The 72,089-nt window shown below is 39.8% G+C and overlaps 2 protein-coding genes across 3 annotated transcripts; one reads left to right on the top strand and one right to left on the bottom strand.

Moving 5' to 3' along the window:
• Positions 1-34,462: 34,462 nt before the first annotated feature.
• Positions 34,463-40,426, top strand: PDCD2 (programmed cell death 2). The gene is made up of 6 exons (XM_043592823.1): positions 34,463-34,814; positions 35,347-35,589; positions 35,948-36,079; positions 37,416-37,519; positions 38,683-38,796; positions 39,821-40,426. The coding sequence occupies exons 1-6, from the start codon at positions 34,532-34,534 to the stop codon at positions 39,977-39,979; spliced, it is 1,035 nt and encodes a 344-aa protein (XP_043448758.1). The 5' UTR covers positions 34,463-34,531; the 3' UTR covers positions 39,980-40,426.
• A 2,593-nt stretch (positions 40,427-43,019) lies between these two features.
• LOC122490211 (TATA-box binding protein) lies at positions 43,020-65,391 on the bottom strand. 2 transcript variants are annotated; one of them, XM_043592824.1, is made up of 8 exons: positions 65,265-65,391; positions 61,422-61,628; positions 58,324-58,730; positions 52,594-52,681; positions 47,212-47,303; positions 45,440-45,607; positions 44,442-44,536; positions 43,020-43,781 (listed from the first exon to the last, which is right to left on the bottom strand). In XM_043592824.1, exons 2-8 carry the CDS (start codon positions 61,473-61,475, stop codon positions 43,702-43,704), a joined length of 984 nt encoding a protein of 327 aa, XP_043448759.1. In that variant the 5' UTR covers positions 61,476-61,628; positions 65,265-65,391; the 3' UTR covers positions 43,020-43,701. The 2 variants fall into 2 exon arrangements, with proteins under 2 accessions (XP_043448759.1, XP_043448760.1); XM_043592825.1 differs by lacking the exon at positions 65,265-65,391 and adding an exon at positions 64,715-65,167.
• Between the last annotated feature and the right edge of the window lie 6,698 nt (positions 65,392-72,089).

The raw sequence follows: 72,089 nt of genomic DNA, 5'->3' as shown, positions 1-72,089 counted from the left end.
GATCAAAGAATTAAATTTAAGAGGTATAAAACTCTTAGAAGAAACATAAGGCTAATCTTCATGTCCTTGAGTTTGGCAATGATACATTTTTTAAATGTTTTTATTTATTTTTTGAGAGAGAAAGAGCATGAGCAGGGGAGAGGCAGAGAGAGAGGGAGACACAGAATCTGAAGCAGGCTCCAGGCTCTGAGCTGTCAGCGCAGAGCCCAGCGGGGCTTGAATCCACAGACCGCGAGATCATGACCTGAGCTGAAGATGCTTAACTGACTCAGCCGCCCAGGCGCCCCTAGTTTGGCAATGATATCTTAAATATGACACCAAAAGCATAAAGCAACAAAAGAAAAAAATAAGTAAGTTCGAACTCACAAAATCAAAAGTTGGAGTACATCGGGACACCTAGGTGGCTCAGTTAGTTAAGCATCTGACTTCAGCTCAGGTCATGATCTCACAGTTTGTGAGTTTAAGCCCCTGTCAGGCTCTGTGCTGACAGCTCAGAGCCTGGAGTCTGCTTTGGATTCTGTGTCTCCCTCTCTCTGCCCTCCCCTGCTCGTACTCTGTCTCTGTCTCTGCCTCTGTCTCTCTCTCAAAAAAAAAAATAATAATAATAAACATTTTAAAAAAATTTTTTTAATTTTTGGTACATCAAAGGACACTATCAAGCAAGTGAAGAGACTTCACAAAGATTGGGAGAAAGTATTACCAGACACAAAAAGCCCATATTGTATGATTCTATTTATATGAAATATAAATTTGCATAAATATAAATATCCGGAATAGGTAAACCCACAGTGATGATGAGCAGATAGGTGGTTGCCAGAGGCTGGGGAGGGAATGAGGAATAACTGCCTAAATAGCATGAGGTTTTCGTTTGGAATAATGAAAATGTTCTGAAACTAAGTGGTGGTAATGGTCACCTAACACTGTGAATGTACATAATGCCACTGAACTGTAGCCTTTAAAATGGTCAGAAAGATAAATTGTGTGTTATAGGTATTTTATCACAGTAAAAAACATGAAGAAAAAAATAATAGAATTTAGCTCAAAGTTGAAACAGATTATCATGCTTAAGAGTGCTTCAACACTTCTAATGGAAATCACAGAGAACAGATTTATATATTTAATTAAAGTGATAAAAAAATAATTCCCTTCCTAAAAACTAAACACCAAGTAAAATGTTATGAGTAAAGATATATTGAAGATATTTTCATACACACATGCACATACATGCAAACACACACTCATGCGCGCACACACACACACACACACACACCCCAAAACTACCCCAGTCACTACAAAAGGAAATTCTAAAGAATGTTTTTCAGGCAGAAGAAAGGTTATCCCTGAAGGACCTTGTCCTCAGTCGGGTTCTTAAGAAGCAGACCCTACAGCGCACCTGCCAAAACCTTTCCGCCAGTAAACTCTAGAACCAGAAAATATCATGGTGAACTCTATCAAATGGTCAAGGTACAAGTAATCCCACACTTACATTTTGGCAAATAGTTAAAAATTGCAAGCATTCCACAATTCATTTCTTACACTAGCATAACTTTAAAATAAAACCAAGAAATGAAAATATATAACAAAAGACATATCAATATTATTCATGAAGATGTAATCCTGAACAAAATCAATTAGTTAATCCAACAATATACAAAAATAATAGTTTCCATGAATGAGTTAGGTTTGCCTCAAGAAAACAGATTTACCTTAATATTAAAAAGAAAGTAGTCAATAAAATTAACTATATGCACAAGTTAAAGTGATCATCTCAATACTTGTATCAAAATTCCTTGATAAAATTCAGAATACATTCAAAATTAAAACAAATGATAGAAAATTATGAATAAAGTGCTACATACTTAACCTAGGAAAGTAATTATAACCTGGGCCCATAATCATCCTGCAAAATAATTAAATACTGTGAACTCTGTGTAAATGGGAAAATACTCAGAATTACTCTTTTCATCATTTTTATACCAGAGGAGCTGATCTAAAAACTCAGGCAAGAAAATGACTAGTACATGTTTTGGAAAGGGAAAAAAAACCCCAAAATTTTCTTGTTAGATATTATTTTCTGTGTATAAATTACAAAGAATCTAGAGCTTAAAATTTTTAAATAAGAGAGTTTTACAAGGTAAATGGATAGAATTATAACTATACAATAATAATTTTCATGTATATATCAGAAACAAATTCTATTTCTTTTTTTTAAGTTTTTATTTATTTATTTTGAGAGAGAGAGAGAAAGCACGAGCAGGGGAGGGGCAGAGAAAGAGGAGAGAGAGAATCCCAATAAGGCTCTGCACTGTCAGCACAGAGCTCAGTGCAGGGTTCAATCTCACCAACCATGAGATCATGACCTGAGAAGAAATCTAGAGTCGGACACTTAACCAACTGAGTCACCCAGGCACCCCAACAAACTTTATTTCTATAAAATAAATTTTAAAGTTGAGATATCTAAACAGTATAAAAATATCAGGGCACCAGCATGGCTCTGTCATTTAAGCGACCAACTCTTGATTTTGGCTCAGGTCATGATCTCATGTTTGTGAGGTCAAGTCACATATCAAGCCCCGCGTGGGGCTCTGTGCTGAGCATGGAGCCTGCTTGGGATTCTCTTTCTGCTCCCCTCTCTGTCCTTCCCCTGCTTTCATGCTCTCTCTCTCTTTCAAAATAAATAAACTTTACAAAAATAAACAGTAGAAAAATATCAAGTAGCTAAATAAAAACATGTGAAAGCAGTAAGAGAAAATCATCTAAATTTTCATGTTCAAAGACTCAGAGATGTAATATGTTAATGCTGTTAACATTTCCAGAATGATATATAAATACTATAGAATCCAAATCTAATTCTTAAAATGATTTGCCCACCTGTAAAATGTCTATGACATGCACAATGTCAAGAATAGTCAAAGCAATTTTAAATGAAGAAAAATGTGTAAATAATTGTTCCAGGAAGTATCAAGGAAAATCATTATAAAGCTACATCATTAAGATATAATGGTTTGGGTGCCAGGAGCCACCTATGAAACAATTAGAGTTCTCAGCAGTCAACCAACATGTTTTTCTAGTCCTGATACATGATGAAGAAAAAAAGAGAAGTAGGCAATGAAGAGTATTTTACAAAAATGGTGTTAGGTCTTTTCTAAGTATGACCTTAGATATTTCTGATATAATGTCATACAAAATATCGGTTTCATAGGCATTGAATACCTAACTGTAAAAGCAAATCTATTGAATATTTTAGAATTCATATAGAGAATATCTTTAAGAGGTTAGAGTAGATACATTTTTCTTTAATTTTTATAAATCACAAATGTAAATAAAGATATTAAAATACTGGACTACATTAAAATTAAGAATATAAAATGAATGTACTAACCAGCCCTAGGGAGGAGGAGATATTGCCACAAACATAACTATAAATTCAAGTATGCAGAATGCATTTGGGTATGCACAGTGTATTCAAGCTAGAAGGGAAGATACTTGAGTATAAAAGAAACAAAGGAAAGGGGAAAGAAATACAAAAGGACAACAAATATACCTCTGGAAATAGGATATAGTAGTGAAGATCTTGGAAACAGCAGAAATACTGTAATTATTACCAGAAAGGGAAAGAGTGATAGGAGTTTCAGAAGTAAATAAATGGAAGAAAGAGAAAAATTACTTAAAATACTAATTTGTAGGGGGAAATTATTAGGTGGATAGTTAAAAGAAATAAAAGACTATAAAGTATTAAAAACAATGCCTTAAAAGCAACACGTAAAAGCTGAAGAGGAAGTACAACCAATAAAAGAATGCAAGGAATGGAAATAGAATGGGTAGTCGGTTAGACAAGCGCTTAAAGTGTGAAGGACCGGGAAGGAATGATAAGGAGGAAAGGCAAAGAATAGGTTCTGTAATCAATACGTGGTGTATTTCAATCTATCATCAAGTATATGTGAGTAAGACAAAAAACTAATAAAGTCATCTTAATTAAATACAAAGAGATTTTTTAATGCAATTAAAGAAGGAATATGGATATGAGCAGGAAAGCCAAAGGAGAAATTGAGGAAAAGAATTTAGTAAATGGGAGATTAATAGAACAGAAAAAGATCAACATAACACATTTTTAAAGTTGGCATAGTAAAACCAAAATATAATTGTACCATAAAAAATTAATGCAAAGAAGAAATCTGAAATATAGGGGCAATTTTAGGAGATAGAAGATTAAGTTTAGATTTGGAAAGAAGAGAATATTTGAGGAGCAGAATTCTGGAAATGACTTAATATCTCATTTGCAGCACTGAGACCCAGCCGCAGCAGCATCCTTACCAAAGCCAGTCTCTGTGGCCCCAGAGCAGGAGGATAACTCTCATAGGCTGTGCTGAAAGGCAATGGCAGGATGTCAAGGTTATGTGTGACTTCATCTCCCCCTGGGCATGAACTACTTTGTTATCCAAAATGGAAATGGCCTTGTGTACAATGACTCACCTGCCAAGTACACAAGAGATTAAACTGCCCTCCCTGAGGCTGTGTGTCTCCTGTTAGGGTCATTAAGATCACTTGTGTTACAAGTGCACAATTACCTTCTGACAAAACAGATTGCTCCTGAGTTGAACTAAGTGCTAAATTATTCCTTGGGGCTTCAGAACAATAATGGGACAGTAATCAGAAGTTTAGTTCTCTCAGCAAAAATTATTGCCGATATTTAGTGTGACACTGGCCACAGTGCAGCATCCCTGAAGCTGGGGTGGTGATTACTCAGAGTTGAATTTCAAGTTTCTAAAATTGCCATATAAAACTAGCAAATTGCTTTGTCTTGTTCAATGACCAAGTCCTAGTTTTTATTTGAATTCTCAATACATACACAGTGACATACCTTACACAACTTTGAATACAGGGAATATCTGTTTTTTAATTTAAATGTTTTATTTTGAAATAATGATAGATTCAAGGAAGTCTTCAAGGTAATATAGAAAAGTGGCATTAACCCTTCACCAATTTTCCCCAGCGGTTACATCTTTCACAATTATAGTACAATATAGAGCAATTTGATGTTGATGCAGTGTGTATATATGTGTATGCAGTGTGTATAGCTATTTTATCACACATGTAGATTCATGTGACCACTACCTCCATCAAGACAAAAAACTATTCCATTCACACAAACATTCCCTCATGCTACTTCTTTATACTCACATCTTCCCCCCACCACAAATCTGTTTTCCATCACTCTAATTTTGTTATTTCAAAAATGTTATGGGGCGCCTGGGTGGCTCAGTCGGTTAAGTGGCCGACTTCGGCTCAGGTCATGATCTCACAGTCCGTGAGTTCGAGCCCCGCGTCAGGCTCTGTGCTGACAGCTCAGAGCCTGGAGCCTGCTTCAGATTCTGTGTCTCCCTCTCTCTCTGACCCTCCCTTGTTCATGCTCTGTCTCTCTCTGTCTCAAAAATAAACAAACATTAAAAAAATTTTTAAAAATGTTATATAAATATAATAATGTAATTATACAGCATATAATCTTCTGGGATTTGGCCTTTATCCCGGAGCATTAGTCTCTGGATCCACCCAAGTTGTGCATGTATCAATAGCTAAACCCTTTTTATTGTTGAGTAAGATTCCTGCTATCCATGTCCCAAAGTTTGTTTACCTTTTGCCTACTAAGGGACATTATAGTTGTTTTGCAGTTTGGCTATCACAAACAAAGAGCATTTTTGTGTTACTATGAACAACTGTGTACAAGCTTTTGCATAAGTACAAGTTTTCGTTTCTCTGCAATAAACACCCAGGAGTACAACTGGTGAACTGTATCAGTGTATATTCCATTTTTTAAAAGGGGACTGCAAAACCCTTTTCAGAGTGTTTGTACTATTTCACATTCCTGCCAGCAGTGTAGGAGCAATCCAGTTGCTCTGCGTCCTCTCCAATATTTAGTATTGTAATGATCTTTTTTAAAACTTGTGATAAATTACACGTAACATAAAATCTACCATCTTATCTACTTATAAACATACAGCTCAGAAGTGTTAAGTATATTCATGTTGTTGTGCAATGGATCTCCAGAACCTTTCCATCTTTTTAATCTGAAATTCTATACCCATTAAACAACACCCCCCTACTTTTCCCCTTTTCCCCAACTTCTGGTACCCACCATTCTACCTAAGACTTCCAGACAAACAGAGCATAATAACACGGGAACAGGAAGAAAAATTTTGCTAGTGGGTATCTAGGGGTAGTGGTGAGTGGTGCCAGTCTCTTCTCTACCCCCTAGATTCCTGAATCCATAAATCCCGGTTACAGGAGAGAAAGCATCATATATTGGGTACTATTTTACAGCATATACAACCTCCCAAAGAATATAGTCCCAGCCATGCCAGATATTGTCACCTAGCTTACTCTGTAAGAGTCTCCAAAAGGACATTCCACCCTTCTATCAAACCAGCTGCTTCAGGATAATGGAGAACGTGGTAAAATGTGTGCATTCCATGAACATAGGCCCATTTCTATAAATCATTTGCTGTGATGTGAGTTCCTTGATCAGATACAATGCTGTTTGAAATGTCATTATGGTGGATAAGGCATTATGTAAGTCCACAGGCAGTAGTTTTTATAGTAGCATGCAAGCATACAGACATATATGTACCCAAATGTCTATTCCAGTAAGAACAAAGTGCTGTCCCTTCCATGATGGAAGAAGTCCAATGTAACCAGCCTTGATGAATGGAAGTTCATGTTTCCGAGATTATACATAACCACCATCTCTGCTTCCATGCATTTTGTTCATGAGCCCATTTGACAATGACAGGAATGGCAGGTAAAAAATGCTGACTGGTATCCACAGAACTAGTCATTCTATCCACTTGATTATTGAAAATCCCCCTTTAGTGACATCACCTTTTAGTGAGAATTCACATCGGACAAAAATAACTTCATATTTATTGAATACTCAGAGGTCTATCCACATTTCTCTTCCCCACACCTCCTTATCACCAATTTTCTAATAATGTTCAAGTGCCTAACCATCCAGCAAACTCATTAGCCACAGCCAAAAAAAAAAAAAAAAACACGGTGTACACTCATGCCTCTGACCACTTCTTCTAAGCAAAATGAACTATTAGCTGCACCTAATTCTGCCCACTCAGAGGATTTCCTTTCAGCATTGTCCTTCATGAACATCCCAAAAAGGGGCTGTAGTGCTCCAATTGTCCACTTTTGAATGGTGCGTGCATAACATTCCTAGGCAACTGCTAATACAGATCTCCCTTACAGGCCATAGATGCATGCTGGGAGAGAGAATGTAATGTAGCAGGAGTGAGGCCCATGGGCATTTTGGTTACATCCTCATGTAATTTCCCTGTGCCCTCATGACATGCACAAGCCTAATCTTGGATGGACCGCCTCCATTTGACAACAGAATACTGCGGTGCATGCCCAATTTGATGGCTTCATTGGTGAAACAATACCTTTTTTTTTCTTAATATGTATTTATTTTTGAGAGTGAAAGGATGAGCAGAGGAGGGGCAGAGGAGGGGGGACAGAGGATCCCAAGGGGACTTTGTAATGACAGCAGTGAGCCTGATGCAGGGCTCGAACTCACAAACTGCAAGATAATAACCTGAGCAGAAGTCGGAAGCTTAACCAACTGAGCCAACCAGCTGCCCCAGGCAATACCTAGTTTAATATTGGAAGCTCAGGTTTCATAGAAACTTGGTGGCCCATGAAAGCATTCTGTCTCTACTAAGTTCCAGTAGCAAGCCAAAGCTGTTTCCCAAAGACAGATAGTAGGACTTTCAGAAGATAATAGGGCTTTCATCCCAAATACTAGGTGTTCACACTGTGATTCACATCCAAGGGGTTTTCAAAGCACCCCAAACAGCATCTCTACATACCACTTCCACTTTAAGAACTATTGGATCTGTTGGATCATATAACCCAAGTAGCAGAGCAGCTTGCATGGCAGCCTGGACCTACTGCAGAGCCTTCTCTCATTCCAGATCCTGCTCAAAACTAGAAGTTTTTGGAGGTCACTCAGTAAGTGAGCTGGAGTACCACACCCAAATGGTAAATATGTTGCCTCCAAAATCCAAAGAGGGCCACTAGGCATTGTGCCCTTTTTTGGCCTTTAGAAGGAATATCCTGACATGCCTGATGCCAGTGACCTCTAAAATTTTCACTAAGGAGAAAGGCCTTTGAATTTTTGTCATACTTATTTCTCACCCTCTGACATGCAAATGTGTTACTAATAACTCTAAAGTAATTGCTACTTCTTGCTCATTAGGTAAATCAGCATAATGCCATCAATACCCATGTGGCATCCTGAGGAAGGGAAAGGCAGTCAAGATCCCTCTGGACTAACTTATGATGTATGGTTGGAGAGTGGATATATCCCTGAGGTAGGAGAGTGAATGTGTACTTCTGGTCTTGCCAGCTGAAAGAAAATTGCTCTGTTTGTGTTTAATAATAGATATCGAGAGGGGGAAAAAAAGCATTTTCCAAATCAATAGCTGCATACCCAGGTACAGCGGGTGCGTTAATTTACTCAAGCAATAAAACCACATCTGGAACAACACTTACAGTTGGAGATACCATCTGGTTAAGCTTACTAGAATTTAATATCACTTTCCAATATCCATCTGTTTTCTGGACAGGTCAGATATGTGAATTGAATGGGTAATGTGAGAGATACATCACTCAACCCTGTATCTTTCAAGTCCTTTCAAGTCCTTCATGGGGGCACGAACCTCTCCCAGAACGTAGGATTCCTGCTGATTTACTATTTTCTTACACATAACTAGTTCTAGTGAATTCCACTTGTTCTTTCCTACAAGTATAGCACTATTCCACCAGCCAGAGAAACCACACGGGAATTCTTCCAGTTGCTGAATGTGTCTATTCAATAAATGCAATTCAATTAAATAGGATTGGTCTAGGAACTTACTGAATGTACTGTGAGAGGGACCTGGCCCAAAACTTCATTGATCACCTGGCCTCCATAAGACTCTACACAGACTGGAGAACCACAGCGACATTTTAGGTGTTCTGGAATTAGTGACAGTTCAGAGACAGTGTCCAATAATCTCCAGATAGGAAATTTTGTGAAACAAAGAACAGATGGAACAAATTTTTTAAATGCAAGCAAGATGGGAGATCTTAACCCAAGAATATCAAGGATTACGTTAACTATGAAAAGTCTTAGAGTGATGTTAGAAAAGATGGAAGAGTGGGAGGCTTCAGGAAAACATCTCCTACCCTAGACAAAAATTTTACTTGAAGAATATGTCTGACATAAATATTTTGAAACTCTGGAGTCTTTTCAAAGCCTTGCAGCTTCCAGGGGAAAGACTAGATATATTGTAGTTTCTTTCCACTCTTAGCATGGCGGTAGCTATTCAATCCCCATCTTCAGCCATGCGGCAGGCAACCATGCCCATATCCCTGAAGTGTCTTGAATGTGGCTTGTGGGGGCTAAGGTAGGTAATATGGATCTTTTCCTACAGATATCAAGGATTCATGTTATGATTTCTGATTGTTGCTTCTGCTCTTGGAGGTACAGGCAGAGGTAGGCTATCATTGTTGAGACCCTACTAGCTGAAGACACTTCCAGGGAAATCAAGAGACAGAGTTTCATTCCAACCTCTTTATTTTTCTCTTTTCCCTCCTTGGGAACTGGACACTGAAGGATTAGGACATTCAGAATGAATTGCATATATGATGGAATTTAGAAAGCCACCACACATTCCCAGTGAAAGACACTGGATCAGAAAAGACCTAAAGGGACTCTAACTTTTTGCCTCAGGTTGAGTTGTAGTACAAAGAAGCCATACAACAATAAAAATTTTAAATGTGCAAAATCCAGGGAAGGGGGAGAATCTGGTTTCTGCAATAACCACACTATAAGATTTAAAAGTCATTTAAAACAAAAAAAATCACAAGACAAAAAGAAATAAGGTAGTATGGCTCATTCAAAGAAAAAAATAAATAGAAAGTGTCTCTCAGGAAGACCAGATGGCAGGCTTACTAAAAAAGTACCTTAAGGGGCACCTTGGTGGTTCAGTTGGTTAAGCGTCCAACTTTGGCTTAGGTCATGATCTCGTGGTTCATGAGTTTGGTCCCTGCATCAGGCTCTGTGCTGACAGCTTTCAGTCTGGAACCTGCTTCTGATTCTGTGCCCCTCTCTCTGCCCCTCCCCCGCTCATGCTGTCTCTCTCTGTCTCTCAAAAATAAATAAGCATTAAAATTTTGTTAAATACCTTAAATCAGCTATTTTAAAGATGCTCAAAGAGCTAAAGGAAAACATGTACAAAGTCAAGAAAATTAAGTATGAACAAAATGAAAATATTAATAAAGAGGAAGGACACATTAAAAGAACACATCAAAAAGAAATTCTGGAATGAAAAGTATGATAACTGAAATGAACAATCACTACAGTAATTCAAGAACATATTTGATTAGTCTGGAGAAAGAATAAGTGAATGTGAAGAAAGAATAATTGAAATCATTGAGACTGAGTGCCTTTCCTTTCCAGAAAGGAAAAAGAGTGAAGAAAAGATAATATATTCTAAGGTTCCTATGGGACACCAAGCATATCAATACACACATTTGTAGGAGTTCCAGAAGGAGAACAGAAAAAAAGGAAAAAGGATTGTTTGAAGAAATAATAACCCAAAACTTCCCAAATTTGATGCAAGATGTGAATCTACAAATCCAGCACATTCAATAAACTCAAAGTAGAATAAACTCAAGATACACATTGGGACACATTATAATCAAACAGTTGAAAGAAAAATACTAAGAATCAGAAAGTGGGAAGAAAAAAATGACTCACATACAAGGGATCCTCTATAAGATTATTAACAATATCTCTCATGAAAACCTGTGATGCCAAAAAGAAAACCAGACTTCAAGCTATACTACAAAGCTGTAATCATCAAGACGGTATGGTACTGGCACAAGAACAGACACTCAGATCAATGGAATAGAATAAAGAACCCAGAAATGGACCCACAAACGTATGGGCAACTAATCTTTGACAAAGCAGGAAAGAATATCCAATGGAATAAAGACAGTCTCTTCAGCAAGTGGTGCTGGGAAAACTGGACAGCGACATGCAGAAGAATGAACTGGACCACCTTCTTTCACCATACACAAAAATAAACTCAGGGTGGATGAAAGACCTCAATGTAACACAGGAAACCATCAAAATCCTCGAGGAGAAAGCAGGCAAAAACCTCTTTGATCTTGCCCACAGCAATTTCTTACTCAACACATCTCCGGAGGCAAGGGAAACAAAAGCAGAAATGAAATACTGGGACCACATCAAAAAAAAAACAAAAAACAAAAAACAAAACTTCTGCACAGCGAAGGAAACCATCAGCAAAACTAAAAGGCAACCAATGGAATGGGAGAAGATATTCGTAAATGACAGATCAGATAAAGGGTTAGTATCCAAAATCTACAAAGAACTTATCAAACTCAACACCCAAAAAACAAATAACCCAGTGAAGAAATGGGTAAAAGACATGAATAGGCACTTCTCCAAAGAAGACATCCATGGCCAACCGACACATGAAAAAATGCTCCACATCACTCATCATCAGGGAAATACAAATCAAAACCACAATGAGATACCACCTCACACCTGTCAAAATGGCTAACATTAACAACACAAGCAACAACAGATGTTGGTGAAGATGCAGAGAAAGAGGATCTCTTTTGCATTGTTGGTGGGAATGCAAGCTGGTGCAGCCACTCTGGAAAACAGTATGGAGGTTCCTCAAAAAACTAAAAATAGAACTACCCTACAACCCAGCAATTGCACTACTAGGCATTTATCCATGGGATACAGGTGTGCTGCTTCAAAGAGACACATGCACCCCCATGTTTATAGCAGCACTATCAACAATAGCCAAAGTATGGAAAGAGCCCAAATGTCCATCTATGGATGAATGGATAAAGAAAATGTGGTGTGTGTATACACACACACACACACACACACACACACACACACACACACAATGGAATATTACTCGGCAATCAAAAAGAATGAAATCTTGCCATTTACAACTACATGGATGGAACTGGAGGGTATTATGCTAAGTGAAATTAGTCAGTCAGAGAAAGACAAAAATCCCTATGAGTTCACTCATATGAGGACTTTAAGAGACAAAATAGATGAACATAGGGGAAGGGAAACAAAAATAATATAAAAACAGGGAGAGGGACAAAACAAAAGAGACTCATAAATATGGAGAACAAACTGGGGGTTGCTGGAGGGGTTGTGGGAGGGGAGAATGGGTTAAATTGGTAAGGGGCATTAAGAAATCTACTGAAATCATTGCTTCACTATATACTAACTAATTTGGGTGTAAATCTTAAAAAATAAAAAATAAAGTTACATAAGAAAAAAAAAAAAAAACTCTGTGATGCCAGAAAGAAGTGGATTGATATATTCAAACAGATGAAAGGGAAAAAAAAAAAACCTCTCCATTATATCCAGAAAAAATGTCCTTCGAAAATGAGGGGGAGGTTGAGACATCCCCAGATAAACAAAATCTGAGGGAGTCTGTTCCCAGTAGATCTGCTCTGCAAGAAATGATAAAGGATGTCTCTCAGAATGAAATGAAAGGACACAAGAAGAAAAAAATATGTTCAATAAAGATAAATGCATGAGCAATTAAAAAGCTAGTATTAGTGTACTTTGGGGTTATAACTCTAATTTTTATTTTCTATATGACTTAAAGAACAAATTCATAAAAAATATTAGTCTATTTTGGGGGGCACATGATGTATAAAGCTGTAAATGTGACATCAGTAACTGAAGGGGGGCAAACTGTATAGGAGCAGAGTTTTTGTATTTTATTAAAGTTAGGCTGGTACAAATTCAAGTTAGATTTTTATGACTTTAGGATGTTAAAATAATCCCCATGGTAAACACAACAGAAATATTTATAGAATATACACAAAATAATATGAAAAGGGAATTAAAACATTTTACTACAAAATTAACTGAATGCAAAAGAAGATAGTAATGCAGAAAATGAGGTACAGAAAAGCTCTAAATCATACAGAAAACAAATAGAGAATGTCAGAAATCCCTTCATATCAGTAATTACCTTAAGTGAATGGATAAACTCTCCAGTCAAAAGAGATAATCCACTTTCATCAATAGATAGATCATCAGACATAAAATCAATAAGGAAACATTGGCTCGAAACAACACATTAGTGGAGATAGGACAGGACACTCAATCTCCATATAACAGTATATATATTCTCCTTAAGCACATATGGAACATTCTCCAGAACAGATCATATGTTAGGCCACAAATCTTAATACATTTAAGATGACTGAAATATCAGACATCTTTTCTCACCACAAAAGTATGAAATTAGAAGTTAATTAAAAGAAGAAAACCAAACAACATGCTAGTGAACAACTGGAATAGAAGGAGAGATAAAGAGTTTCCCAGACTGGAGTACCCAGAAGGTTCAGTCGGTTAAGTGTCAGACTTCAGCTTAGGTCATGATCTTGCAGTTCGTGGGTTCAAGCCCTACGTTGGGCTCTGTGCTGACAGCTCAGAGACTGGAGCCTACTTCGGATTGTGTCTCTTCTCTCTGCCCCTCCGCCTCTCTCTCTCTCTCTCTCTCTCTCTCTCTCTCTCTCTCTCTCTCTTTCAAAAATAAACATTAAAATTTTTTTAAATATTCTAATCAAAAGACATGGGGTGTCAGAGTGGATAAAAAACCAAGACCATCTATATGCTGCCTACAAAAGAGACTCATTTTAGATTTAAAGTGAGGGGATGGAAAACCATTTATTATGCTAAGAGGAGGGAGTTAAGATGACAGAGGAGTAGGGAGACCCTAAGTTTGTCTCATCCCTCGAACACAGCTAGATAGTTATCAAATCATTCTGAACACCCAAGAAATCAATTGGAGGTCTGAGAGAGCAAAAACTGCAGGTCTAGGATCTAGTTTTGTTTTTGTTTTGGGGGTTTTGGGGTTTTGGTGGGGGGTTGTTTTGTGGTTGTTGTTTTTCTTTTTTCATTCTTTTTCTAGACAAAATGATGAGATGGAGAAATTCAGCCTAAAAGAAAGAACAGGAAATAGAAATCATGGCCAGGGATTTCATCAATACAGATATAAGTAAGATGTTTGAACTAGAATTTAAAACAACAATTATAAGGATACTAGCTGGGCTTGAAAAAAGCATAGAAGAGAGAAGAGAATCCCTTTCTGCAGAGATAAAAGAAATAAATCTAGTCAGGCTGAAATTAAAAATGCTATAACCAAGAAACAAACCCAAATGGATGCCATGACAAGGAGAATGCACGAGGCAGAGGAGTGAATTCGTGGTAAAAAAAGATAAAAATATGGAAAATAATGAAGCTGAAAGGAAGAGAGAAACAAAGGTCATGGATCACAAAAGCAGACTTAGGGAACTCAGTGACTTATTAAAATGTAATAACATTCATATCATAGGAGTCCCAGAAGATGAAAATGGAGAAAAGGGAGAATAAGGATTATTTGAACAAATTATAGCTGAAAACTTCCCTAAACTGGGGAAGTACACAAAAATCTGAGAAGCACAGAAAACTCCCATTAATTCAAGAAAGGTATCAACCATATCATAGTCAAATTCACAGGCAAATAAATACACAGGCAAGGAAAGAATCATGAAAGCAGCAAGTGAAAATAGGTCTGTAACTTACAAGGGAAGACAGATCAGGTTTGCAGCAGATCTGTACACAGAAACTTTGCAGGCCAGAAAAGTGTAGCAGGATATATGCAAAGTACTGAGTGGGAAAAATATGCATCCAAGAATTCTTTATCCAGCAAGGCTGAAATTCAGAATAGAAGGAGAGATAAAGAGTTTCCCAAACAAAAACTAAAGGAATTTGTGACCACTAAACCAGCCCTGTAAGAAATTTTAAGGGGGACTCTTTGAGTGAAGAAAAAAAAAAAAAAGACCAAAAGCAGCAAAGACTAGAAAGAACCAGAGAATTACCAGAAATACCAACTCTATAGGTAACACGTGGCACTAAGTTCATATCATTCAATAATCATACTGAACGTAAATGGACTAAATGCTCCAAGATATCGGAATGGATGGAAAAGCAGGATCCATATATATATGATGCCTACAAGAGACTTACTTTATTTTATTTTTGAATGTTTTTTTTTTGAGAGAGAGAGACAGACAGAGCATTAGTGGGGAAGGGGCAGAGAGAGAAGGAGACCCAGAATCCGAAGCAGGCTCCAGACTCTGACATGTCACCACAGAGCTCAATGCAGGGCTCAAACCCATGAACCATGATCATGACCTGAGCCAAATTTGGACGCTTAACTGACTGAGCCACCCAGGCGCCCCAAGAGACTCATTTTAGACCTAAAGCCTCCTGCAGATTGAAATTGAGGGGATGGAGAACCATCTCTCATGCTAATGGATGTCAAAAGAAAGCCATAGTACCATACTTATATTAGACAAACTAGATTTTAAAATAAAGACTGTAACCAGAGGTGAAGAAGGGCACTATATCATAATTAAGGGGTCTATCCATCAAGAATATCAACAATTGTAAATATTTATGCCCCCAACTTGAAGACCCCCAAATATACAAATCAATTAATAACAAACATAAAGTAACTCATTGATAATAATAAAATAATAGTAGAGGACTTTAGCACCCACTTACAGCAATAGACAGATCATCTAAGCAGAAAATCAACAAGGAAACAATGGCTTTGAATGACACACTGGACCAGACGGATTTAACAGATATCAGAACATTTCATCCTAAGGCAGCAGAATACACATTATTCTCCAGTGCACATGGAACATTCTCTAGAATAGATCACATACTGGGTCACAAACCAGCCCTCAACAAATACAGAAAGATGGAGATAATACCATGCACATTTTCAGATCACAATGCTGTGAAGCTTGAAGTCAATCATAAGAAAAGAATTGGAAAGTCCTCAAATACATGGAGGTTAAAGAACCATATACTAAAGAATGAATGGGTTAACCAGGAAATTAAAGAAGAAATTTAAAAATACATGGAAGCAAATGAAAATGAAAATGAAAATATGACAGTTCAAAACCTTTGGGATGCATCAAAGGCAGTCCTGAGAGGGAAGTTGCAATTTAGACCTAGATCAAGAAGCACAAAATGTACCAAATACACAACCTAACCTTACACTTAAAGCAGCTATAAAAAAGAACATCAAATAAAGCCCAAAGCGTGCAGAAGAAGGGAAATAATAAAGGGTAAAGCAGAAATAAATGATCTAGAAACAAACAAACAAACAAACAAAAACCCACAGTAAAAAGATCAATGAAACTAAGAGCTGGTTCTTTGAAAGAATTAACAAAATTAACAAAACCCTAGCCAGACTTATCAAAAAGAAAAGACAAAGGACCCAAATAGATTAAATCATGAATGAAAGAAGAGACATCACAACCAATACCACAGAAACACAAACAATTATAAAAGAATACTGTGAAAAATTATAACTGGAAAATATGGAAGAAACGGACAAATTCCTAGACACACACTACCAAAACGCAAGTGGGAGGAAATAGAAAATTTGAACAGACCCATAACCAGCAAAGAAATTGAATCAGTTATCAAAAATCTCCCAACAAATAAGAGTCTGGGGCCAGATGGCTTCCTAGGAGAATTCTACCAGGCATTTAAAGCAGAGTTGAGAAGACAGGAATCCAACACGGCAGAGAAGTAGGGGGACCTGAAGTTCCCTCCTCCCTCAAACATAGTGGTGTTGAGGCAAGAGGACTTGGAATTCCGAGAGTCCAGGCTGCAGAGTGACAGAGACGTCTCCAGGGACCCACGGGGACAACTTGGAGGGCTACAAGTGCATGATCTCGAACTGGAAGAGATAAAATGGGCGGCATAGGCATGGAGGAGAAGGATTCCCTTATGCAGAGACACAAAAGGAAGAGAACGACAGGCTGTGGAAGTGTAGGATTGTATTTGGACAAGAGAAAAACCACAGACCAAAGATCAGAAGAAAAATGGAGAAAGATCCAATTTCTAACTGTGGAGCTTCCTCCAGACTGGGGCCAGCTGCCCCTGTGCACACACCTGGGGTGCCAGCCCTGGGCTAGGCAACTAGCTCAGATGTGCAGTCCACAATGGGAGAAAACAATCCCCTCCATGAGTGCTGTGGGAAAAAGGTATACAGCTGTTCCAAGGACAAAGGACCTTGACTGCGCCTGACAGCCAGAGACCCTTTATCAGCAGGACAGAGTGGCACCTCCCTGGCACTGGGGTATGCAGAGTGGGATCCTTTAAGACATCGGGGTTTGAGTCCCAGAAAAATGCCACGGAGGCACAGGAGACAGTGGAGTGGGAAAAACAAAACAAAACAAAACAAAAAACAAACAGCCCACTCACACCCATGCAGCGCTGTGAGGATGACCTGAACAGAATGGTTTGGGACACCCAGTCCGGGGAGGAGAGACTGGGGTGTCGCCATTTTTCTCCCCATCACCAACAAGGTGGGGCTTCAGGGAACAGACAAGGGGCCACAGTGGAGGCAGGACCTGCCTACACCAAACCACGCCCCTTCTTGCCTGGTAACTGTGTATCTACTGGAGCAAGATTGACACTGACCACCCAGACAGCCCTCCTCCAAACCAGCACAGCCACTAGTTCCAAGGCCCCCAGTGGTTTTGCATTTTCTGATTTAATTCCTGGACAATTCTTATTATATGTATATCTATATTTTCTTCCTTTTCATCTTCTTATTTCTTCCCTTCTCTAATCTGGTGATTCTGGTTGTTGGTTTGTTTAAGCACACATATTTAATCTATTATCTTTATACCTGTTCTATATCTCCTTCTTTATTTTCCTCTCTCTGGATCAAGCGGTATAGTTTCTCTGCCTGGTCAATTTTCTTTTCTTTTCTTTTCTTTTTTTCCCTGCGTCTGTCATTTCTCTCTTTGAGAGAGATAAAAGGCCTCTTCCATCACCACCACCACCGTTTTTTTTTTTCTATTTTTTTTCCCAGGGTTACTTTAATGAACAAATCAAAGCACATCTGGTGGAGGGTCCAAACCACAACTACAAGTAGGGAGATAAAGCAACCAGAGTCACAACAACGGAGAGCACGTAACACATGCCAAAAACACCTCCTGAAGGGCCAGGCCCTGGATAATGCATGACCCCTCTTTAATATAGTAGTACTCACAGGTGCAGGATTCATAACAAGCTATTAAAACACAGAAGGGACAGAAAACTAGCCAAAATGATGAAACGGAAGAATTCTCCTCAAAATAAATTCCAGGAAGAAGTGACAGCTAAAGAATTGAGCAAAACAGATGTAAACAATATATCTGATCAAGAATTTAGAATAATAGTATTAAGATTAATCATTGGGCTTGAAGAAAGCATAGAGGACAGAAGAGAATCTATTGCTGCAGAGATCAAGGAACTAAAAAATAGCCATGATGGAATTAAAAAATGTTGTAAATGAGGTGCAAAATAAAATAGATGTGGTGACAGTGAGGATGGAAGAGGCAGAGGGGAGAATAAGTGAAATAGAAGATAAAATTACGGAAAATGATGAAGCTGAGAAAAAGAGAGATAAAAAAAACTCAAGACCATGAGGGGAGAATTAGAGAACTAAGTGATTCCATGAAACGTAATAATATCCATATCATAGGAGTTCCAGAAGGAGAGAGAGAGAGAAAAGGGAAGAAGTTTACTTGAATAAATAGCTGAGAACTTCCCCGGTGTGGGGAAGCAAGCAGACATTCAAATCCAGGAGGCACAGAGAACTCTCTTCAGACATAAGAGGAATCAATCTTCTCCTTGACAAATCATAATGAAACTGGCAAAATACAAAGATAAAGAGAGAATTCTGAAAGCAACTAGGGACAAACAGGCCTTAACCTACAAGGGTAGACACATAAGGGTAGTAGCAGACCTGTCCACTGAAACTTGGCAGGCCAGAAGGGAGTAGCATGAAATATTCAATGTGCTGAACAGGAAAAATATGCAGCCAAGAATCCTTTATCCAGCAAGGCTGTCATTCAGAATAGAAGGAGAGATAAATGTTTTCCCAGACAAAACAAAAACAAAAACGAAAAAACAAAACACAAAAACTGAAAGAGTTCGTGACCACTGAACCAGCCCTGCAAGCGATCCTAAGGGAGTGGAATGTTGCAAAGACTACAAAGGACATCACTGCAAGCATGAAACATACAATGACACTAAATCCATATCTTTCAACAATAACACTGAATGGAAATGGACTAAATGCTCCAAACAAAAGACATAGAGTATCAGAATGGATTAAAAAAAAAAAAAACAAGATCCATCTATATGCCATTTTTTAATTTATTTTTTATTTTTTAATTTACATCCAAGGGCACCTGGGTGGCTCAGTTGGTTGAGCGCCCGACTTCGGCTCAGGTCATAATCTCACAGTTTGTGAGTTTGAGCCCCACATCAGGCTCTGTGCTGACAGCTCAGAGCCTGGAGCCTGCTTCAGATGGATTCTGTGTCTCCCTCTCTCTCTGCCCCTCCCCCATTCTCTCTCTCTCTCCCTCTCTCTCTCTATCTCTGTCTCAGAAATAAATAAACATTAAAAAAATTTTACATCCAAGTTAGTTAGCATATAGTGCAACAGTGATTTCAGGAGTAGATTCCTTAATTCCCTTTACCCATTTAGCCCATCCCCCCTCCCACAGCCCCTCTCATAACCCTCTGTTTGTTCTCCATATTTAAGAGTCTCTTCTGTTTTGTCCCCCTCCCTGTTTTTATATTATTTTTGTTTCCCTTCCCTTATGTTCATCTGTTTTGTCTCTTAAAGTCCTCATATGAGTGAAGTCATATGATTTTTGTCTTTCTCTGACTAATTTCACTTAGCATAATACCCTCCAGTTCCATCCACGTAGTTGCAAATGGCAAGATTTCATTCTTTTTGATTGCCAAGTAATGCTCCATTGTGTGTGTGTGTGTGTATATATATATATATATATATATATATATATATATATACACACCACATCTTCTTTATCCATTCATCCATCAATGGACATTTGGGCTCTTTCCATACTTTGGCTATTGCTAATAGTGCTGCTATAAACATGGAGGGTGCATGTGCCCCTTTGAAACAGCATACCTGTATCCTTTGGATAAATACCTAGTAGTGCAATTGCTGGGTCGTAGGGTAGTTCTATTTTTTATTTTTTAAGGAATCTCCATACTGTTTTCCAGAGTGGCTACACCAGTTTACATTCCCACCAGCAGTAATATGCCATTTCAGACCTGAGGACACCTTCAGACTGACAGTGAGGGGATGGAGAACCATCTATCATGCTACTGGAAGTCTAAAGAAAGCTGGAGTAGCCACACTCATATCAGCCAAACTAGATTTTAAACTAAAGACTGTAACAAGAGATGAAGAAGGGCATTGTATCATAATTACGGGGTCTTTCCATCAAGAAAAGCTAACAATTATAAATGCTTATGCACCCAATTTGGGACAACCCAAATATATAAATCAATGAATCACTAACATAAGCAATTTTATTGATAAGAATACGGTAATTGCAGGTGACTTTAATACTCCACTTACAACAATCATCTAGGCAGAAAATCAATAAAGAAACAATGGCCCTGAATGATACACTGGACCAGATGGACTTGACAGACACATTCAGAACTTTTCATCCAAAAGCAACAGAATACGCATTCTTCTTGAATGCACATGGAACATTCTCCAAGACAGATCACATACTGGGCTACAAAACAGCCTTCAATAAATATAAAAGAATTGAGTTCATGCCATGCATATTTTCAGATCACAATGCTATGAAACTTGAAATCAACCACAAGAAAAAGTTTGGAAAACCTCCAAATGCATGGAGGTTAAAGAACATCCTACTAAAGAATGAAGGGTCAACCAGGCATTTAAAAAAGAAATTTAAAAAAACGTATGGAAGCAAATGAAAATGAAAACATGACAGCCCAAACTCTTTGGGATGCAGCAAAGGTAGACCTTAGAGGAAAATACATGGCAATCCAGACCTATCTCAAGAAACAAGAAAAATCCCAAATACAAAATCTAACAGCGAACCTAAAGAAACTAGAAGCAGAACAGCAAAGAAACCCCAAAGCCAGCAGAAGAGAAATAATAAAGATTAGAGCAGAAATAAACAATATAGAATTCCAAAACAAAACAAAACAAAACAAAAAAAACAACAACAGTAGAACAGATCAATGAATCTAAGAGCTGTTTTTTTGAAAAAATAAACAAAATCGATAAACCCCTAGCCAGACTTCTCTAAAACAAAAGAGAGAGTACCCAAATGATAAAATCACGAATGGAAAAGGACAGATCGCAATCAACATCACAGAAATGCAAACAATTATCAGAGAATACTATGAAAAATTATATGCCAACAAACCCAACAACCTGGAAGAAATGGACAAATTCCTAGACACCCACACACTACCACAACTCAAACAGGAAGACATAGAAAATTTGAACACACCCATAGCCAGTGAGTAAATTGAATCAGTTTTCAAAAATCTCCAAACAAATAAGAGTCCTGGGCCAGATGGCTTCCCAGGGGAATTCTACCAGACATTTAAAGCAGAGTTAATACCTATCTTTCTCAAGCTGCTCCAAAAAATAGAAATGGAAGGAAAGCTTCTGGACTCATTCTATGAAGCCAGCATTACCTTGATTCCCAAACCAGACAGAGACCCCACAAAAAAGGAGAATTACAGGCCAATATCCCTGACTAATATGGATGCAAAAATTCTCAACAAGATACCAGCAAATCAAATTCAATAGTATATTAAAAGAATTATGGGGAATGCAAGCTGGTGCAACCACTCTGGAAAACAGTATGGAGGTTCCTCAAAAAACTAAAAATAGAACTACCCTATGACCCAGCAATTGCACTACTGGGCATTTATCCATGGGATACAGGTGTGCTGTTTCGAAGGAACACAAGCACCCCTATGTTTATAGCAGGACTATCAACAATAGCCAAAGTATGGAAAGAGCCCAAATGTCCATCGATGAATGAATGGATAAAGAAGATGTGGTGTCTGTGTGTGTACACACACACATACATACACACACACACACACACATATATACACACACACACACAGACACACACACACAATGGAGTATTACTCGGCAATCAAAAAGAATGAAATCTTGCCATTTGCAACTACGTGGATGGAACTGGAGGGTATTATGCTAAGTGAAATTAGTCAGTGAGAGAAAGACAAAAATCATGTGACTTCACTCATATAAGGACTTTAAGAGACAAAACAGATGAACATAAGGGAAGGGAAACAAAAATAACATAAAAACAGGGAGGGGGACAAAACAGAAGAGACTCATAAATATGGAGAACAAACTGAGGCTTATGGGAGGGCTTGTGGGAGAGGGGATGGGATAAATGGGTAAGGGGCACTAAGGAATCTACTCCTGAAATCATTGTTGCACTATATGCTAACTAATTTGGATGTAAATTTAAAAAAAGAAAAAAAGAAAATTAAAAAAGAAAAAAGAAAAAAAACACGCCAAGTGTTTGCAAACACAAAGGAACACACATTTACTTTGTGGGTGCAAACTGCATTTTAAAATTCTAACTCTGAAGCTGACAAAAGGAATAGATCATGTTAATGCTGAGAAAATTGTGATACCATCACTGCAGGATCATTTAAGATTAGGCTTTCAACATCTTGCTTTAACCTACCCCCTCAAGATGTTCTCCCCTTTCTCTTCATATTTCCAATAAATAATACCTTACATCTGAAGAACTTCCTACTTTCACATATATTGTCATGGTAAATGAGATGCCAGCAAAGTGCCTTCCAAACACACTGCTTGGTTCCCAGGAGGCACTCAGCAAATGTCTGTCAGTTCCCTTTTCCCTTCTATGATTTATAACATTTGGGAGCTGCCCTAAAGTCCCACAGCTAATAGTAAATGGCTGAAGAGGGGCTCAATTGTAAGTTGTGAGATGTTAAACTTTAGCACAACATTCGATAGTGTTGCCATTGCTTCACACTGCTTTCTGTCAGTTGCATCAGAAAAAAAAATGTTGCCTTTCTTGTGGCCCACCCCTCAACAACATTCCTTTAGTAGTGTTCAACAATCCTAAATGCAGATTCCTTAAAAAGCCTTTCCTCCTTGGTTTCTGTTTAATTCCTGTACTGATAATCCTCATGCTTCTCTGGATTTTTCCATCTGTATCTCTTTCTCTAATTCACATACCTTAGCCAGATGCCAAAATGTAGACAATATCCCCAAAGTTCTGTCCTCATTTCTCTCATTCCCCTTCATGATTCAGCAATAATCTTCAAACAGATGATTCCTAATGTGATAGATTTTTCTTTGAGCATAAGTGGAGACCTATATTTCAAACCACCCTCAAGTTTCTTTAGAGAGAAATAAATTCCAAGATTAATCAGCATCTTCTCTGTTCAAATCTGCTCTTCCCTCTCTCTCTTTCCTTGCTATTCAGGGCTAAAATTTAAGAATCATTTTGGACTGTTTTCCCCTCCTTCCCTGTATAGTAATAAGTTATGAATTTCTGTGCTTTCAACCTCTACAACTTTATTTAACTACCCATCCATGGTGTGCTAGAGCCAGCAGAAGCCAATTGTTAAATTCTCAAACATTTTGCATAAATGTATTAAAAATAAAGGTTATATTTAAAACACACACACACACACACACACACACACACACACACGCAAAAGAATTAGTCCCTATGATCAAGTGGGATTCATTCCTGACTGCAGGGCTGGTTCAGTAGTCACAAATCAATGCAATACATCACATTAAGAGAAGAAAGGGATAAGAACCATATGATCCTGTTCAATAGATGCAGAAAAAGTATTTGACAAAATACAGCATCCTTCCTTAATAAAAACCCTCAATAAAGTCAGGATAGAAGGAACATACCTTAACATCACAAAAGCCATATATGAAGAGCCCACAGCTAATATTATCCTCAATAGGGAAAAACTGAGAGCTTTCCCCCTGAGATCAGGAACACGGCAGGGATGTCCACTCTCACCACTGTTGTTTAACATAGTGTTGTAAGTCTGTGCCTCAGCAATCAGACAACAAAATGAAACAATAGGCATCCAAATTGGCAAAGAAGAAGTCAAACTTTCACTTTTCGCAATGACATGATACCCTACATGGAAAACCCAAAAGACTCCACCAAAAACATGCTAGAACTGATCCATGAATTCAGCAAAATCACAGGATACAAATCGATGTACAGGAATCGATTGCATTTCTATACACCAATAATGAAGCAACAAAAAGAGAAATCAAGAAATTGATCCCATTTACAATTCGCAATGACATGATACCCTACATGGAAAACCCAAAAGACTCCACCAAAAACATGCTAGAACTGATCCATGAATTCAGCAAAATCACAGGATACAAATCGATGTACAGGAATCAATTGCGTTTCTATACACCAATAATGAAGCAACAAAAAGAGAAATCAAGAAATTGATCCCATTTACAATTGCACCAAGAACCATAAAATACCTAGGAATAAACCTAACCAAAGATGTAAAAGTTTTGTATGCTGCAAACTATAGAAAACTTATGAAAGGAATTGAATAAGACACAAAGAAATGGAAAAACATTCCATGCTCATGGATTGCAAGAACAAATATTGTTAAAATGTCAATACTACCCAAAGCAATCTACACATTCAATGCAATCCCAATCAAAATTGCACTGGCATTCTTCTAAAAACTAGAACAAATAATCCTAAAATTTGTATGGAACCACAAAAGACCCCAAATAGCTAACAAAATGTTGAAAAAGAAAACCAAAGCAGGAGGCATCACAATCCCACACTTTAGCCTCTACTACAAAGCTATAATCATCAAGACAGCATGATATTGGCACAAAAACAGACACATAGACCAATGTAACAGAATACAGAAGCCCGAATGTACCCACAAATGTATGGCCAACTAAGCTTTGACAAAGCAGAAAAGAATATCCAATGGAATAAAGAGTCTCTTCAGCAAGTGGTGCTGGGAAAACTGGACAGCGACATGCAGAAGAATGAACCCGGACCACTTTCTTACACCAGACACAAAAATAAACTCAAAATGGATGAAAGACCTCAATGTGAGACAGGAAACCATCAAAACCCTAGAGGAGAAAGCAGGCAAAAACCTCTTTGACCTCAGCCACAGCAATTTCTTGCTTGACACGTCTCCAAAGGCAAGGGAAATAAAATCAAAAAATGATTTCATCAAGATAAAAAGCTTCTGCACTGCAAAGGAAACAATCAACAAGACTACAAGGCAACCAATGGAATGGGAGAAGATATTTGTAAATGACATATTGGATAAAGGGTTAGGATCCAAAATCTATAAAAAACTTACCAAACTCAATACCTGAAAAACAAATAATCCAGGGGAAAATGGGCAGAAGACACGAATAGGCACTTTTCCAAAGAAGACATCCAGATGGCCAACAGACACATGAAAAGATGCTCAATGTCACTCATCATCAGGGAAGTAAAAATCAAAACCACATTGAGATACCACCTCACACCAGTCAGAGTGGCTAAAATTAACAACTCAGGAAACAACAGACGCTGGTGAGGATGTGGAGAAACGGGAACCCTCTTGCACTGTTGGTGGGAATGAAAACTGGTGCAGCCGCTCTGGAAAACAGTGTGGAGGTTCCTCAAAAAATTAAAAATAGAACTACCCTATGACCCAGCAATAGCACTACTAGGAATTTATGCAAAGGATACATAAGTGCTCATTCATAGGGGCACAGGTGCCCCAGTGTTTATAACAACTCTTTAAACAAGAGCCAAATTATGGAAAGAGCCTAAATGTCCATTGACTGATGAATGGATAAAGAAGATGTGGTTTATATCTACAATGGAATACTACTTGGCAATGAAAAAGAATGAAATCCTGCCATTTGCACGGACAGAACTGGAGGGTATTATGCTGAGTGAAATATGTCAGTCAGAGAAAGACAGATGTCATATGTTTCACTCATATGTGGAACTTGAGAAACTTAACAGAAGACCACAGGAGAAGGAAAGGGGAAAAAATAGTTTCAAACAGAGAGGGAGGCAAACCAAAGAGACACTTAAATAGAGAGAACAAACTGAGGGTTGGTGGGGGGGAGGGGAAGAGGGGAATATGGGTGATGGGCATTGAGAAGGGCACTTGCTGGAATGAGCACTGGGTGATGTATTAAGCTGTGAATCATGGGAATCTACCCCCAAAACCAAGAGCACACTGTATACACTGTATGTTAGCCAACTTGACAATAAATTATATCAAAAAAATTGTTTAAGAAAATAAAAATAAATAAAATAAAATAAAGCAGAGTTGATACCTATTCTTCTCAAACTGTTCCCAAAAAATAGAAATGGAAGGAAAACTTCCAAACTCATTCTATAAGGCCATCACTACCTTGATTCCAAAACCAAAAAAGACCCCACCAAAAAGGAGAATTACAGGCCAATATCCCTGATGGTCATGGATGTAAAAATTCTCAATAAAATATTAGCAAATCAATTTCAACAGCACATTAAAAGAATTATTCACCACGATCAAGTGGGATTTATTCTTGGACTGCAGGGCTGGTTCAGTATTCGCAAATCAATCGACGTGATATGCCACATTAACAAAAGAAAGGATAAGACCATATGATCCTGTCAATAGATACAGAAAAACACTTGACAAAATACAGAATCCTTTCTGGATAAAAACTCTCAAAAAATAGGGATCGATGGAGCAGATTTCAACGTCATGTCGGCCATATATAAAGACCCACAGCTAATATCATCCTCAATGGGGAAAAACTGAGAGCCTTTCCGCTATGGTCAGGAACAAGACAAGGATGCCCCCTCTCACCACTGCTATTGAATATAGTACCGGAAGTCCTAGTCTCAGCAATCGGACAACAAAAAGACATAAAAGGCATCCAAATTGGCAAAGAAGAAGTCAAACTTTCACTATTTGCAGATGACATGATACTCTATGTAGAAAAACTGAAAGACTCAAGCAAAAAATTGCTAGAACTAATACATGAATTCAGCAAAGTCATAGGATATAAAATCAACATGCAGAAATCTGTTGCATTTCTATACACCAATAATTAAGCAGCAGAAAAAGATATCAAGGAATTGATCCTATTTGCAGTTGTACCAAAAACAATAAAATACCTAATAATAAGCCTAACTAAAGAGGTACAAGACTGTGCTCTGAAAACTCTTATGAAAGAAATTGAAGAAGACACAACGAAATGGGAAATCACTCTATTCTCACAGATTGGAAGAACACTGTTAAAATGTCTCTAGTACCCAAAGCAATCTATACATCCAAAGCAATCCCTTTCAAAGTGCCACCAGCATTTTTTGCAGAGCTAGAACAAACAATCCTAAAATGTGTATGGAATTAGAAAGGATCCTGAATAGCCAAAGCAACCCCAAAAAAGAAAGACAGAACTGGAGGCACCACAATTCCAGATTTCAAGCTATATTACAAAGCTGTAGTCATCAAGAAAGTATGGTACTGGCACAATAACAGACACATAGATCAATGAAACAGAATAGAGAACCCAGAAGTGGATCCGGAGCTATATGGTCCACATCTTCAACAAAATAGAAAAGAATATCCAATGGAAAAAAAGACAGTCTCTTCAGCAAATGGTGTTGGGAAAACTGGACAACAACATGCAGAAAAATGAAACTGAACCACTTTCTTACACCATACACAAATATAAATTCCAAATGGATGGAAGACCTAAGTGTGAGACAGGAAACCATCAAAATCTTAGAGGAGAACACAAGCAGCAACTTCTTTGTCCTCAGCCAGAGCAACTTCTTACTAGACACATCTCCGGAGGCAAGGGAAACAAAAGCAAAAATGAACTATTGGGACCTCATCAAGATAAAAAGCTTCTGCACAGTGAAGAAAAAAAACAAAACTAAAAGGCAGTCTACAGAATGGGAGAAGATATTTACAAATGACATATCTAATAAAGGCTAGTTCCAAAAATCTATAAAGAACTTATCAAACTCAACACCCAAAAAACAAATAACCCAGTTAAGAAATGGGAAGAAGATATGAATAGACGCTTTTCCATAGAAGACATCCAGATGGCCAACAGACACATTGAAAGTTGTTCAACATCACCCATCATCAGGGAAATACGAATCAAAACTACAATGAGATATTACCTCACACCTGTCAAAATTGCTAAAATTAACAACTCAGGAAACAACAGAAGTTGGGGAGGATGGGGAGAAAGGGGAAAGCTTTCATACTATTGGTGGGAATGCACACCCGTGCAGCCATTCTGGAGAACAATATGGAGGTTCCTCAAAAAGTTAAAAATAGAGCTACCCTACGACTCGGCAACTGTACTCCTAGGCATTTACCCAAAGAATAAAAAAATACTGATTTGAAGGGGCACTTGCACCTCGATGTTTATAGCAGCACTATCAACAGTAGCCAAATTATGTAAAGAGCCCAAATGTCAATCAGCTGGTGAATGGATAAAGAAGATGTGGTATATATATACAATGGAATATTACTCATCCATAAAAATGAATGAAAATGCCTCCATTTGCAATGACATGGATGACACTAGAGTGTATTATGCTAAGCAAAATAAGCCAGAGAAAGATAAATACCATATGATGTTACTCATGTGAAACTTACTAAACAAAAAATAGATGAACATAGTGGGGAGAAAAAGAGAGAGGTAAACCATAAAACAGACTCCTAACTAGAGGCCAAACTGAGAGTAGCTGGAGGGGGGTGGGGTGGGGGATGGGCTAAATGGATGATGGGTATTATGGAGGGCACTTGTGATGGGCATTGGGTGTTATATATGTAAGTGATGGACCACTAAATTCTCCTCCTGAAACAAATTACAAAACTGGGAAAATATTTTAAATGTTTTTTTTTTTATTTTAAAAACCAATAAGTCATTTTTTTAAATGCCCAACCAGTTTTCCTCACTACTGCTAAGGTCATCTAAACAAGGAAAAGTTTGAGAAACTGTCACAGCAAAGAAAAGCCCAAAACGACATGCTGACTACATGTCATGAAGCAGGAAAAGGTAGAACAGAGGGAACATGGATAAATTATAGACCTCAGTTAAAATAACACATTAATATTGGCTCATTAATTGTGACAATTATGAAGAAAACTAGAAAGAGAGGAGAAATTAAAGGTCAAATAAGAGAAACCTATTGCATCAGACTGGAAACCTAGAGGAGATGAGAGCTTTCATCATCCCAGCCATGGCCCACCCAGTGAGGACAGTGTGCACAGAGGGGCTCAGGGTTTATTGATCCTGATGTGTCAGCTATGACTGTTTGAATTGCAAGCAAATGAACATACTTACTGAGGTAAAATAACTTAGTATTTTTTAATGGTAGAAATAAAGTAATACTTGCCAGAAGCACGTTAAGAACGGGTTTGGATCTGGCAGGCCCAGGGGCTCACACTCTCCCAGGGTGACCTGGACCCTCTCCAAACCTCCATCCTGCCAAATGCCTTTGGGGAGGCTCCATTCAGAGGTTTCTCTCACTGTGTCTGGGGCCTCCAGCAACTCCGGCTGACACCCACTCACTGTACATTCTACTGGGAAAGGTTTCTATTTCCCTTAGGATCCCTGAAAAGTCATGGGGTTAAGTATCTTTGGCCTGGCTTGGGTCACATTCTCATCCTTGAAGTCATCAGAGCACCGAGAGAATGGAGATGGGGTTGGCTAGACTTGGATCATGTGCCCAACACTGAGGCACATGGGAGGTGGGGGCTGCCCTCTGGAACTGTTTGCATGGGAGACAAGTGAGATGTAGTTCCCAAAGGCAAGCTAAGTTACTGGACTTGGGCATGACAATGGATGCCAGGTTGGGAAAGCAGCAAACTCCACATCGCTGATGGCCAACTACACAGCACTGTAATCTGCTGTGCCCAAGAAAGGAAGGGGTTCACTTAGGGCCAGGGACTGCAGTGGTCCATCCAGTGCTCTTGCTGTCCTCCCACGATGGCAAAACACTCTTCCAGCTGCAGAAAAACTAACTTTGCTGTTGGTGGTAAACTCAAGGCTCCTGCTTTGGGCATTGGGTCCTCAAGTCTCAGAGACTAGAAGACACACAGACCTCACTCGTGTCCCTGGAAGGAGGGAGCCCAGGAGTAACACCTGCCCCCTGACCACATTAATCACCCATTCTCAACGAACAAACTGGTCCATATTACAGTCTCCTCTCTCTCCTTTACAAAGAGCAGAGACCAAATGTATAGTAAGGAAATTATTGCTCAGTGAAGCAGTAGGAGACCCAAGGATTACTCCACAGCATGAAATCCCCAGTTGGCAGGCTTTCTGGAGGCCACGGTCCCTGGGTCATGCATGTGGTTCTCCGAGACCCCACAGCCTCAGTGAGAAACTACTCACTAGGAGACACAGTTGTTCCTATTTCCTTGATTCTTAACAAGCATGCATTTCAAAGGTTTATACTACAATCTGGAGGCCAAAGGACTGCAGAGCCAGTCTGCTGTATGCCCGTTGTAGCCAGGGCCACATTCTGTATTTGGAGGTTTATTACCACTCTTGGCAGGCTAAGAGTGAGGGAGGAGGTGCTTGTCTCAACCACACAGATGCTGGGAATGAAAACATACATTGGAACTGTCTACACTGCCTATGAACCTGTTAAGTTGCCCAGCAGCACAGTCAGCTCAGTAATGGGCCACGAGGGTTGTCAGGAGCCAGGCTGCCCTGAGCTGAAGGACCACAGATGCCTGCCTGGATGGTTGTCCTGTCTGAGACCTGATTATCTACTGGTGATCACTCAGATGGGACGAAGGATCCACCCAGTGCCAGGAGGGCCCCACCAGCCCACAAGAAGGGGGCTGGTAAGTCACCACACCTCATCCTATATAAAACCACATATGTCTACTGAGTGCCCTCATGGGTCAGAGCTGTGCTGGAACCTGGGAACCCCCAGGCAGAGTGGAGCCAGCAGCACCCTTCCCAGGAGGGACAGTGGAAGGATCCTGCATGATCTCTGAGGCTATTCACAATCCATGATCAGAGTCGAGTTGAATTTGAAACAGTCAGTGACCAGGTGGATATTTCACTCTTTTTTTTAGAGCCCAAGACTGAGAGGCAAGAAACCAGTGCTCCCCAGATCAACTCCAAATGTGTGAGAGTCCTGTCCATCCTAGAGGCTCAGAAAGAGGAGAAACAGAGAAGAGATATAAGATAGGGAAGGGGGCCACTTATGACAAAGCCAAACCCTGACCCTGACACAGAACAAGGCCTTGTCCCAAATATCAACCTTAACACTGACCCAGAATTTAAGGCTGACCTAGACCCAGACCAAGACCAAGACCCTGACCTTGACCCTGACCCAGTCCCTAGCCCCTGACCCTGCCCAACAAATAAGGAATATCAAGTGAGAATAATGAGAAACTAGACTCCAAAAGACAGGTCCAATGTGGATTGTGGAGATTCAAATGTCTGGCTGCGTATTCGGGGCTGTGATGGCTGTGCAAAACCACTAAAGGCCCTAAACAAAGGTGAGGATGTCAAATATGCCAATTTTTTGTCCACAGTTGAGTAGAGACTTGGTTCAAAGAGTCCTTGTTCTTGGTGGCTTCCAAAGGACAAACTAGCCATTCCCACCAATAATACACAATGGGAGACTGTCCTGCAGTTGTGACCTAGGGGCAGTTCTTCTGCTAAGCCTCATTTTCTCCTCAGTGTTTTAGGAAAACACCTTTTGCTCTTTATAGACCTAAAATTATTAAGTGGTCCTTGTAAATTCCCTTCTGTGGGTGGAAGAGTCTAGTGTCTAGGTGATCTGAGGCCAATGGCGGGCAGTGTGGGAGCATGTGTGTTCAGCAGCAAAATGACTCATACTCACCAGGGCTCATTCAATGCAGATATTCTGCAATATTGGCAACATGTAAGATTTGAACTGCTGGCTTGCTCCTTTTACTTGGGGGTAATAAAGTGAGTCACAGGGAACGTCATCTGAACCTTAGCAAAATAAAGACTCATAAAAAAAAAAAAACATTACCTTGAGATGACAGTTTGGGAGATGCTACATCATATCCAGGGGGAGGTGTGTACCTCAACAGAGGGGTAGGAAGGGGGCATGAGGACCAAAAAGATCACATTGGAGAACATCCACTCAGAGACTTAGGAAGACAGAGGAGTAAAGGTCGTATCAATCCCTGAAAGGAAAGTTGATGTTTTCAGATCCATTGTAATAAAGACAGAAACTAAAGCTGAACCATAGACTACAAGCATTCTGACAGTAATTCAGGGTAAAGAGGGCACAGATTTGAACATCTGTCCACTAAAAATATGCTAGAATTCATAATAAATTGATTCCAAGTTAAATGTTTTCGGTAATTAATAATAAAAAAACAGAGGTGTCTACAGTAGGAACTGAAACAGATCTCACAAATGGGTTTCAGTTTTGAAGAAGTGTCTCTGGCATTACCCCATCTTCATATGCTTGAATTGTATGTATGACAAACTTGTGGTGTGAAAAGTCACGGGATTCCCTAAAAAGCCTGGGACTCCACTGCTGGAAAGAAAAGTTTGCTAAGAACAATTGAGTTGGGGCAGGTTGTCACTGGCATGAAGCAAACTGTTACTCAACAATCTGCTTTTACATATCCTGTACTGTGGACCTAACCAGAAGTCAAAGCTACCTTACCCATGAGGGGGGCTCTCACTCTTCCCTAGCCTCAATGGACAGAGAATAGACTAGCTCTTCTCCCTCACAACTCAATTCATATCTACAAATACCCAATCTTAGAAGGGATGTTGCTTACTCAATTTCAAGATTGCAGTTTTTTTTTTCAACGTTTATTTTTATTTTTATTTTTTTATTTTTGGGACAGAGAGAAACAGAGCATGAACAGGGGAGGGGCAGAGAGAGAGGGAGACACAGAATCGGAAACAGGCTCCAGGCTCTGAGCCATCAGCCCAGAGCCTGACGCGGGGCTCGAATTCACGGACCGCGAGATCGTGACCTGGCTGAAGTCGGACGCTTAACCTACTGCGCCACCCAGGCGCTCCAAGATTGCAGTTTTTAAAAATAAACATTCTCATATTGTTTTTCCTTTCAGTAAAACAGAACTTAATTATTTGCTTAAGAATCCAAGAATGATTAAGATGTGCTTTTGAGGGGGGCGCCTGGGTGGCGCAGTCGGTTGAGCCTCTGACTTCAGCCAGGTCACGATCTCGCAGTCCGTGAGTTCGAGCCCCGCGTCAGGCTCTGGGCTGATGGCTCAGAGCCTGGAGCCTGTTTCCGATTCTGTGTCTCCCTTTCTCTCTGCCCCTCCCCCATTCATGCTCTGTCTCTCTCTGTCCCCAAAATAAATAAAACGTTGAAAAAAAAAATTAAAAAAAAAAAAAAGATGTGCTTTTGAAAACAAAATAACACTAAAGAGGTAACACTAAGATGAAAGAATGTTGTTATGTTTCATGGTTGTTTGGTGGTTTTAGTGGGTTTTGTTTTAAAGAGAGAGAGCAGGCAGGGGAAGAGCAGAGGGAGAGGGAGAGAGAATCTTAAGCAAGCTCAACGCTCAGCTCAAAGCTGGATGAGGGGCTCGATTCCATGACCCTGGGATCACGGCCTGAGCTGAAATCAAGAGTTGGAGGCTTAACTGACTGAGCCACGCAGGCACCCCATTATATGTTTTAACTCTATAAAATTTAAATAAAATTAAGGAAACTTGTTTTCAAAAGAAAGGAAATGTTAGATGTAATTTTGCTATAAAATAGGTACTAGAAATAGAAGCATCTGGGCCATAGCTGAATCCCACCTACATTCGCTCATGCCTCCTTGAGATTTAAACAAGAAACAGCCAATAAAATCCTCATGGCCCCAGGAGAAGGGGCCCAGGATAATTGGATGGCCAGGCGTTGGCCCCGCACGGGCAGGTTTTGGGGTTTGGCCCACAGGCAGCTCCCAGTGTCAGCTGCCACGTGCAGGTGGCAGGCTGCTGCAAGAAAAGGAGCAGGGACAGTAGCTCCATGGTCCTTTTCACTTTTGTAGATTGCAGTTTCAGACTTGTTGCATTTCTAGTTGAATTTTTATTGTAAACTTTTACTTAAAAAAATAAAACTCTCAGTGTTTGAAGTGGCAATGGCCGACAAGTCCAAAGAGCAGGGCAGAGAAAAAAACCAAAACCAAGGACACAGTTGAAATACTTGAACCAGTGGGTGAACATGCACACACCTCCTCTTGGCTCATTAGGATAAATTCCTAACCCTAACCCTAACCCCTAATCCCTAAAAGCTACCCCCACCCTCACGTCACGGGACCGGAAATTAGGGTCGCACCGAGCGTGCTTACAACGGGCTATTTCCTTAGTCCCGCCTCCTCTCCCTTGTTACCCAATCGCTTCTGACTCGCCGTTCTGCGCGCCTTCCGGTGGCCAACTTCCGCCTTCCGGCCAGACAGTCCGAGCGTGCGAGCGGCCGGTCTTTCCAGCTGTATGGCGGTGGCCAGCGCGGGGCCGGCTGAGCTGGGCTTCGTGGAAGCAGCGCCGGCGTGGCGGCTGCGCAGCGAGCAGTTCCCAAGCAAGGTGGGCGGGCGGCCGGCGTGGCTGGGCGCTGCCGGGCTGCCGGGGCCAGAGGAGCTGGCCTGCGCGCTGTGCGGCCGCCCGCTGGCCTTCTTACTGCAGCTCTACGCGCCGCTGCCCGACCGAGCCGACGCCTTCCACCGCTGCCTCTTCCTCTTCTGCTGCCGGGTGCCGCCGTGCTGCGCCGGTTTGCGCGGTGAGCGGCCGCTGCTCCCGAGCCAGGGCCCGGGTCATGTATGCGAAGGGCAGCGCCTGGGGGCGGCGGCGGCGGGGGGGAGGGGGCGGGGGGGCGGTGGAGAGTCCAGCGCAGCGCCTGGCCCCCGCCCCGCTCAGCTTCCTCACGCATTCTGCGCCCCAGCTTTTGAGTTTAGTCGATTGGTACGAAGTAGGCGTTGTTATACTGAAATAATGGCAGTTGTTTTTTAGAAAGCTGGGCTCAATAACGTTTCCATATTTGTGTAGAATCAATGTAACTTAACTGTTAGTCTCATTATTTAATTATATTGAATAAGCCCAAAGATCCAATTCAAATTGCTGTGGGTACCAAACTGGTTTCTTGTTCTTTTTCACTTTTTTTTTTTCCCTTTTCTCCCCTTTCGGAAAATAAGATCACTGAAATCAAAACCTGTGGTCTTTTCAGTCTGTGTGGACCAGAGTCCCCAATATTTGGATTGCTACATTGTTTTACTTACGGTATTTACAACATCTCGAATCTCATTTTCTTATAGTTTTTAGAAATCAGCTACCCAGGAAAAATGACTTTTACTCATACGAACCACCTTCTGAGAATCCTCCTCCAGAGACAGGAGAGTCTGTGTGCCTCCAGCTCAAGTCTGGTGCTCATCTCTGCAGAGTTTGTGGCTGTTTAGGCCCCAAAACATGCTCCAGATGTCACAAGGCACATTACTGCAGTAAGGAGCATCAGACTCTAGACTGGAGATTGGGACATAAGCAGGCTTGTACACAATCAGGTGAGTCAGTTCTTGTAAGTTTCAGCTCCGTTTCATAGCATCTGTCAACCCAGGTTTTTTGTTTTGAGGATAAAAGTTAAGATTAAAGAAAGTATGATACTTTTCCAAAATTTTGGTAACTGGTTATATGAACAGCTCTATGAAAGGAACTGTGACGTCCCACCTACTCAGTTATGTCCCACACCTGCCTCAATACAGGCATTTAATTTATGACCCATAACCTGAAATGCTGGAACTACATATATTTATTTGGCAAAAATGTTAACTACATAGAATATCCCTTAGAAATGGGAAATTATTAGACCCTCTATAAAACTAAATGACTAGTAATTATGCTAGTTACCTTTTCTTGTTTCAGAATATTTGGACAGAACAATTCCAGACCACAACTTCCTTTTTCCAGAATTTGAAATTGTAATAGAAACAGAAGATGAGATTACACCTGAAGTTGTTGAAAAAGAAAATGAATCAGAAATTATAGGAAGCATGGGTAAGGGATCAGTTTTAGAACCTTTATTCATTAAGTGATTAAATATAATGCTTGAAAGAAAAGGCTCAGTATGTCAAGAAAAGAGGTAGGCACTGATAGGAAAAGTTAACCCACTTTGGAGTATGTAGCCTATACTATTCAAATATTATATCATTTGAAAATATACTTCCTGTACCTCCCCTCCTTGGCATATGTATCAGATATATTCTAGTTCTGATAAAGACCTGTCAGGGCAAGTATCCATCTGGTCATTTGGGTAGGGCTCCACAAGATGCTTGAAACTTGGTACGTTCCTCTGGATCCAAGATATGTTTCTCAGATCGAGATCAAATAAGGGAGAGTGCTTAGTGTTTGGCAGGTGACCAGGGTCGTTTAAATGTTTCTCTTTCGTGTGGCCGGTTTCAGATTCGCAGTTTTACAGGTTATCTAGAGATGAACACACTCTAGGTGTAGTGCCTAGGCCAAAGCAAATACCTAAGAAACAGATTAGTAGCCAACATTTATCCAACACTTAGTCTGTATCAAGGGCTGTTTGTGTGTGATCTCATTAAAATCCTGAAAGCAGTAGAGTTAGAAACTGTACTTCATTTTGCAGTGAGGAATTTGAGGTTTTCCATGTAATTTGTTTGGTCATGTAACCGAAGCTGTTAAAATTTTAGAACTGTAGTTTGAGCTCACATGATATTGACTCCAGAATTTGAGCCCTTAGGCACTACAAAAGGAGGTTTTAGAATCTAAATAGACTTTAGAATATCAGCTTACTGGTTTATAGTTCATATTCAGGTGATATCAAAAATATTCCTTGGTACATGTAACACAGACTAAATTCTGTTGAGGACAGCAGTGGTTCAGATAGCTGGGATTCCAGGAGAGGAGTGTGAGGAACAAGTGGGTAGGTCAACAGGGAGCTTGTGATGGCTGAATGAGTATAACAGCTGGGAAAAATGCATGAAACACAAAGAGATAGGGAGAGTCCAGATGCCTAAAGGGCAGTAGTGAAAATAAAAGGGTCAATATCTGTTGGGTGTCCTGTCATCTCTGCTGGACACAAGTCCTAAACCCAGGACTTGGGTCTGTTCTTTTCATTTGAAGCTTTAAAGAGAGGTACTTAACTAGGAACCTGCACAGTAAAGTGGAGTGCCTGGAAAGTCAGATGGTCTTGAAGCACCAACTTCAATGAATTAAAAGTTCAGGGAAAGCCTGTGGGAACATCTGGCCTTCACTCCAATTTAACACTAAGTTGGTTGTTTGAAATTTCCTTTCCTCGGCATGTGGAAGATGTCAGGCCATGGGGATTATTCCTATTGTCCTAACAGTTACACTGATGATTTTTCAGGTGAAGTACCTGAGGAGGAATTGGATTCCATGGCGAAACATGAATCCAGGGAAGATAAAATTTTCCAGAAGTTTAAAACTAAAATAGCCCTTGAGCCAGAACAGGTAAACTAGAATTCATACAACTCTTTCTTGTGTTCTTTTCAGGTGGTATTTTCAGGGTAAGATCCCTGAGAAGAGATAACTACAATAAAGCTAGGGTCTTGTTACAGGAATCCTTCACACAGGTGGTCTGCTGATCCTTTCAGTAGTTACTGAAAGACTACAGGTTGTCCTGCTTATCATGTAGGGTCTATAGTCTAAAGAAAGGATCAGAGATAGCAGATGAGTAAGATACTGCCTGTGATGCAAGAAGTTTGCACCAGTGGCAGAAAGAAAAAATATTTTTGCCCATGTGTCCAACAGGGAACTCTTGCTTATGAAACCAACATGACATGTAACACAAACCCTGGTTTTGTGAAAAGAAAAATGCGCTTTGGTGTTGGCGAGAGTCCTGGATCCTTGAGTTACACTATAAGCTCTGATGTAACTCCATCTCCAGTGTGAAAAAACAGGGTGGTTGTGCGGGTGAAGGGAGGGTATAGGCACATAGCAAGTGCTCAGCAGACGTTTCTCTTCTTCATCTCTGTTCTTCCATTAACATCATTCTTAAAGACATTCGCCATAAACCTAAATCACTGAAGGAAACTCAGCTAAACTCCTATAAAGCAGTCACTGAATCAAGTACCCAGGGGAAGAAGATCATGGGAAGAACAGACCCGGGTCCTAAACACTGAGAAGGTAGTTTTTAGCGATGTATATGCTTGTGACAAAACAGGAAGGCCACTCCGTTGATGTATAACACCTAATGAAATTTATCTCTGTAGTATTTATCTAAACAAGTGTTTCACTTGGCATTTGTCCCTTTAAAATTTTTAACTGAGTTTAAAACAGGTTCCTGTTATCTGTGTGAAAGTAAGCACAAACTCTGGGCTACATTTTGGATTCAGAAACTACACAAAATACTCTTAGGATTCCGATTCTAACCGTATTATCTTTTATGAAATACGATTTTGATAACCCAAGTCAGATAAGCTAAAATGATGACACTGAGAAAGCATTAATGGTGCCAGGTCTGAGGTGAGGGAACCTCACTGTGTTTCAGATGAGTGAGGGGAACTCATGTGTAAGAGCATGTGCAGAGTTTCTCCAGATTATCAAAGCACATGTTACCAAGGGAGACTTAGGTGAGATGTTTGTGATTTGAACATGATCCTGATTGATTTTAGGTTCTCAGATATGGCAGAGGGATTGCACCCATCTGGATCTCTGGTGAAAATATCCCTCAAGAAAAGGATATTCCAGATTGCCCCTGTGGTGCCAAGAGAATATTTGAATTCCAGGTATGACCTCAAAAAGTATTCTAATATACAGTCACCCTGGGTTATGTAATTAAATGCTATAAAACTTCACTGAAGTAACATATGCACATGGGTCCTGTTATTTACAGCAAGTGCCTTGTCCCACCTAAGGGACACCTTGGTCCCACCTTGTTCCCTGGAGGGAAATGTCTTTTACTGTTTTATCTGGTAGTCCTTTCTCTTTCTAAATAATGTACTTTTTCTGATAACTTGTCAGTTTATTAGTTTTTAGACATTATCCGTTGACTGACTTGTACAATAAAAAGGATTTAAATGCAGTTGCTTCTATCATCTTGACCACCCCTCCCCACCTCTCAGTATGGTTAAATCATCATTTTTAGTGTCTCCATTTTGTTACATTTGTAATTTTAAATATACCTTCTTTTCTTGTTCTGGCACTTAAGGCCTTTGTACTTGGTGACAGGAAGTGTTTTAGAGGCCCTACTCAGTTTAGGGTTTTTGGATCTGGTAGGGAAAAAATGGATAGAATCATGAAGATGGGTTTTCTTTTTTTTTTTTTTTTTTTTTTTTTTTAATTTTTTTTTTTCAACGTTTATTTATTTTTGGGACAGAGAGAGACAGAGCATGAGCAGGGGAGGGGCAGAGAGAGAGGGAGACACAGAATCAGAAACAGGCTCCAGGCTCTGAGCCGTCAGCCCAGAGCCTGACGCGGGGCTCGAACTCACGGACCGCGAGATCGTGACCTGGCTGAAGTCGGACGCTTACCCAACTGCGCCACCCAGGCGCCCCAAAAGATGGGTTTTCAAAAGGAACTGTTATCACAATCCATTTGGGTTGGGTAGAAATGTTCTTGTACTGTGGATTTACTAACCTTACAAAGTGGTAGGTGATACTTGTTTCTTGAGTAAAAAAATGAATTGTGAAAACTATATCCAAAATTAATTAAGTTAGTGTCAAAGCCGGAGACTGAAACACCCAAGATCCCTATCACCCTGGCAAGGAAGGTATGTTGAAAACAGACCTAATTGTGTCATCCTCTCCTCAGGTCATGCCTCAGCTGCTCAACTACCTGAAGGCCGACACTCTGGGCAGGAGTGTCGATTGGGGTGTTGTGGCTGTCTTCACCTGTGCTGAAAGCTGCAGACTGGGGATTGGCTACACAGAGGAATTTGTCTGGAAGCAAGATATAACAGATACACCCTAAAGACAACATCATAAAGCCTTACAAATGCTCATACTGTCTTAGGCCTTGCAATTCCATTACTAGGACTTTATCCTAAGGAAATAATTGTGCCAGAGACAAAGATGTTGTTTTTGGTGAGTTTACAATGTGTAAATATTAGTGAAACAAAAATGTCCAGTGACAAGTAAATAAATTTTGGTGTATTCCTACAGCAGAAGGTAATGCAGTCTTAATGATACAGACCTATATGCACATCAAATAAGATACAGGTTTATTAAAGGGACACCAAGATATTCATAGTATGTTCATATCCTTTATAAAAGTATTTTTATGTTTCTGTTCACAGAAATCTGGAAAGGTACATACTTGGTGTGAACTAATTAACTATGAATGGTAAGACTAAGTGAAGTGATTGGTTTACCTGTGTTTGTTTCTTTCTACTTGAATAAAAGTGGGTTAATTGCCTAATTAAGACAATCTGTTAGAGTGTTTTTCCTCCTAAAATTTGCAGTGTTAAAACCAAGAGAAAATTATTCGGGTAAAACCTGAAGAGATTTGTCTGGTAATCAGACAGGTTCTAGTATACATAGAGGTCCAAAACAATGAGAAAAATAGGCTGGTGCGTGTGAGGACTTCAACTGAATTTGAAGAGAAGCTCTACCTCAAAACAACCTTGATCAGCCAGCAGCACTGCTCAAAAGAGACTGCAAGGCAAGAATGATGGTCTTCCCCTCTATCTCAGTACCACATGGGAAGTAAACCCGAGGAAGGAGGTAGGAATGAGGCGCTGGAATTTCCCTAGGGAAATCTAGCCCAGGACACAGCAGCCTGAGGGAAGGCCCTGAGGTCAGCCAAATCTGTTAACCATGCTAAGGCTCCTAGCCCCGAGTGCTTTACAGTGACATCTTTGAACAGGAGTGATGCCAGCCCAGGACTAAAGCAAGCATGAAGGACATTGCTGTTGGTCAGTGCTTGAAGACCGACAGCTAATCTACATTGGTTCATATTCTCCCACACCTATCCCCGCTGGCCTGGAAATGGCACTGCCGCCCTAAGTACATCTTCTTGGATGTTACACCATCTGTTAATGTCACCGACTACTTGGCTATTTGACTGTAATTTTAGTTGAGCAAGTCCTGGCTTGTTAGCCCATGTTATACGTGTACCTATATTTAAAAAAGATTTGTGTATAAAATACAGTGAAATGGAGCACATGGGTGGCTCAGTCGGTGAAGTGTCTGACTTTGGCTCAGGTCATGATATCCCGGCTCATGGGTTCGAGTTGGCATTGGGCTCTGGGCTGACAGCTCGGAGCCTGAAGCCTGCTTCCAATTCTGTGTCTGCCTCTCTCTTTCTGCCCCTCCCCTGCTCATGCTCTGTCTCTCAAAAATAAACAAATGTTAAAAGAGAGAAGAGAAAACACCAGAGACTTGACTCCTAACAAAAGAACATGGCACTTCTGTAGTCTTTACAAAGGTATCAGGCCTCTGTCTGGATGCAGCTACTCATTTGCAGGAAATAGAGAACAGAAGAACAGGCTGAATAACACCATGAATTTGAAAATAGCAAAACATATACTGAAAGAAACTACCAGCTAAATGGTCTGGAAATTTTAAGGAAAAGAGATGGAAGAGGAATATAAGAAATACACGCATAAAAACACCAAATTTTTTTTAATGGAAGACTGCCCTATATTAGTAATTTAGGTGATGACTACAAAATTCGAGATAACATCTATTGGTGGGTGGCACTGTGGCTGGGCAGGAGCAGAAGGAGGGGTTTCAGGGACACAGGCAAGGTTCCAGGTGGTGGCTGCAGGGGTGTCTACTGAGGAGTACACTGTGCTGGACATATTTGTTAGGCTATCTGTGTGTGCGGTGTTTCACAGGTAGAAGTTTCAGAATTCAGAAGAGTGATTAGGAAGAAGATATGTCAACAAGAACTAAAATGTAATGAAAATTTTCATTAATAGGAACCAGAGAATACTTAGGAATTAATTTTTATGAAATGTGTAGAAGCCCTATAGGAAAAAATTATAAAACTTTACTGAAGAATCTAAGAGAAGATCTACACGTGGAGAGATTTCTTTCTTGGATAGATGTCTTTCCAAATGATCCTTAACATTACTGGTATCAATGGCCATAATTAAGGAAACAGGTAAATACATAATGGTACCTAAGAGATGTCATACATTTGTGATGCCATTGGACTCCCTATCATGGAAATGTGTTTATGACCTGATGGGGAAAAAAAGGCAAAGCTATATAAAACTGAACATATGCTTTAGTATTTTCTAAATACGGGATCAAAAGCACCCCAAAAGGAAAGGACCTGTACAGAATGGGGCTTGGGAGATACCCCGGGGCAGTAAGCAGAAGAACTTTTTCCTTTCTGATTATATGCCTCTGAACTGTTTGAAAATACACTTTTACAATTAACTCCAGCAAGAACACCCAAGAACTTACAAATTTCCAGCTAATGTTCATGAGAAAAAACACCTCACTAGGCTGTACACATACCCCAGCTTTAATACTGAAGGACTTTGCCCTGGAGCCTGATTTTGCCACTCACTGGCTATGTAACCTGGGACAAATGCCTCATCCCTCAGCTGAGGCCAGAGTTTCCTCACCTAAGAAAGAGGAACAAGGGCGCCTGGGTGGTGCAGTCGGTTAAGCGTCCGACATCAGCCAGGTCACGATCTCGCGGTCCGTGAGTTCGAGCCCCGCGTCAGGCTCTGGGCTGATGGCTCGGAGCCTGGAGCCTGTTTCCGATTCTGTGTCTCCCTCTCTCTCTGCCCCTCCCCCGTTCATGCTCTGTCTCTCTCTGTCCCAAAAATAAATAAAAAACGTTGAAAAAAAAAAAAAGAGGAACAAAACCTAGTTACAGGTTTTGTGAGAATTGCAGGCAATGTATCTGGGAAACAGGAAGTGCTCAATTTATGGAACATCATAAATACATGTTTCGTGACCAACCTTAAATTTTCAGGTAGTTCTTCCATTAAAACTGCAACATACAATGAAATGTTGACTGAAACAAACAAGCAAGCAAGCACACACTGAAATGGTTTCAGGCAATTATATCTAAAATACAAACTTTACCAGTATGGTCACATGAATCTTACAAGGTATCATTTATAACATCAATCTAACACTTTTATAAACAGCATTTATTGTACAGAGTACTCCGAAGGAAGAAAAATATGTACAGCCATTTGTTTTCTTTAATACATCTATTCTGTCCTGCAATACTGAAAAGGCGGAATGTGTCTGGCACAAAAATAACCCCTAGGAGTCACGAATTAGAAAAACAACGCTTTTAAAAAAGATTTTTACTTTTCTGGTAGAAATATAAAAACTGGTTTATGGGGAAGAAATTAAAAGAAAAAGTCCAATCAACTGCAGAGGTGGCTTTAACATTTGGAAGTTCTGTACCTCAAACCAACTTGTCAACAGCAGTATGTGTTTAAAATCTAATTATAAATAAACAGGCAGCACAACTCAAACAGCAGCACAGTACGAGCAACTTACATAATGCTGCAGTGTTCTCTGCGCAGAAGACCACTTCCCAGCATCGCCACGGGGAGTGCACGCCGGAGAGCTTCACCTGGTGCTGCAACCCACAGAACGCCCATCTTCTCACCAAACTGGGACCCTCCACAACACCACCATTTAAATGTACCAAAACTGATTTGTTTTTAAAAAAAAGAACAAGTGGGTGCAGAGGCAGGAGTACATTAACAGCCATTATGTCGTCTTCCTGAAACCCTTTAGAATAGGGTAGATATTTTCAAATGCTTCATAAATTTCTGCTCTGACTTTAGCACCTATGAAGACAAGTCAGAGAAGAGAGGAGTCTGAAATAGCTGTTCTTAACATGTTTAAAAGGTAAAATTACTTTAACACCACAAGCACAATTCTCTCCATTCCCAGTTAGACTGACAGATGCAGACATTAGAACACTAATGAGGGAATCCCTTGATACAACCCTGTTTTTGTTTTTAAAGTACTATTTTCTTAAAATGGCTTTTTAAGCCACAAAGCAGTGCCCTAGATGACTCCAGCCTCCTGCCCTGCAGTCCACCACATGTGACCAGTGTTAGTCCCTGCACCAGCTTGGGACCTGAGCAGCTCGTGACCCAAGCAGTGCAGAAGGAATGACCAAATCTTATTCTCCCACTTGCTGCCTTTAAGCAAGCTCTCCTAAACTTCCCTCTGTTGTCTCCAAACGACACAGATGAATCTCAAAGCTTTACAGGAGGATTTCCAGCTTAAAATGCCATCTCTCAAGCAACGTAATGGCCATCTTCCCTGCTCTCACCCCCTTGGTGCGTATGTTTCTCATCAGAGTGTTAGGGTGAGGAGAAGAAAGGGGCAAAGGTGTCTTCACCACTTGCCAGCCAACTGAAATTACTTCTCAGCACTGAGAAAATGCTGTGCTTGAAACTCTCGCAAACCTCTGGATACTACTTCCTGTTACAACTTACCTGTTAAAACAACTTTTCCAGAAACAAAAATAAGAAGAACAATTCTGGGTTTGATCATTCTGTAGATTAAACCGGGAAATAACTCTGGCTCGTAACTAGGAGGAAAATGACAAAAACAGTTGAGAAGTTAAAAGCTGTCCACGCTTCAGGCAAAACGAGGACCTGCACAGGGAAAATACTGACTAAACGGCAAATTCACTGCGAGGCCAACCCGAGGAAAGAGAACTTAAGGCCGGTGAGGGTGACCTGTCATGGGCACTTGAAGACCAACGAACTCTATTTCTAATGAGTCTGGATTTTCTGATGTCGTAGCAGCCTCAAGCTCCCAGTTCAGACAGACTGAAAACAGTAACGCTGTGTGTGGCTAACCTACTGGGAAATGCAGGACAGGCTTCTCTGAGGAAGTGGCATCTTGGGTGGATATCTGAAGTGCCAGTGGGGGTTTCCTAGGTGAAAAGTATAACAAGAAGGTGCCAAGTATAAAACTTGGACCAAGAGCCCTGGTCCAAGAAGGGCAGGGCAAGTCTAAGCAGTGCTGGAAGCAGAGAGGCTGGAGAAGTGGGCAGTGGCCTTGTAGGTGGCAGGGAAAGTAAGAGGAAATAATAATCATTTCACTCAAGTTTATACTTTACTGGTACAGCTCGTATAATGTTCACTAGAGAAATTCAAACAACTGGGGACAAGAGTTGACATAACAGGTTGCGGATTTAATTCATGCATTTAAAATGCATTTATTGAGCAATAAAATAACAGGGAGCCAATTTCATCCCAGTCGAGGGGAGTTGTGGATGTCAATAAGTGAAATGGGAGGTAGGAGAATGGTGAGAAAAATGTATTTTCCAAGACAGAAAGAAGAAACTTCAACATTCAATACATCTATCAGTACATCCCTTGTTCTTACATACCGACTGTTCTGCGTATGTTTTATCATGAATAATGTTTACACAGATTATAAGTGAATTGTTGCCAAAGGCAATCACAATACATTTCAGACTCACCTACTAAATTGTTGGTGGGTCAGCACGAGGCCTTCTAACCTTATAGGGAATTTCACATCACAGCTCCCCACCATATTCTGAATCTTGAAGTCCAAGAACTTTGCTGGAAAACCTAATTTCTGTACAACTCTGGCATATTTTCTTGCTGCTAGTCGGGACTGCTCTTCACTAGGGAGAAGAAAAAGTGAGATAGTCATAGTCAAAGCCAGCTAAAATAAAATTTTATTCGAAATTCAAAATTACTGAATTCAAAATTCAATGCATCAGACTACTGATATGCCCAGATTTTACAGATGTGGAACATCTCATCATCACCATGATCATTACGATTACTGTATTTTAGCCTACAAATTCCTAAGGTGAAAATTAACAATTTCATTTTAATAGGAAAATATTAATGAGATTTATACTTAGATAATGCATACTCTAATTGTATCTTCTTTTATATTAAATCTCTCTTTATCCATTCCTATAACTCATCTGTTGGATAAAACTATGGCTTAGTAATGTACGGCCTATGTAAGAAAAGCAAAATAAAAGCAATAATACTATCATAAGCAAAAGACTCTCAAGTGCAAGGGTTAGGGATAACAGAAATTAAACATACCTACTTGCAATGCTTTTTTTTTCTTGAGGAAAATAAATTTATTTGTGGATTCCTATCTTGACAAAATAATCATGCAACTAGATACCCACTATTCAGTGTGTAGCAAATGGATAAAGACAGCTAAACAGTGAATGAATAGCATGTCTGGGAAAGAAAAAAACACCCAGCATTTATTGATAAGCCAGAAGCTTTTGATGACCCATCAAGGAAAAAACAAGCAAGACCCCGAAATGAAGACTTATGTGGAAGCCAGGGAGAGACCCACACCTTGCCTTCTGAAAAAGGTAACACAGGAGATCAGGAACCACTGTGTCCACACCAATGGCCTTCCCCTCATTAAAGACAACTTCAGGGGCGCGGGGGTGGCTCAGTGGGTTAAGCGTCCGACTTCAGCTCAGGTCATGATCTCGCTGTTTCACAAGTCCGAGCCCCACTTCCGGCTCTGTGCTGACAGCTTGGAGCCTGGAACCTGCTTCCGATTCTGTGTCTCCCTAGCTCTCTGCCCCTCCCCCACTTGCACTGTTTCTCTCTCTCAAAACTAAACAAACATTAAAAAAAAAAAAAAAGACAACTTCAAAGTTCAGAATAAGCAAAAACATCTGCAGCCCTCTTGGTGTGTAGACAACTCCAAGTCATATTAGTTTTTATTTTAAGAGCTTAATTTCCTTCACTTATTCAAGCTCTATGAAGCTGATGCCACTAATCTTCCTCCAACCTTCGCCTTCTACCAATTACATGGACTCTGTAAGACAAGGAAGGTTTACAGCCAGGCCCCAAAGCACTAACCTTCACAGACAGGATCACTTCAAACAGACGCAGAATATAGGCAATAGCATTTATGAAAGGGGTAGACATCTTAAGACCTGAATAAACCCTAACTCTCATGATGAAGCCTATTTACAACAAGGAGCAGCGGGCATCTACGTGGTCTGTCCCACTGCCAGTACCAAGCAGATCTATACACTCTCACACCATCTGCTCAGAAATTTTGTGATTCATGACCAATGTGTTTTCACTTGGGGATGAATTTGTGTTATACATAAAATTTGTTACATAAAGGGATTCTTAGTAACAGCTTGGATGTTCCATTTTATCAAAGACACATAAAATGCAACTGAGTAACCATGGTAACGTACAACCAGGAGAATAAACTCCTTAAACCTACCTCTTGGCTCCTGTGCACACCATTTTCCCAGAACTGAATATTAGTGCAGTGGTTCGGGGCTCTCTTATTCTCATGATAACAGCAGCAAACCGCTAAAATGGTCAGAGACAATTGTTAATGAGGTCACGCCAGACTGACTTCCTTTAGGAGAGTAAGACAATGAACGTCACGACTGGTAAAATGGAGAGTTCTCAAAATCCCTGGCACATGTTCCTATACATGGGTCTCTTACATCACCGGGCAGCACGCATGCTTTTCTTTGCACAGGGAGCAGAATACAGTGACTACTGAGTACGTTGAACCAAGATCTGTGTATTCTTCCACACCATTGCAACAACAACTAATCTTTGCAAAAAATTTTACTTTAATTACGTCCTTAATAAATATCAGTGCCTCTGTTTCTACCTTATATTTGCTAGCTTCTAGAACTGTTAACTTACTGATTTTTTTTGGCAAATCGATTGATAAACCTTTTCTACCTCCAGAGGGAGTAAATCAAATTACAAACATATCAATATGTAGTGGAGTGACCTTCTGTTTCCAGCTAGCTTTTAGAAACAGTATTAAAGTATCAACACATAAAATTGCAAATTAAGAAAAAAATCAAACCTTTTATTTTTAATTTCGACTTTTTAACAATGTTTTTACTGCTAACATCGTAACTCGAGGGGAACATATTTCAGCTGTGGGTTGAATGAATGGCCTCCATTACTAGTTTACATGATAAAAAGCAAAAAATTACTTGCAAATAACTCTAAAATTTTAATATCTGATGATTACATAAGAAATATTCATGTATTTCTAATCAGGATAGCTCTTTAACAAATTAGATTCCTTTTGCAATTTTAGTTTTAAAACTGCTCTGTCTTCCTGCAGATTTTACCACCATGCAAAAATACAAGCACTACATTCTAGTTTGTACAAGTCCCAGAAAAGCCTAACCTTGCATTTCCTAAATTCCCTCTACTGATTTTATTGATCAAATAATATCATTTCATTAGAGACTATAACATTGTAGAATTATGTATCCAAAATAAAATAATAGATAAAAGATTAATTATCATAATGCTACATACACCCTGTATACTGGCTTACCACAGTGCATAAATGGTTACTTCCAGATCTTAGCTACCTTGGGATTTTAGAAAAATACTTTAAAAATGTCTAATATTTACATAATTTCTTAAGATAAAGATAAAAACCTGGCCAATAAACAGTTTTTATTTAGCCTTTACTTTCATTTTTATATGCTGTATAAGAGCCATTCTATTACTTGGTGGAAGGACAAATGGAGATATACATGTTTATTTTACCACTTTAAACGATTAAAAAAGGGACATATGACGTGTACCGATGAACAGACAGCAAGACATTTCTTGGTTATCTACCTGCTAGTTTCCCTTATGTCCGTAGGACACAACATTGAATTGCTCTGGCTGAAGATAACTAATAGAAATGGTTGAGACTATACAGGAGGCACAACAGATAATAAATATACACTTTATCTTCTTATTAAGGAAATTGTTACAGTTTATCACAAATTCAACCTTACAAATCCAGGTTTGTGTGTTAACCTTCAAAAATTCAACATTAGATATGTACTGTCTAACTTAATATGCTGATATTACATTTCAAAGTCAAAGGTAAAATGCTTTAAATGATGAAAGAAGTTCAACAGTTCTGGCTTTTCCGTTTTCTTTCTTAAATTCTCACTCTAAATAAAATAAAATTAACAAAAAAAAGAACTGTTTTTACATTGAAGTATCTTTGTGGTTTCCTCAATGGCTACTGGGCAACCATAAAGATTTATTCTTACTGTAAAAAGAAAGGGTTCTAAAATAATCAGCCATATTTGATGTCCTCCAAATTTTACTTAGCTCAACCAAGCAGACCAAAAAGTCTCAATAATTAAAGGAGTCATTTTCTTTCTTAGACAGTTATTACAGCAACTTTTATTTTGGACATTTCTACCTAGGCTACATCTTTCTCACTTGTATATAAAAGACAGAGATTTAGAAACTCACTCCAGGACCATCACTTAACTTTTTTCTCAATGTACAGCTAACATATATTTATCCAACTTACCTGGTTCAGCTGACAAACATACCCCTACACTTCTACAAAATTATTTTGTCTGCTTTCTATGTAACTCTTAAATACTACTCCAACCTAAACCCAACCAGTTTACTTCCCTTTCCTTAAAAAAACGTATTTTAGTAAACTATGAAAATAAATCTAAACTTACTTCATTCTGTTTTTTTCTGATGATACATCCTAGAATAAGTCATTCAATAATGACTCATATATTTAAAATAATCAAGGTATATTTTACATTAATATTTTTACATTGATACAGCGTAACTTTTAAATGTTGTTATAAGATATATTCTGTTACAAAAGCTCATTCTTCTAAAACAGTTATCTTACTAGAGGTTCATGAGTAAATATTAACATTCAATAAGATTTGGGTTTATGTTATTAGGACAATAAGAGTTGTCTATTTTCTTTGGTTATCTCCAATTAAAACATTAAAAATAAATTAATGACTTATTAGAGAAATCAGACTTCTGATTTCTGATTTCTGTACAATCAGATTTCTGATTGTACAGCCTACTCTAAGGAAAATGGCTTCTCTAACTCATGCAGTTCTTACTAGGGTTAGCTGCCAATGACGACACAATGATATATATAGTTTTTATGGTTGAGGAGGGAGGCAGAAACTTGGTCATTGTCTTTCTCTTTGTTTTATTTAAATATCTCAAAATAGTTGGGTGTCAAAGTCATCCTCAAGTTTTAATACTTATGCATATGCACACACACACAAAAAGCCACACTAAAAAAAAAAAAGACAAATACGTACATTGATTCAAATTTTACAAAAATGTTGGGGATATTCAACTTGAGAAGTTCAAAAGGCTGCTGAGAAATGCCATATCTTCAGTTCTCACATAATAGAGGGCAAGGCTCTGAACTTCCTCTTAGATTTGATTGAGTGCCCAGAGTTTAGATACACCGTTTAATAGTATGTACATAGTTCTCCTGTTGACTGAAGTTTTCCTTTGTTAAAAGGCAAGTGCTAAAACACTCCAAGTTTCCAAAAAGAGTTTTATTTTTCTTGCCCTACAATCCTAGCCCTAATGACAGGGTGTTACACCCCAAAATCCCTGCAAATTCTCACCCCATGACACTATTCCTGAAAGATGCATGAAAACTGGCCTGGCTCCTACTAACTGTCCCAACCTTGATATATCTTGGTCTTGTCAAAAACAGGTTTCCCCTGCTACTGAAAAGTAGAGTGTTCCTGTGAAACCTTCCATAAACCCAAATGGAGTAAAGTGAGGAACAATCACCATTTTGTAAAAGCAGAAATTCTCTTCAGATTTCTTTCCGTTGGCAAAAACAGGCACTAATGTAGGTCTTTAATGAAAGCAAAGTGACTTAATGCAAACTTTTGGATAGCACAGGAAACCTGCCCTGGTCAAACCAACGTCAGTCGTATACACAGTCGCATGCCCCATTATGGGTAAGCCACGTTTCTAAAGAAAACATCACCGCACACATCTCTAGGTGATGTACAGGCAGCAGACAGAAACATGAAAGCGATTATCAGTGAAAGTCAGCTTCAAACTGCGTAGAAGAAAACATTTGAGACTCTAACTGAAATACCATTCTCAAGCACCAGGATTAGACACATGGATAACTTCCCCGGTTTGCATGTACTCAGAATCCAACTGGGCATGGGTTCTGCCTGAAGATTGACCCCGAATCTACTAAAAGACCTCCAGAAAGTGATGACTCCTGAAAATACAGCTTCCTCCCAAGAGCTTGGAATCAAGGATAGGACAACACACTTGGTATATATACTGCCTGTTCTTTCTCACTTCTTCCCCTTGTGTTTAATCATTTTGTGCTGTTGACAAAATGTGGTACAAGAACATGATTTCACCCAGTGTATGAGATCTCTACCCTGACCAGGAGTTCCCAAACTAAAACAGAAGTTTCTGGATTGTGGCTCAAACAACAAATGAAACCACTCACCTAACAAATGCTTTATCATAACTTCACTGGCTAAAACAGAGCCAGATAATAAAAGTGTCCTCAACTATTTACCGGCCGGCCAAGTAGTATTGGCACAATTGTTAACAAATGGGATAAATACTTGGGGGGTGCAGGGAGGCACAGAACAGAACAATCAATAAGTTGAGAAAAAAGACTTTCTGTTCCTAAAATTGACCAAGCTGATTCTTGGGGAGTTAATCCTTCTGGTTAGGTGTAAGCAAACTAAAAAATACTGGATGTATGAAGTGAATTTCACTTATTTCTTATGATATTTCTCCACTGTCTAACATCCAGGTAAGCTTACATGCTGCCACTTGGACACTATTTCAAGATGACATTCAAATAATGACACCACATAAGAAAAGGAGTCAAATCCGCATGGGCAACCTAGACTGGGAGTTTCACCAAAGGGGGAACAAGGGACATCAGTAAAGGATATGGCGGTAATCTGGAAAAACTGAGAGGCACAGACACTGACACAGATAGCCTGTCAAATAGAATACTCAGATTCTCAAGTGTGTCCTTCTGCCTTCTCCTTTTTTCTTATATAAAATCTTATTTTTCCTTTGTTAAACGAAACCAGTTTAATAGTGGTTCCCCATGTATGAAAGCAAACAGCACGCTAATAGATTCTCCCACTTTAGGGGAACTGTCTTCTACAGGGCCCTACCAGAGAGCTCTTCTTCAATCCGATCATCTCCACTCAGAGGCCTGGTCTGTCTAGTCCTTGAAGAATGTCCATCCGTTTGTGAATGCAAATATTTACTATTTTTTTAAAAAACAACTTATCTACCAGTGCAGAGACAAAAGCCTTACCATGTACTCAGGCTGCTTATGTTAATGTAAAAAGTATCATAGGTATTTTTACCCCATAATATTTTTTATAAAGTTTAAAAGTTATACATAGAAAAATATAATAAACTCCCTGTACTTATTACCCAACCCTGACAATTATTAACTTCTGGCCTATCTTGTTTCACCCATGTGCCCTTCCCCAATTCTCTAATTGTTTTATTTTCAAGTAAATTCCAGACAGCGTATCATTCCATTCTATATGGTTTTCAAAACATAAATGAAATCATACCACATATTTTGTTTTTTAATGTCACAAGATCCCCATCACAATGGGTAAATAAATTTAGTACTTTATCTTGTAGACTGCTGTGATTCTAGGGTCTCTCAATAAAAAACAATACACAATTTTCTTTAATTCCTCATTTTGTTGGTATCAACAAACTTATGCATAACACGTTTTGGTCTAGGGACCTTTAACAACAAATTCCTGTATTATTATAGTTTGAAATACATTGTAATTGCTCTGACCTTGGGATTATATTCAGCATTTCGGGCACGAAGTGCAATGGTCTTTAGGTCAAGCTTACAGCCAAGATTCACTGTAGATACAATATTTCTGCAAGAAATTTTAAAAGAAAGCATGATCATTTAACTTTTACAGGATGAAGTGTTAGATAATTATCTAGAAATCTGATTCTTTTACTAGAACAATGTAATTAGGTCAGTTTAAATTTTAATTAAAAAAATTTTACATTGGGGCACCTGGGTGGCTCAGTCAGTTGAGCGTCCGGCTTCAGCTCAGGTCATGATCTCACGGTTCGTGAGTTTGAGCCCCGCGTCGGGCTCTGTGCTGACAGCTCAGAGCCTGGAGCCTGTTTTGGATTCTGTGTCTCCCTCTCTCTCTGCTCCTCCCCCGCTCATGCTCTGTCTCTCTTTCTCCCTCTCTCTCCCTCCCTCTCTCTCTCAAAAATAAATAAACATTAAAAAGTTTTTTAAATAAAAATAAATAAAAATTAAAATTTAAAAAAATTTACATTGTTGACATTTATTATGTTTACCACACACCATGGTGAGCATTTTACATGGGTTACCCCACTTAATACTTATAATGCACTATGAAGTAATAACTATTAGTATTCACATTTTCAGATGCAGAAGCTGAGGCTTAAATGGCATGGTTGCTCCAGATAAAATGGGATCCTTGCTCCAGACAAACACGGCTCCTAAGTGGTAGCCAGGCTTTGAGTCCATCTATCTGCAGAGCCATGCCTTGGCCTTCTGAATGAAGCCCTTATTTGCCCTTTGAATGACACTAATTGCCCATAAACCATCATGCACGGGCATGGGACATCACTGTCGTATGAATACCGATTCCAGATTGCAAATACATCTCCAGCTGTTTCCAGCTCATTGCTGCTTTTGGTTCCTGTCCTGTCAAAATGCAACAGTTTGAAAACTTGATGGCTCACAACTGGGTTGGATAAGAGGATAGCTGTGTTTTTTTCTCTTTTAACTTTTTTTTAATGTTTATTTACTTTTGAGACAGAGACAGAGCACGAGCAGGGGAGGGGCAGAGAGAGAGGGAGACACAGAATCTGAAGCAGGTTCCAGGCTCTGAGCTGTCAGCACAGAGCCCAACATGGGGCTCAAACTCACAAACTATGAGATCATGACCTGAGCTGAAGTCGGACGCCAGACCGACTGAGCCACACAGGTGCCCCAAGCTGTGTTCTTTAATAGACAATTGTAAGGCCAATTGGAATAATCAACCCAAGGGGTGCCTGCATGGTTCAGTCACTTGAGTGTCTGACTCTTGATTCTGGCTCAGGTCATGGTCTCACGGTACGTGAGATCGAGTGCAGCATGGAGCCTGTTTGGGATTCTCTCTCACTCAATAAACAAATGAGCATTAGAAAAAAAAAATGATCAACCCAATGAATGTTTTCATTTCTACCTCACCTATTTCCTTCCAATTAATTTTATATACACACCTGCCTTTAGCATTTCTCTACTTAAGAAATAATCAAGTTGTGGTACATCTACCACAAATTTAGTCACATATTTGCTGCATGTATTTTTTTCTTCTTAAGCAACAGTGCGTAAGGGTTCAAATTTCTCCATATCCCCAACACTTGTTATACTATTTTTGATAATAGCCATCCTAATGGGTATGAGGTAGTCTCATTGTAGTTTTGACTTGCATTTACATAATGTTTAGTGACGTTGAGCATCCTTTCATGTGCTTATTGGCTATTTGTGTATTTTCTTTGGCAAAATGTCTATTCAAGTCCTTTGCCCATTTTTGGAATCAGGCTCTTTGGTTTTCATTGTTGAGTTTTAGTAGTTCTCTAAGTATCTAGATAATAATCCTTCATGGGATGCATTTTCTCCCTTCTTGTTGGTTGCATTTTTACTCTGTGAACAGTGTCTTTTGGTATACAAGTTTTCTTTTTAAAAAAAATTTTTACAAGTTTTAAAATTGTCATGTAGTCTACTTTGTGTTTTTTCTGTTGTTACCCATGCCTTTGTGTCACAGCTGAGAAAACATTGTGAAGTCCAATGTCACAAAGCTTTTGTCCTATGTTTTCTTCACCGAGTTTTATTGTTTTAGGTCTTACACTTAGGTCTTTGATCTATTTTAAGTTAGTTTTTTATTTGGTGTTAGCTAAGGGTCCAACTTCATTCTTTTGCATGTGGATATCCAGTTGTCCCAGCACCATTAGTTGAAAACACTATCTTTTCTCCATTGAACAGTCTTGGGACGCTTGACAAGTATCATTTGACCATATATGCAAGGGTTATTTCTGGGCTCTCTATCCTACTGCATTGGTCTATATGTCTGTGTTTATGCCAATACCACAGTTTTGATTGCTGAAACTTCGTAGTAAGTTCTGAAATTAGGAAGTGAGAGCCCTCTGGTTTGCTCTTCCTTTTCAGGATTGTTTTTGGCCATTCAAAGTTCCTTGGGATTCCATTTGAATTTTAGCATGATTTTTTCTACTTCTGCAAAAAATATCATTGGGATTTTGATAGGGATTGCACTGCACCTATAGATCATTTTGGGCAATATTAAAATTTTGACAATATTAAATCTTCTAATCCATGAACCTGAGATGTGTTTCCACTTTTCATGTCTTTTTTAAAGTTCTTTCAGCAATGTTTTATAGTTCTCATCATACGTCTTTCACATCCTTGGTTAATTCCTAAGTACAGCAAAACCTTGGTTTGAGAGCATAATTCAATCCAGAAACATGCTTGTAATCCAAAGCACTTGTATATCAAAGCAAATTTCAAGAACCATTGGCTAGGTTGTGATCATGTGACATTCAGCATCACGTGCTACTCGTATTGCAAGACACTGCTCATTTGTCAAGTTAAAATTTATTAGAAATGTTTGCTCATCTTGCGAAACATGCAGAGAACAAGTCACCCACAATTCAAGGTTTTAGTGTATTTTATCCTTTTTGATCTTGTTAATAGAATTGTTTTTGTAATTTGCTTTTCAAAAAAAATGTTTAATGTTTATTTTCAAGAGAGATAGAGTGTGAGCAGGGAAGGGGCATAGAGAGAGAGGGAGACACAGAATCCAAAGTGGGCTCCAGGCTCTAAGCTGTCAGCACAGAGCCCAACACTGGGTTCGAACCCACGAATCGTGAGATCACGATCTGAGCTGAAGTCAGGCACTTAATCGACTGAGCTACCCAAGGACGACTGAGCTACCCAGGGACACCTGTAATTTTCTTTTCATATTGTTCACTGTCTATATACAGAAATGCAACTGATTTTCAAGTGTTAACTTTGTATCCTGCTACTTTGCTAAATAAACTCACGTATTATAGCTAACAGGTTTTTTTGTGGACTCATTACGATTTTCTACATATAAGATCATAACATCTGCCAACACATAATTTTATCTCTTCCTTTCTACTCTAGATACCCTTTTTTTGTCTTGCTCTGGTACTATGTTGAATAGAAATGGAGAAAGAGCGGGGTGCCTGGGTGGCTCAGCCAGTTGAGCATCCGACTTCAGCTCAGGTCATGATCTGTTTGTGGGTTCGAGCCCCGCGTCGGGATCTGTGCTGACACCTCAGAGCATGGAGCCTGCTTCGGATTCTGTCTCCTTCTCTCTCTGCCCCTCCCCAATGTGTGCTCTGTCTCTCTCTGTCTCTCTCTCTCTCAAAAATAAATAAATGTAAATAAAAAAGAAAAAAGAAAAAAAGAGATGGAGAAAAAGGTTGTCCCTCCCTTGTTCCTGATCATAGAGGAAAAGCATTAAGTCTTTCAATGTTAAGTATTAGGTTTGCTATGGTTTTCTAAATATGGCTTTTACTATGTTAAGGCAGTTTCCATCTTTTCCTATTTTGTTGAGTGTTCTTACCATGAAAGGGTGTTGAATTTTGTCCATTCTTTTTCTGCATCAATTGAGGTATCAGTTTTCTTTTCATTTTATTGTTGTGGTATATTACAGTGGTTGATTTTTTTAAGGTTATTTACTTTGGGGGGGGGGGGGAGAGAGAGCGAGCGAGCATGAGCAGGGAAGGAGCAGAGAGAGAGGAAGACAGAGGATCCCAAGAAGGGTCCATGCTGTCAGCACAGAGCCCAATGAGGGGCTCGAACTCACAGTGAGATCATGACCTGAGTCAAAATTGAATTGAATGCTTAACTGACTGAGCCACCCAGGCACCCCCAATGGTTGATTTTTGTATGTTGATCTACCCTTTCATTCTAAGAATAAATCCCACTTGGTCATGGTGAATAATCCTACACCATGCTGCTTAATGATGTTTCCTAGTATTTTTTTGAGGATTTTTGTATCAATGATCAATGGGGATACCGGTCTGTAGACTTTTTAGTGTCTTTGGCTTTGGTGTCAGCGTACTGCTGGCCTCACTGAATGAGTTAAAAAATGTTCCCTCGATTTTTTAGATAAGTTTGAGAAGGACTGGTATTAGTTCTTCTTTAAATGTCTGGTAGAGTTCACCGAAGCCATTCGGTCCAGGGATTTTCTTGGCTCTGCCACCTCCCCAGAATTCTTCTTAAAAATGTATGATTTTCTTTAAGTTTACTAATTTAAATAATCTATACACCCAACATGGGGCTCAAACTCACAACCCCAAGATCAAGAGTCGCATGCTCTTCCAACTGAGCCAGCCAAGCGCCCCTTAAAAATGTGTTCTTATATATTTTCACTGATTATCTATCCCAAGTCTTCATAAGCTTGTAGGATTTAGAGGCCACTGAATTCCCAACCTACCAGGGTTCTTAATGGATATGGAAACTCAGTAACGTGTCTGACTAGATGCTTTGTGGAATACCAGAAGGGTTAAGGTGCCAAGATGAAACAAACACCCCATCACAACTGGTTATAACTTATGATTTAAACAAGAGGTAAAAACTTAAATGGCCATAAAAGCCAGACAAGCAAGACACCAGGGAATGTTGCTGACAAACGTGAACTAACAAGGGATTATCTCTCTAAAGTGTTAAAATGAAAATCATCTGATTTTTAAAATCACATCAGATCAAAAATCTGAGGCAAGATTTGGATAACAGGATCTACGATGAAATATTACTTAGTGACAAAAATGACCAGCGATGGCTGGTGAACTAATTATTGCAAATGACCCTTCACTTTGGCCATGCTTCCTGAAAGCAAAAGCTATGTACTTCACACTGGTAGATACAAGAGAATATTTGTGTATTTTTCAGGACTTTTTTCCTACCTCCACCCTGCGTCCAATTCTGATACATATAGGACCCATTTAATTTATACAGAAAAATCCACTGAGGGCAAGAACAGACATTCTCAGCTTGTGGAAAGGACACAGCTCTCCAAAGAGTTATATGCAGCCCTTATAATAACCAATGAAGACAAACAAGGACCATTGTGAACTAAGTAACTAATCTTCCCTTCCCAAAGAAAACATCAAAGGGAAAGAGACCATGTAAGGCTTGATTCAGCAAATCAGCTGCAGGGAAATGTCTACAACAATTTGATAGCTTGGCCCAAGGACATAAACGCGAGCTACCCAATCTACCCAATATGAGGCGATGTTATGGGAGCCTTTTACTAAGGGAACTGACTCACTGAGGCAACTTCGCATCCTTTCTCCTGTGGGAGACAGAGCAAGAGCAAATTTAGACATACGATGACCACTAGTGCCACCCCCTCAACAACTCAATCCGTCTGAAACAAAGAAGAGCAGCACCCGCCGCAAGGGGCCCTTCTGGGTTAAGGGAAAGACACAAAGTACTTACTGTAGCTGCGGCACGATCCCAGAGCTCTCAGAGGCTGGCGTGGCGGGGGTAATGGGGGTCATGGGGGTCATGGGGGAGGGATACAGGGGAGTGGTGCCCGGCAAGGGTGCAGTGGTAAGAGTCTGTGAGTGGAAGAGCTGTGGTGTCTGGCCCGAGGCCGCCTGTGTCGCCTGCTGGGATGCTGACTGCTGAACGGCCGCCACTGCCTGCTGCTGCTGCTGCTGCTGAGCCTGCTGCTGCTGCTGCTGCTGCTGCTGCGCCTGTTGCTGCTGTTGCTGCTGCTGCTGCTGCCTCTGCTGCTCCTCCAAGATGGACAGACTGTTGGTGCTCTGAATAGGCTGTGGAGTCAGTCCTGTGCCATAAGGCATCATCGGACTGAAGATGGGGATTCCAGGAGTCATGGCACCCTGTGGAAGGTCAGGAGGACAGTAAGTCAGGCGAGCTGGTATTGTTTCCAGCACCTGTCTGGTAGAAGAGGAGGTGAGATGTACAAAGACAGATGCTTTCCGAATATAAATGGAGTCATGATGCATAACAGAAAGGCATTTGCTGTCCTTACACACATCACTTTCTTCTTCACCACAGCACAGTAGGTAAGAGCCTGGTATTTAGAATTATACCCGGGTGTGAAATCCAACCCTGCCACTTATTACATGTGAACACTCAAGGAAGTTGCTTAACCGTTCAGGCACATCAACAGGATAACGATGTTCTAATACTGCTAGAAAGTATAAAGGACATAATTGGAGCGACTGCCCATGCTTTTAAACTATTATCCTGGCATACTACCTGGGTAGTTCCCCATTTCACTCGCAATGTATCTGTCCAAGTTTGGCTAATAAATTATATAGTTACCCCAGAGATGCCACTGAACCCATTCAACACGATGACAGGCACGCAGAAGATACTGAAGTGTTAGCAACAATAATGACGACAATTATTAGAATACTATTCAAAAATGTGGATCATTTGCTCTCCAAAAAGTTTATATTGTGCTCGCTTCGGCAGCACATATACAAAAAGTTTATATCAAGAAAATCCAATGCATCTATCAGAATAATATCAATTTATTTTTCTGAATGCTTCTTAACTTCCAGATACTGTCACATTTATTAATTTAATTTAATAATATATTTATTAATATATAATTTATGATATAATTAATTTATCTCATAACAGCCCTTTGGGAAAGGAAAAACTCAATGTTCTTCCCACATTAAGGACAAGAAAACTGACACCAGGAGAAGCTAAAGGACTTCCCCAAGACCACAGGTCTCACCAGCAGAGAAGCCACAATGACAGCCAAGTTTTTCTGGGAGCCAGTCTAATGCCCTCACCCAGCACCAACTCTACAGAGCCCATAGAGCCTGCAGAGTTTGCAGTGACTCTGTGAACCTCTTCAAAGTATACCTAGTATTTCTGCATCAAGGAATCCATAGTTTTCGTCCGATGCTCAAATGCGTGCAAAATCCAAAAAGGAGCCACAATCCTCTCCCACTTCCACCACTTTATTTGGCAGAAAGCATAAACCAAAATTGTCTAAGGTTTATGTTAAATTGTTTCATCAACATAGTGGCAGAAAGAGTATGAGAGGAGGAGGGTCAAACATACACCGCAGCCCTAATAGTATAGGTACGATCATACTGCGTCGATCACTCACATCTGTAAAATACTGGCTAGAAAAAATTCAGGTTATGTGACTTTAAAAAGAGTGAGGTTTTGAAAGGTCTGCCTTTCTTTATGTCACGTATACAAATGAACTCAAAATGGATCACAGGCACACATGTAAAAGCTAAAACTTTATCAGAAAGAGAAAATCCTTAAGACTTTGGGTTAACCAAGATTTCTTAGGACACAGAAGCACTGACGCTGAAATAAAATTGATAAATGGACTGCAGAGAAAAATTAAGACCTTCTACTCTTTGAAAGATATCATTAAGAAATTAAAAAGTAAGCCACACCACAGACTGAGAGAAAATATCTACAATACCTACATCTCAGAAAGGACCTGTATCCAGAATACACAAAGAACAATTACAATTCAATAAAAGACAAACAAATAAGCCAGTTAAAAAAATGGGCGAAAGATGTGAAGGACATTCTACAAATGAAAATAATGCAGTTGGCCAATAAGCATTGACAGGATGCTCAAGATTGTTCGTCATCAGGACAATGCAAATTAAAATCACAAAGAAACAGCACTAAGCAACCACTAGAATGGCTAAAAGTTAGAGTGTCAGTGAGGATGTAGAGCAAGCGGAACTCTCACATTGCTGCTGGTGGACCTAGAGTATGGTCTGGCAGTTTCTTATAAAGTGAAACACACACTTACCACAGACCTAGCAATCCCACTCATAAGTATTTACCCAAGAGAGACAGAAACAGTCTACACAAAGCCTGTTCACAAATGTTTACAGCAACTTTATTCATAATATCCCCAACCTGAAAACACCCACAACGTCAGCAACTAGAGAGGAAATACACAAGATGTGGTACATCCATACAATCGAGTACTACTCGGCAATAAAAAGGAATTTGCTGATATACAGATGTTATATTGGGCAAAGAAGAGAGATACACAAAAAAAAGCACATACTGGTATGATTCCATTTGTATGACTTTCTAGGCTAAGCAAAACTATCTTTAGCTCTCGATCAGCAGAGCAGTTGTATACACACAGGTGTACACAATTATCAAAACACACCTAAAGTGGGTGTTCTTATCATGAGTTAATTTTTTAAAAGTAGATGTTATTTGGAACCTTAAACATAAAAAAGAAATGCTAAAAACAGAAAATAACTTGGCAAAAGTTACTTTCAAAATCAAAGGCCCGATAGTCATATGGAACACTTTCGTAAACATTTATCAAAAGATTAAGATTTATAGACAAATACATATTTTAACTTCCAAATAAACTCCTCAAATTTAACACTATCAAGCCTATTCAAAGCCTAATACAATGTTTCAACAAAGTAAGAGGCTTAAAATCAGATAAATCAATTTCAACGACAGATGGTTAAATTCCCTTCCTTTCTTTTTCTACTGCCTCTAACAGTGTAGACTCTGTCCCATCTACACTCTCCCCCCAGTTGTATTACCTGAGGGGAGGCCAGGCCCTGAGCATAAGGTGGCAGGCTGTTGTTCTGATCCATGATGTTCACTTTCTTCTTGGTAAATTAAACACCTTTGGACTGGAACTTGCCTCGGCATTCAGTCTCTTCCTAAAGCATCCCCGGTACACACTTCTTAGCAATTTCCTCAGCTGCTTGCGTTGTCTTCGTGCACACCAAGAAACGGTAACGCCACTTTGAAAAAAGTTTGAGGTTTAATGTAAGAATACAAGCTGTACAGTCTTTTATGAACCAGTTTCATAATTACACAAAAAAACTAGAAAAAAGCAATGAAGCTATTTTGGAATATACTTTTTTAACCTTATAATGCTGAAATCCTATTCCCTCCCATGTTTATTGTGACCGCATGCAAAACTACCACTAGAACAAAAAGTGTTTTATTACATGTTTAATTTAAATGCTCTTAGAATGTTCAGCGGTGCTTGGGTGGCTCAGTCCGACTTCAGCTCAGGTCAGGATCTCACAGTTCAGGAATTCAAGCCCCACATGGGGCTCTGTGCTGACAGCTCAGAGCCTGGAGCCTGCTTCGGAATCTATGACTCCCTCGCTCTCTGCCCCTCCCCCGCCCACACTCTTGTCTCTCTGTCTCTCGAAAAATAAACATTAAAAACTTAGTTTTTAATACTTAGAATGTTCAAAAATAAGGTGTCATAATCAATATTTAAAAACTTTTGGGAAATCGAGGCGCCTGAGTGGCTCAGTCGGTTAAGCAGCCAACTTCGGCTCAAGTCATGATCTCAAGGCTTGTGGGTTCAAGCCCCGAGTTGGGCTCTGTGCTGATACCTTGGAGCCTGGAGCCTGCTTCAGATTCTGTGTGTGTGTCTCTCTCTCTGTACCTCCCCCGCTCACACTCTATGTCTCTCTCTCCAATAAATAAACACTAAAACAAACAAAGAAACAAAAAAAACTTTTGGGAAAAAACACTCAGAGAAAACACATTCCTAAGGAAACTGTCAAATCAGAGTAGAAACATTTATTTTTTATGTTTATTTTTGAAAGAGAAAGAGACAGAGCGGGGGGGGGGGGCGGGCAGAGAGAGAGGAAGACACAGAATCTGAAGCAGGCTCCAGGCTCTGTCAGCACAGAGCCCGATGTGAGGCTCAAACTCACCAACAACGAGATCATGACCTGAGCTGAAATCAGACACTCAACCGACTGAGCCACCCAGACACCCCTGAGTAGAAAAATGTATTAAGCACTGTGTACAGAGTGCTATTGGGCCAAGTTGAGGTTTTTAAATATTCCAGTCAGTTTATATCCTCCACAATGTCTTAGGTGTTAATTTCAATAAACAGTGAATTGGATCCAACATATTTTAACGTGATATTTATTGATCTACTAAGTTATTTATTTTTTTAAAAATACTGCTTCATTCTTGCCTTGTTTTATTCTTTTTTAAGTTTATTTATTCACTGGGGGGCAGGGGGTGAGGGATGGCAGAGGGAGAGAATCCCAAGCAGGTTCTGCACCATCAGCACAGAGCCAAACATGGGGCTCAAACCCACAAACCATGAGATCACGACCTGAGCCAAAGTTGGACACTTAACTGACTGAGCCATCTAGGTGCCCCAATCTAACTGAATACAACACTGTGATAGAAGATGTACAGACACAGAAATAAATAAAACATGTTTTTATACATGCAATAACTTGACCTCTTTAGAACACATAAATACAAACTATGCCTCTATCTAGTTTTCCTTAACACATCATTTCTTTACTAGCTACACATTTTTTATTTCTTTTAGAAAAAAGAATCAAGTGACTACTGAAAGACCTTTTGTTGAGTTTAGTTCAGATGGCTCCTTACCTTGATTAGAGTTGCTTTGAGAACTAGAGTCAAACAGTACTGGCTCATCAACATATCAAGAACAGCATCTAGTTATCACTCAGTAAGCCCAAGATAAATGTTAGCTATTAGTAGATTTCAGTTTAAACATTAAAATCTAAGAAGATATTGGCACATATAGAACTTGCTGGTCTGAAAGTTACAAATTATATACCAAAGACACACACGAGCTTCAAACATGTACTGGTACAAAGCAAGCACTCAGATATTTGTTGGATGAATGAAAGAATCAATCACTTTGACAGGACAAAGGACCAAAGACTATATATCCTACATATTCATCACTGAAAAAGGGGGGAAAAAAACCCAAAAAACTCTGGTTCAGAAAATGTCAGATATAATAAAATTATATTTTTTAAATTGTTATCCTATAATAACAATAGAAGTGATGCAAATATGAAGAGGAAATAGTCATTAGCATCAAAGAGTTCCATGTGAAGGGTATACAAATAATTACTCCAAAACTTAAGTGCTGTAACAGAGGTGTACTATGCCAAGTTCCTGGAGTGCAGAATCTCACCAATGTCTTAGCACCATGCCTGGCATACAGTAGGTCATCAAGAACAAATGCACACATGCTGTGGATGATAAGACATAGCAACTGCCAAGTGTCCTGAAGGGGAATGTGTTCACAAAGCATGATCACTGGACTTGGGTCTAGCAAGGTAAGCAGGAATTTACAAATCAGCACTGCAGGCAAAAGACCAAGCACAAGGAGACAAAGACTGCAAAAGCATGCAATATGCAAGCGACAAGCTCTGGAGAGGAGGTAGCAAATGTAAGTGGGGTCACACTGTCTACCAGTTTTACATATCACATAGGCAAAAGAGCAGCGACAAGATTTTGAAGTGCAGCATGAGTAGGTCCACTTTGGCAAGTGTGCATGAATTCAAAGAGATAAAACTAGAGGCTGGAAGTTCACCGTAAGGCAGTCACTGCTATGGTTAAAGCAAGAAATAATGAGAGCAGGATTTCAAGCACTCATAAACATGACAAGAGCTTTCTCCAAAACTGGTGGCTCCTGACCCCTTAGTGCAACTCAGAGTCTACATAAGAAATCTGCAGCACTAGGTCCGGGCCGATGTTACGATTGTTCAGAGGTCATCCCTCATTGCCAGTGATGGCACCGACCATTTTTACTCACCTGTGCCATTAAAACCACAGTTATTACTTCTAACTTAATCCTACTTAGTTACTACTATCGTTAGCTATTACTTATAACTTATCCTATAATACTAACTTATCCTTTGAAAAGAAAGTTGTTTGCAGAGTGTGTTCATATTTTGGAAATTGAAGCATCAAATTTTTAAAAGGCAATCACAGATAAGGGAAAAGAATCAGTTAATTTTGCATTGCCCCCCAGTGTCTGCATAAACCACTCAAGCGTATTATTTTTCACACAGAAGCCTACCTAGAATTTTAAATTAGAAAAGCACACGGCCTGGGGCCTAGACAGCTAGGCCTTGTAAGCCAAGCGCTGTGTATTTACAGCTTACGCTCTATCGTGCCGGAAATCTCTAGCCTCTGACAAAACGTTAAAGTCTCAAGCACAACTTTATAACAAAGCCATTCCTGCTGATAGCAAAAAAAAGGAGGACAAAGGCCAGGTTGAATCTGCCCTCCAACATCAACGAGGAGAAAAGGATGGCAGGACAGGAACTCCGGGTCTTGGATGTGCCGGACTGTTGTGTCCCGGGCACTCCCGGAGCCCTGCACCCGAACTCGCACGATGAAAGCCGTTGTTAAAGCACAGCAGATGAGGGCACCGGGCGGGACAGGCGGCCGGGGTGGGTGGGCGGCCGGTACAGGCCGGAGCGGCGTCGGCACGAGCCGGGAGGAGCGGCCCCCGCGCGGCCTGCGTGCCCACTCAGCGTCTCCCTCACTATCGCCCCAGGGCCTCGCTGCAGTGGTCGCCTCTGCACCAATCCTCAGAGAAGAGGTAAAGCTAAAGGGGCTGTTACCTGGAGTCCCTGCAGAGACCACTGCGGGGCCGCGAAAACGAAGCTAAGCCACAGGCGGCCCAGGCGCCCGCCACGGCGACCCTTCCCGACCCTACTAAACTTCTGGCGCGCGTTGATAATGTCACTTCCGCCAGTTCTTCCATCCTGGGCTTCAGCCAATTGTCCAACTGGAGCGGCGGCCATGGGAAGTGTGGGCACTCCGTCACTTCCGCTCTTTCCGCAACAGTTCCGCTGGGTATTTGGCTTAAGGGAAAGAAGGGGCGGGCTGAGCTCTCCGGGAGTTCTAGGGGGTGAGCCGCCGGACCAGAACGTTTTCTGATTGGTCCTTGCCGAGGGGAGGCAAGATAATGATTTTCAAATGTTGACTTTTTGAAGTCTAGCGGTGTGACCTTCGGCAAGTTACCCGACCTCAGCGCCTCAGTTAGTAGAATGGAATAATAGTAACAGTCACCCTCTAAGGAAGTTGTGAGATGGATTAAGGAAATGCAGGAGCAATGCCAGGCACATGGTAAACTCTCCGCGCATGTTAGCTATTTTCAAACTTGGAGAATGAAAAGAAAAAAAACAGCCTGGTTTACAGGTTCAATTCTATTTTGTTTCTGCTACTACCATTTTATGCACTCTTGTCACACTTGCCACAAAGAGACTGTTACTGAACCCCAAATTCTGCTGCCCCTGGCTTGAAAAGGCAATACTCAAGAGATGATTTTGACTGAAAAGGAATATGAGCTTTGTTCAAGAGGCCGGCACCTGGGGAGAAGGTGGACTCTTATCCAAAGCCAGCTTAGAGGTTTCTGCCTGGCCAGGGAATTTTTTTTTTTTTTTTTTTTTTTTTTTTTAATGTTCATCTTAGAGCACGCGATCGCGCTCGCGTGGGGGCGGGGCGGGGGGGTGCCGAAGATCTCAAGCTGACTCTGCGCTGACAGCAGAGAGCCCAATCATGAGCCCTGAGATTGGGCTGTTGGATGCTTAACCAACAGCCACCCAGGCGTCCCCTGGCCCAGGGATTTTTAAAGGAGTTTAGGGCAGTTAATCAGTAAAAGGACTGCAGTGGTCCATAATATTTCTTGTTGCAAGCAGAATGGATGGTGCCAGCTACAGATGTTATCGCAGTGCTCAGAGGTTGTGCAAGGGGTGTGGTTCCTCAGTGCCCAGGGTTGTCCAAGAGGGTCTGGTCTCTGTTTTGTGACATGCAGAGGTGCTCTGTTCTTCCTAGGAAAGAATGCATGATGGATAGATTAAGAAAGGTCAATCACTTGGGCTAAGGGTTCTTGTTAAAGCTCAAAGACTAGTAGGTTGGTGGGAAGGGCTTGAAGGGGCTTTAGTTTCCCACTGTCCATTTCATCATTCCATATCTATGAGATTAAGGGTGAAGGTCCATCTTCTGTAGCTACTTCCTGCTGACTGGGGACCACCTAGGGATTTTGGAATAAAGCTTTTTACAGGATGGGAGAATCTTGTTTCTGGCATTTCCACTGAGGGGGACGCTAAAGACATCTCCAAGTTTGTATGAATAGCATGAGCTCCTGCTTGATGGATGCAAAAAGTCAAACAACAGAAGAGAAAGAGAACAGGAAATATAGCAATGTTTAATAGGGTATATTTCCATTTGGAAGGAATTAAATCTAGCCAACTGCTAAAAGGATCTAGAGCTAGGGCATCTATAGTGGTAATGTGTTTGAATCTTTCATGACTTCAGTTACATTTTTTGAGTATATACACAACACTCTATTTTAATGAGAGCCTCCTTAAGCTCTCCTTAAGGTGCCTTCTTGTACTGCAGTCAGGATACCAAAGGCCATTCGGTTTTGGAGAGCCACATTTCAAATTTGTGGGTGACTGCACGTCGGGTTTGGTTAAAGGTGGCTGCTGTATGCTTGGCTAAAGCCTCTACTTGCAATTTTATATCAATAAAGGTAGCTCCTGGGACAAATATGGTAAGGCATAAAACCATCAAAAGGCCTTCTTTACTTGATGTGCCAGGAATCGCTGTCAAGTGGGAGATGACTTGTCCCAGGAGATAAGGGCATCCCCAAGTGCATCATCCAATCCAGTCATAAGAAAAAGCGAGGCCACCCACTATTTCCACAAGTACACAGTTAACCCCATGGAATGGGGTGAGCTCCAGCTTCAAAAGAATGGTTTTGTCATCCCAGCCACATAGAATTGGTCAAGGTGATAGTTGAGTTAACCGTTGTTGAAGAGTCCATCCCAATGTCCAGCTGTTCAAATTATATGCCCATGGGGCTTGTTATTATCCTCACAGAGCAACAAGCACAAAGACTGTCTATACGTGAGCTATTGTGACAATCTCTCTGAAGTTTACCTCAAGTTGTCTAGCTTAGGCAAACAACAAACACTCAAAGACAATCAGACTAGAATTTAACATCCACAAAGGTGTGTTATTGAAACATAATTTTTCTTCCTAAAGTCACCCTCATTTCCTGCCGGAGTCCGGCTCCAGCAGGTCCAGGGGTTCCCAAAGGATGAGCGGCGTTAGCGAAAAAGTGAAAATAAAACAAAACGAAAATAAAAATGGACACAGACAACAGCAGTGTGTTGAACTGGCCGATTTATTGTAGTAAACGTGGCATTATATATGCTAGTGATTTCCTTGTAGCATACGTCATCTATGTTTTTCTAACATTATCTAATTTTGAAAACGTTCCTTTGTATAATTACCCCATAAGGAATAACATGATTGTTTTGTCATACGTTCCCTCCTGCCCTTTGCTTATTGATTAATTTCTTTTATTGTTTTTATTATGTATCTATGTTTATCTATAATTTATGAAGTATTTGCTTTGCTGTTTTCGCGAAAGGTCATTTATCTCTCAACACCTCAAGTGGGACAGTTACAGGGACACGACCTCTTAGTTGTTTCCCTGAATCATTCGTGGTTTTGAAGAACAAAAGTGTTCGCCTGGGTCCGAGGTGCCAGGAAGGGGGCCAAGAGGGCCTTAGAAACCCATGTCTTATACATTCTCAGAGACACAATGGAACCAATGAACCATTCTGTACTTTAACCGACTAGGTTCAATCATCATCTGGAATGCCTCCTGGGGGCCAAGTGGGCCCAGGGGTCAGAGTGACCTGTGTCCATAGATACACTCCTTAGTTACCGGAGTGGGGCTTTCAGATCCATACGTCTCTCCTTCGTTGGCCATCTTTGCTGGCAAATGAATGAGGCTATCCTTCCTGCAAGTAGAGGAGCCTCCATGGGGAATGGCAAGGGCTAAACGCAAGGTCGCACAATTTCTTGCGGAACCTTATTTTCTTCCCTAATGTTTTTGTTTTTTTTTTTTTCCCCAGGGTGTCTGCCGAGGGCAATTCCCCAACAGACAATACCCCAGGTACTTTTAAGGCCAAATTACCTAAAAGCGGGAGTACAAGAAGCTTCACTGTCAGTGGGCCGCCCTGCAGTCACCAATCCATCCACAGCCCAGGCTTTGCCACTCAGGCTGGGTAGCTTGGCTTCCAGCAATTTCCAAAGATAGCCAAATTGAGACTAATTCATTTGAAAAACAAGTCTAGTTTTAACAGACTTGGTCTGATTATTTACATAAGCTCAGCAAGAATAGTGATTGACCATATAAATTCTTTAAAACTTGCTTTGCAGGACGCCTGGTTGGTTCAGTCATTTGAGCACCCAACTCTTGATTTTGGCTCAGGTCGTGATCTCATGGTTCCACGGAGCCTGTGCTGACAGCACAGAACCTGCTTGGGATTCTCTCTCTTCTCTCTCTGCCCCTCCCCTGCTCTCTATCTCTCTCTCTCAAAATAAAGGAAAACTTTTTAAAATATTTTAAAAAATTTTAAAAACTTGCTTGTCAAAACAAACAAATGAACAAAACAAAAAACACAAAATTGCTTTGCTAGAACTTTTCATAAGGAATCTCTAGATTGAACTTTTAATAAGACCTGAGGCCAGATACCAAGCCAATAACTTGCCATCAGATTTGCCTGTAACACCTATAGATTTGGGTGAATTCCTCTTCTTGAGATACCCCAAATATTCTAAGGTTTCCTCCACCTTCCAGGAAGTGACATTCTTTACTCACCTAGTAAGGCTGCTGAGAACTCTGTAAGCAAGGTATCCCATGAATATCTCCAAGGAGCTTTATGACTCTATAAACTCAATCTTAGTTCCTTAAAGCTCCCTGGTCATATCTGAATCTATTCATGTCTTTCTCAAATATGACATTCTAATCAAAACCTTGGTAATATAACCAATATTTCCCACGGTGTCCTGTTACAGGGAGAACAGATTTTTATTGAACTTATGCAAATAATTATAATGCCATGAAAGAAAGAATACTCACTGAGAGTTTCTGGATTCAGGAAGGTTCATATAGGGAGAAAAGTTAAATGTTTCAATATGTTCACAAATGAATATTTTATCATATTTCTATAAGGCATAGATACCTTAAGAGAAAATTTCTTTAAATGTGGAAAAGCAAACATTAGAGAATCAGCAAAGTTTCAAGCAAGGTTTATCATCATTTGTTTGACAGTGTTTCCCAAGTCGCTTAACATACCAAATAAACAATCCTAATTAATGAAAAAAACTTATTTAGAGGCACCTGGGTGGCTCACTCAGTTGAACATACGACTCTTGACTTCAGCTTGGGTCATGATCTCACAGTTAGGTTCATGAGATCAAACCCCACATTGGGCTCTGAGCTGACATCAAGATGCCTGCTTAGAATTCTCTCTCTCCCTCTTTCTCTGCCCCTCCCCTGCTCATGTGCTGGTGCTCTCTCTCTATCTCTGACTCTCAAAATAAACATAAAGAAAAAAAACCCTCAAAGTTCTAAAGCACATGCCTAAATAGGATCATTATCATAACACTCAATATATAATTATCTTTAAAAAAAATTATTTTTTAAGTAAACTCTACACCCATTGTGAGGCCAGAACTTACAACCTGGAGATCAAGAGTCACAAACTCTACTGACTGAGGCAAGCAAGCACCCTTTATTACCTATTTAGCCAAGATGGCAATAAGAGATTCTACACAGAAGTTATATAGTTGTTAGCAAAACTTACCTCCTTTAATATTGGGAAGTTTTAGTTCTCTTAAGTAATCAAAGACCTGATAAAGGCAAACATAGAAACTTTCTGTGCAGATAACGAAAAAAAAAACTTTGTTTATACTTTCTTATCAAGAACAGACTGACAATCGAAGAAAATGTCTTTTTTTAAATTTTATTTGAGAGAGAGAGAGAGAGAGAGAGAATCTTAAACAAGCTGCACCATCAGCACAGAGCTTGACATGGGTCTTGATCCCACAACTTCTGGATCATGACCTGAGCTGAAATAAAAAGTCTGACATTCAACCAAGTGAGCCACTTGGGTGCCCCAGAATCCATTCATTTCAATCTTAGTTTTGACCACAAATAAAATTCTTTACCAAAGTTTTCCCTTCACAAACCTTCTACAATTTTTCTTTTTCACTCAGATTTTGTCCTAAGCCTTTTCTGTCTAAATAACCAGTCTCATTTTAGGACAAAATTACTTTTACCTCAACAAAAATGTAATCTCATTTCTTATATCTTTCTTACACATCTCTTACTTTCCTACATACAGAGTTACTTTCCTTATTTCCATCAGTCTTACTGACATTTAGAAGAATTTTAACTCTTAGAAACCTTAGTCTCCAGTGAAAATTAAGTAGGAACCAATTGTGAACTGTCTGTTACACTAAGATTCTTTAGATGGCAAATTTATGAACACCTTCATAATTTCTAAAAACATGTTTTTGTACACTCTTTCAATTAAGTATGAACTGTGTTTGTTAGCAGACCCAAGTACCTTTAGTTTCTCTTTATGAAGGAGTGAGAAACAGATAAGCCTATGTTTAGTAAATATTTCAGTACTTTATCTCATTTGGAAAAGAATTAGATATCTAATGAGTTCAACCCAATTTATCATTTAACTTAGAAAAACTTTAAAGTTTTGGGGTGCCAAAGATTTTGAAAGCTATAAACTTTTTTATTTATTCAGACTACTTGTTCTTAACAATTAGGAAAACTTTGAGACAGACAAAATCAACCATCATTTTAAGTCATTTTTGTTGACAAATTGCAACTGATACAACATGATTTTAACTAATAAATTCAGGTAGAATAAAAGCTGATTATCTGTGTCATATTCCATGTTGATAACTCCAAAAGCATGTCTATTTTAATTAAACCAAAAACCTTGAATTAACTTTTATTATTTTTAATTTTTTTTTTTCAATTTTATTTATTTATTTTGAGAAAGAGAGAGAGAGAATCCCAAGCAGGGCTCCAACTCATGAACTGTGAGATCATGACCTGAGCTGAAGTCGCACGCTTAACCGACTGAGCCACCCAGGCGCCCCACCCTTGAATTAGCCTTAATACCAAATGTGTTGTGCCTGTGTCCACTAAAATTCAATTAATTTGTTCCCCACTGTCACTTTTTACTTGAGGCATCTGTGGGGAAATCTGAGGTAAGTGGTTTAAGTTTGGGGAGTCCCTGGATCCCTCCATGGGAATTTGGGAGGTGCTTTAGCTTGAACCTCACAGGAGGGGCCCAACAGCTCAGGGTGCTTTTTGCTTCTTGATAAGGAAAGGAGGAGGAGGAGCAGAAGCTGACGATGCCCCAGGCACCAAGGATGCCAGCTATGTGAGCGGGTGCCCACAGAGGTACAGAAATAGGGGGAGGGGGAGGGGGAGGGGGAGGGGGAGGCGGAGGCGGAGGTGCGAAGGTGCCACCCGAAAGGCCAGAGGCAGATTCAAAGTTTAGAGTAACATCCCTTTTTTCTCTGTCTCTTGTCTCTCTCTCTCCTGAAAAACA

This window comes from Prionailurus bengalensis, chromosome B2 (genome assembly GCF_016509475.1).
Source record: "Prionailurus bengalensis isolate Pbe53 chromosome B2, Fcat_Pben_1.1_paternal_pri, whole genome shotgun sequence".
Taxonomy (NCBI): domain Eukaryota; kingdom Metazoa; phylum Chordata; class Mammalia; order Carnivora; family Felidae; genus Prionailurus; species Prionailurus bengalensis.
This window is presented reverse-complemented; position numbering and strand designations above follow the sequence as displayed.

Coding starts and splice junctions, on each gene's coding strand:
- LOC122490211 (XM_043592824.1), bottom strand. CDS start 61,475: ATGGATCAGAACAACAGCCTGCCACCTTATGCTCAGGGCCTGGCCTCC. Junction 58,731..61,421: donor AGGGCCTGGCCTCCCCTCAG/GTAATACAACTG, acceptor GACCTTCCACAG/GGTGCCATGACTCCTGGAAT. Junction 43,782..44,441: donor TGGAAAAGTTGTTTTAACAG/GTAAGTTGTAAC, acceptor TTGTCTTCATAG/GTGCTAAAGTCAGAGCAGAA.
- PDCD2 (XM_043592823.1), top strand. CDS start 34,532: ATGGCGGTGGCCAGCGCGGGGCCGGCTGAGCTGGGCTTCGTGGAAGCA. Junction 34,815..35,346: donor GTGCTGCGCCGGTTTGCGCG/GTGAGCGGCCGC, acceptor ATTTTCTTATAG/TTTTTAGAAATCAGCTACCC. Junction 35,590..35,947: donor GCAGGCTTGTACACAATCAG/GTGAGTCAGTTC, acceptor TTCTTGTTTCAG/AATATTTGGACAGAACAATT.